We start from the raw sequence: 72,089 nt of genomic DNA, 5'->3' as shown, positions 1-72,089 counted from the left end.
ACCGCTATATTAATAGCAAAAGGATAACGAGGGATAAAATTGGTCCATTAGAGAGTCAGAGTGGCCAACTATCTGCAGAGCCAAAAGAGATGGGGGAGATATTGAACAGTTTCTTTTCTTCGGTATTCACCAAGGAGAAGGATATTGAATTATGTGAGGTAAGGGAAACAAGTAGAGTAGCTATGGAAACTATGAGGATCAAAGAAGAGGAAGTACTGACACTTTTGAGAAATATAAAAGTGGATAAGTCTCCAGGTCCGGACAGGATATTCCCTAGGACATTGAGGGAAGTTAGTGTAGAAATAGCAGGGGCTATGGCAGAAATATTTCAAATGTCATTAGAAACGGGAATAGTGCCGGAGGATTGGCGTACTGCGCATGTTGTTCCATTGTTTAAAAAGGGGTCTAAGAGTAAACCTAGCAATTATAGACCTGTTAGTTTGACGTCAGTGGTGGGCAAATTAATGGAAAGAATACTTAGAGATAATATATATAAGCATCTGGATAAACAGGGTCTGATTAGGAACAGTCAACATGGATTTGTGCCTGGAAGGTCATGTTTAACTAATCTTCTTGAATTTTTGAAGATGTTACTCGGGAAATTGATGAGGGTAAAGCAGTGGATGTTGTGTATATGGACTTCAGTAAGGCCTTTGACAAGGTTCCTCATGGAAGGTTGGTTAAGAAGGTTCAATGGTTGGGTATTAATGGTGGAGTAGCAAGATGGATTCAACAGTGGCTGAATGGGAGATGCCAGAGAGTAATGGTGGATGGTTGTTTGTCAGGTTGGAGGCCAGTGACGAGTGGGGTGCCACAGGGATCTGTGTTGGGTCCACTGTTGTTTGTCATGTACATCAATGATCTGGACGATGGTGTGGTAAATTGGATTAGTAAGTATGCAGATGATACTAAGATAGGTGGGGTTGCGGGTAATGAAGTAGAGTTTCAAAGTCTACAGAGAGATTTATGCCAGTTGGAAGAGTGGGCTGAAAGATGGCAGATGGAGTTTAATGCTGATAAGTGTGAGGTGCTACATCTTGGCAGGACAAATCAAAATAGGACGTACATGGTAAATGGTAGGGAATTGAAGAATGTAGGTGAACAGAGGGATCTGGGAATAACTGTGCACAGTTCCATGAAAGTGGAATCTCATGTAGATAGGGTGGTAAAGAAAGCTTTTGGTGTGCTGGCCTTTATAAATCAGAGCATTGAGTATAGAAGTTGGGATGTAATGTTAAAATTGTACAAGGCATTGGTGAGGCCAATTCTGGAGTATGGTGTACAATTTTGGTCGCCTAATTATAGGAAGGATGTCAACAAAATAGAGAGAGTACAGAGGAGATTTACTAGAATGTTGCCTGGGTTTCAGCAACTAAGTTACAGAGAAAGGTTGAACAAGTTAGGGCTTTATTCTTTGGAGCGCAGAAGGTTAAGGGGGGACTTGATAGAGGTTTTTAAAATGATGAGAGGGATAGACAGAGTTGACGTGGAAAAGCTTTTCCCACTGAGAGTAGGGAAGATTCAAACAAGGGGACATGACTTGAGAATTAAGGGACTGAAGTTTAGGGGTAACATGAGGGGGAACTTCTTTACTCAGAGAGTGGTAGCTGTGTGGAATGAGCTTCCAGTGAAGGTGGTGGAGGCAGGTTCGTTTTTATCATTTAAAAATAAATTGGATAGTTATATGGATGGGAAAGGAATGGAGGGTTATGGTCTGAGCGCAGGTATATGGGACTAGGGGAGATTATGTGTTCGGCACGGACTAGAGGGGTCGAGATGGCCTGTTTCCGTGCTGTAATTGTTATATGGTTATATGGTTATATGTCAGGATTACATTCCAAATGCCAACACAGTGCATGTTTTTCCATCTCATCTATATCCTGCTGTAGTTTAGACAACCTTCCTCATATCCATATTCTCACCTACAGTACATTTCTACTATTCACAAACTTACTCACAATCACCTTCTACATTCATTCGCTATTTACCTAGGACATTTTTTCGGATCTAATTAGCCACATGCTTTTGAATCTATCTGTTTTAACCTTGTGGACCAGACTTCCATGTGGAACTGTCAAATCTGTGACTAAAATCTATGCAGACTTTCTCAGTTCCTCAGGGCTTAGATCAATCTTCTTGGTGGAGTCCTCAAGTAAATAAATATTTGTGAGGCAGGAATTCCCGCTCGCAAAGCCATGTTAATTATCCCTGATCAGCTGCCTTTTCAAACATATGTAAATCCTAAACCTGAGGGTGTTTTCCAATAATTTCTTCACCACTGGTCATAAGGTTCACTGACCTTAAATCTTTCCTCCCTCACCTTAGTCTATGCCCTCAGTTTTAGAATCCGCTACCCTGGGAAAAAAGACTGTGAGCATTCACTTTATCCATGCCTCTCTTGACCTTGTACACCTCACTAACGCAGGGCTGCCAACATTGGGTGAGTTGGGAGTGAGAAATTGCGAGAGACCAAGCCCGAGGAAGCATAGCGATGGGGGGGGGGAGGAGGGGGGGGGGGGGGGAGGTGGGAGGAGGGGGGGGGGGAGGGTGGGAGGAGGGTGTCCCCCTCCCATTGGTACGGAACATTTGCATTTTTCAGCTTGAAATTGTGCAATATGGTGCATACGGTCACGAGTCTTTTAACTTACACTTGAATATATGCTTTAAATTGGATTGGAGCGTTTTTTAAAGGAAGGAGGCTGTGCGATCACTGATCACTGGCCTTGGGGGTACCCGGTGAGGGAGTGGAGCAACCGAGTGGGGAGAGGGTGTGAAAGAAGGGTGTCTCCCCTCCCAGGGTAGGAACGTTATGAAATTTGATGTATTAAAATCATGTTTTAGTGCACTGTAGAAGTATGATTTCAATGGTTTTTGTATGAATATTTTTAAGAGGTAACCTTTTAAGGGGTAACTTTATCCACACAAAGGGAGATGGGTGTATGGAACAAGCTGCCAGATGAGGTAATTGAGACAGGGACCATCCCAACATTTAAGAAAAAGTTAGACTGATACATGGATAGGACAGGTTTGGAGGGACATGGACCAAAAGCAGGTAGTGTAGCTGGGACATGTTGGCGGGTGTGGACAAGTTGGGCCGAAGGGCCTGTTTTCACACTATATCACTATGACTACATTATACCTCCACCATGCATGAATGATTCAAAATCATGTGATCAAGTTTTATTGCCACATACTCAAGCATAGAAACATAGAAAATATGTGCAGGAATAGGCCATCGGCCCTTCGAGCCAGCACTGCCATTTAATATGATCATGGCTATTCATCTAAAATCAGTACCTCTTTCATGTTTTTTCCCCATATCCCTTGATGTTGTTAGCCCCAAGAACTAAATGTAACTCTCTCTTGAAAACATCCAGTGAATTGGCCTGCACTGCCTTCTGTGGCAGAGAATTCCACAGATTCACAACTCTCTGCGTGAAGAAAGTTTGTTCTCATCTCAGTCCTAACTGCCCCCCCCCCCCCTTTATTCTTAAACTGTGACCCATGGTTCTGAACGCCCCCAACATTGGGACCATTTTTCCTGCAGTTACAGTAAGTGAAAATCTAGCAGGCAAGCAGGATGCTTTCTCCAACCACCCCCATTTGAAGTCCACCATCTTCCACCGTTTCAACCCAGTGCTTGGTACTTACTTCCAGCAGCCACTGGTTGTCCTCCAGGATGCACCGAGCCGCAACCTGATCCATGCCGGTCACCTGGGCGAATTCGGCACAGAGACTCTCTCTCCCCCCTCTTTTCCGCTCTCTCTCCTCTCAACCCCCCTCTCTCTCCCCCTCTATCTCTCCCCTCCCCCTCTCTTTCCCCTCTCTGTCTCCTCTCTCCCATTCTATCTCTCCCCTCCCCCTCTCTCTCTCCTCTCTCCCATTCTATCTCTCCCCTCCCCCTCTCTCTTTCCCCTCTCGGTCTCCCTCCCTGTCTCTCCTCTCCCCCTCTCACTATGCTCCCTTCCCTCTCTCTCCCCCTCTCTCACCCCCTCTCTCCTCTCTTCCCCTCTCTCTCCCCTCTCTTTCCCCCTCTCTCTCTTCCCCTCTCTCCATCCCACCTCACTCTCCCCCCTCTCTCGTCCTTTCTCTCCTCTCTCTCTCCCCCCTCTCTCCTAACTCTCTCTCCCCTCTCTTTCCCCTAATCCTCTCTCCCCCCTCTCTCTCCCCCCTCTCTCCCCCTCTCTTTCTTCTCTCTCTCCCCTCTTCTCTCTCTCCCCCTCTATCTCTCCCCCTCACTTCCCCCTCGCTTCCCCCTCTCTCCCCCTCTCCCTCTCTCTTTCTCCCTCCCTCTCTATCTCCCCCCCTCTCTCCCTCTCCCTACACTCTACCCTCTCTCTCTGTCTCTCCTCTCACCTCTCTCTCATCTCTCTCCTCCTCTCTCTCCCCCATTTCTCACTCTCACCTCACTCTCCCCCTGGCTCTCTCTCCCCTCTCTCTTTCTCCTCTGTCTCTATTGAGTCGAGGAGGAGGAGTCATCCTGGGGAACGGCTGCTAACCAGCAGCTGTCCGTTCAATTCACTTTTTAAAATTAGTTTTTAGTGAATTTTATCCTATGCTTGTTGGGGAATTTGACTTTTCTATGTGGGGTGGAAGGGGGAAACTATTTTCTAGGTCCCTACCTGGTCGGTGAGGCAGCTTTTTCCCCGGGCTGCACCGTCGACCCGTCCTTGCGGCCTACCAGCGGGAGTGGAGCGGCGTTTTCCTGGCGGGGACCGCCCAGCACCTTCAGCTTCGGTGGCGGCACAGCGCTGGAGCGCTATCGCGGAGCGGAGCAAGCGATGCCTTGCCTGGGTCGCCGCGCTGGGTCGCCGCGCTGGAGCTCCGGTATGCTGAGACCGCCGTGTTCAACACCGTCAAGCTGCGGGACTGTGGAGCGGCCAGCCGCGGGCGGCGGCGCCGACTTTATAATCGGGAGCCTCGGAGCACCAACCGACGCGGCCCTGTCGGCTTCGGAATGCCACGGACTCCGGTAGGGAATCGGCCGTTCCAGCCGTCCCAGGCGCTGTGAGGACTCTCCTGACGCAACACCACCCAGCGAGAACGGCCAGGAACATCGGGCCTCCGTAGAGGCAACTGTGGAGGCCTCAATAGGCCTGACTATGGGAGAACTGGGGATGGGGACTGGACATTGTGCCTTCCCCCACAGTGGTAACCATTGTGGGGGGATGTTTATTTGTGTGTAAATGATTATTTTATTCTGTGTCCAAGATGGCTGCCGGAAGGGAGAGTGTACGCTGGCGCGCTTTAGCTGCCGCTGCTCTCTCTTCATATTGTGTTTTTGATTTTTGTCTTTGGATTGAATTCTGTCTTTAATTTGTGTACTGGTGATGTCTTTACTATTTATTTCATTCCGCTTACATGTTTTTACTCTATTTGCTAAATTTTGTAAGGTGTCCTTGAGACTCTTGAAAGGCGCCCATAAATAAAATTTATTATTATTATTATTATTATCTCCTCTTTCTCTTTGCCCCCCCCCCTCTCTCTCTCTCTCTCTTTCCCCCGTTTCTCTCTTTCCCCCTCTCCCACTCTTCCCCTCTTCCCCCTCTCTCTTTTACCATCCCTCTCTCTTCCCCCTCTGTCCCATTCCCTCCTACCCTCTCCTCCCTCTCCACTCCCCTCTCTCTTCCCTCTTCCTTCCCTCTCACCCCTCTCTCTCTTCCCCCCTTCTCCCACCTCACTCTCCCCCCTCTCCCTCCCCTACCTCTCTCTCCCCTCTCTCCCCCCCCCTCTTCTCTCTCTCCATTCACTCCCCCTCTGTCTCTCCCCTCTCTCTCCTCTCACCCCCACTTCTCTCTCTCCCCACTGTCTCCCTGTCTCCTTCCCCCTCTCTCTCTCCACCTCCCTTTGAGAGTCTGTCGCTTCGGCACAGAGACTCTCGCGGCAGCGGTAGCGGCGCAACGCTACCGACGCTCCCGACGGCCCGGGACTTACACTGTCCGGAGTGCTCCATGGCCAGAGCTGCAGCGAGCGACTCGCCAGCCCCCAAAAACACTCGACTGCCTGGAAAACACTCGCCAGTCCCGGCTCCCCGCATCTGTTCCCGCCGCTGGTTCTGCTCCCATCCCTCCCTCAGCCCCGGCTCTCTAACACCCGCGGACCATGCAGTTTATCCGAGTTGAAATTTTCTTTGATCACAGAATTTCTCACCACAGAGCGTGAGAAATTTCTGATCAGCGTGAGGGCGTGAGAGTTTTCTTGAGGGCGTGATTCTCACGCCTAAAGCGTGAGAGTTGGCAGCCCTGCTAACGTCACCCCACAGCTTCCTAAGCCCCATGGCAGAGCCCCGGCCTAGCCAACCTCTCCCTATATCTCAAGCCTGCAAGCACGGATGACAACTTGGTGAATCTTTTCTGCAACTTTTCCAACTGAATTACATCATTTTTTTTAGCACGGCAACCAGAAATGCACACAGTACGCCAAGTGTGGTCTCACCAACGTGTTGTACAGCTGCATCAATGTTTGTACTCAATACACTTTCCAATGAAGGCATTTTGCCCACATTCCATGGCTTGACACATAGATTACCCCTTTGGTCCCTAAGGGGACCTTTTTAGTCGCTAAGGGGACCCATTCCCCTCCTGGTTATCCTCTTGCTCCTGATATGCTTGTTATTGTGGAGCTGAACAAAATGTCCTCATCATTTTCCTGCAGTTCCATGCCATAGGTCACTCATGATGTCACTTCCATTGCTTACCTTCACTCGAGAGACAGTGTCTTCACTTTCAGAAAAAAACACTGCCCAACATAATGGCCCTCCTAATCATTGTGCAGCTCACCCGTGCTCTCAGATTTCCCCCCTCTCCACAGTCATCACCCAGTTAAATGGAAAACTGGGTTTCAGCAACTAAGTTACAGAGAAAGGTTGAACAAGTTAGGGCTTTATTCTTTGGAGCGCAGAAGGTTAAGGGGGGACTTGATAGAGGTCTTTAAAATGATGAGAGGGATAGACAGAGTTGACGTGGATAAGCTTTTCCCACTGAGAGTAGGGAAGATTCAAACAAGGGGACATGACTTGAGAATTAAGGGACTGAAGTTTAGGGGTAACATGAGGGGGAACTTCTTTACTCAGAGAGTGGTAGCTGTGTGGAATGAGCTTCCAGTGAAGGTGGTGGAGGCAGGTTCGTTTTTATCATTTAAAAATAAATTGGATAGTTATATGGACGGGAAAGGGATGGAGGGTTATGGTCTGAGCGCAGGTATATGGGACTAGGGGAGATTATGTGTTCGGCACGGACTAGAAGGGTCGAGATGGCCTGTTTCCGTGCTGTAATTGTTATATGGTTATATGGTTATAACCGTCACTGACTGACCGGAAAGACGTGATATAGAAGATGGCCGGACACGAGGAAGAAGAAGAATGGAAAACCATCAGCCTTTTAAAAGTTGCCGGCACTAGTTAATCCTCCCTCCAGCGGTTTTTCAAACTCACCAAATACTGTGGCAAATATTTATTCTAATGAGACTCAGCTTGCATTATAATATGAGGATAGACACAAAATGTTAGAGTAACTCAACGGGTCAGGCAGCATCAATGGTGAAAATGAATTGGTGTCATGTACAGAATAAATTGGAGCATTCTTACCTTTTCAGTCTGAAGAAGGGTCACCTATTCCTTTTCTCCAGAAGTGCTGCCTGACCTGCTGAGTTACTCCAGCATTTTGTGTCTATCTTCGGTGTAAACCAGCATCTGCAGTTCCTTCCTACACATAACATGAGGAGACGTGGATGTAATACTGGTAAGCACAGTGTCTAAAGCACTGTCATGTATTAAACACCTAGTGTTGTCAAGAATGACGTGAAATCTTGATTTATAAAAATGTTAAAAAATCAAAATACACATGTTGGGTCCCAGCCCACAACATCACCTTCAGAGGCGTGCTGCTACTGCTGCTGCTGCTGCCTGACTTACGAAGTTACTCCAGCCCTTTGTGTTTTACCCAAGATTCCATCATCTGCAGTGTCTTGCGTCTACCGGTTAGAATATGTTTATATTGAAATAAAATCAATTTGAAGAATGACAGTAGATGAAATAATGCATGAGAAGGTTCATATCTCACTTAGCTGAGATAAGATTTAACAATTGAAATCTGCTGTTTATTTCACAACAATCCTATTATGACAACGCAAACTGCAGAGCATTATACCTCGCCCTGTGTCTCCTGACTATCTTAGAGCAGGCTCTTTGTCTGATTTAATTGCCACTGAATTAATAGATTATCACAGGTGTGCATGCGCCCTGCATAATATATTGCACCCCTGAATATATCATTTGTTCACAACCTTTTTCACACAAGATTTATACAAAACGTCAGATAAGTTTCTGTTTAGACCAGGACATGGGATTTATTTCCTTCTTGCATTTCAGCTAGCTCTTACCATATTTAACTGGACTAATTTAATTAGCATTAATAATATGTGCACTGCGTGCTATAGACATACCTCAACATGTGGGTTGTAAACATCAATCTGCACAGAGATTGGAACAGGCAGTGGAATGTGCTGTGGCACAGTGCATATTGAGTAGTTCCACACCTTGTTCTTGAGATTCTGCTTTCCTTCATAGCTCCCATTCCAAGCAAAGAATTCCACTTAACACCAGAGTTTCCTTTCTGACTTCTGGCTGTGTTCCAAGTGGCAATAAACCATGAACTGCTTTAACTCTCCTGATCAAAGGAGAGGCAATAAAGAAAGTGTTGAAGGCAATATGGAGAGAACAAGGATTTTAACTCGTGGTGGGTTTAGAGAAGAGGCAAGTGGACCTCTCTCAGTGGCCTGACTTCCAATGTCAGGAGACCAATTTGGGCAGGAAAAGGTTGCAGAGCAGCCTCTGGCTGTTCATGGGTTTGCGTACGAATGGCCGTTTGCACCAAGACCTCAAGGGAAAGGCAGAAACCCAAGGCCGAGAAGTTGTGACCTTCCCAGGAGCCCCACAAAGGAACATTGCTCATATGGTTCAGAGAGATTCCTATCACTCCGCAAACTGGCAGATCATTTTATCTTGATGGGAAATCTTCCTTGCTCAAGCTTGCTCCAGTTGAAATAACACAAAGTATTTTTGCCTGAGATAAAGTCAACAGTTAAAAAGGTGAAGATGGGGCCAGAAATTAACCCACTCCATTTCAATCGCTCATCCACCCCATTCCCTCCCACTAACTCAGCTAGTGAAATAAAACCAAGCTTCAAGTGAAATTAGATGATGGAAACTACATCTGCAAGACTCTTGTGTTCAAAAGGGAACTGCAGATGCTGGAATATCGAAGGTACACAAAATTGCTGGGGAAACTCAGCGAGTGCAGCAGCATCTATGGAGCGAAGGAAATAGAAGAAGGGTTTCGGCCCGAAACGTCGCCTATTTCCTTCGCTCCATAGATGCTGCTGCACCCGCTGAGTTTCCCCAGCAATTTTGTGTACCTTCTGCAAGACTCTTATTCTGCCTAAGAAGTTGTAAGACTGAAATGCTGCTCAAATTGTCAAACAGAGACATTCCAATTATCATAGAGTCATACAGCATGGAAACAGGCCCTTCGGCCCAACTTGTCATTCAAGAAGGTACACAAAAATGCTGGAGAAACTCAACGGGTGCAGCAGCGTCATTCAAGAACATTGAGAACACCTCAAGTTTAAATTCCATTTGGAATATTTTGGAGGACCAAGAACCAAGAATAATTGTAGAAGTAACTTCTAAAGGGCCTGTCCCACGGCGATTTTTTTGTCGACTGTCGGCATCATTGACTGACGTATATCAGGTCACCGAAAACATCGTGGCGTGATGACGTATTGACGCGGTGAGATGACGTGTTTACGCATTGTGTTTCCTCAAGTGTCGCAACATTTTTTTTGCCTCCGCTGGATTTTGAAATGTTCCAAAACGTTCGGCGACCCTGATACGTCAGTCAATGACGCCGGCAGTTGCCGAAAAAATCGCCAAGTGGGAAAGACCTTTGACTCTCTATATGTCAGAACATTATCACCTTTGAGGCTAGAAATGCAGATTAATTCCACGTTGATTCCATATTTATGATGAATGATGAAGGTATACTAGTGGCAGAAGTACATAGCTTAGGAAAGTGGTCTAATGCAAAATAACCTACCGTTTGTTTCATTCATTTCAACAGAACATTTTGGATTATACGGTTGTATAGTTGCGATAATCACATTTACTGGTTTATCTGCTCTTGTGACAGTTTAGTTTTGAGATACAGCTTAGAAACAAGCCCTTCGGCCTACCAAGTCTGTGCTGATCTATAATCACCCATCTCACTAGTTCTATTCTACACCCTGGGGATAATTTACAGAAACCAATTAAACTACAAACCTGCACATCTTTGGAATGTGGGAGGAAACCGGAGCACCCGGGGGAAATACACACAATCACAGGGAGAACATAGAAACTCTGTACAGACAGCACCAGTAGTCAGGATCGGATCTGGGTCTCTGGCGCTGTAAGGCAGCAACTCTACCGCTGTACCACCGTGCCAGCAAAAGAGAGAATGCCAGGTGGCAAAGGAGTATTGATGCTGATGGCTTTTTAGAAAAGAGATAACATTCTGAATTGATGCGACCAATCTTTAGAAACCATCTTTTAACTGCAAAGCAGAGATCACTTTTTTTGTAACTATAGACAGAGAATGTCCTCGTCTACATACACACTTAACATAATAAAACCTAAAGAGATTTATCTAGTTTTTATTCAGAAAAAATGCTGAGGCAGGTGTTTGATTACACCTGAGTTTTAATTAATTTTAATTCAGTTTCTGAAAGTCCATCTAAGTTAGTCTTCCAATGCTGATATCTTGTGCATAACAAAGTGCTACATTTCAGTGACAACAAAGGAAATACCTACAGATCCCTGAAGACAGGAAGTCAGGTGGTTAAGAAGGCAGACAGGATATTTGCTTTCAACAGACAAGACAGAGTGAAGAAGAGTAGAGAGGCCATGCTTGTGCTGTATGAGGTGCCCCACAGCATGGTTGCTGTGGTCATTTATTCCACTGGATTACAGTGAGTATATGAGTGATTAATGACAGTACAGAGGAAATTTGAGGATGTTACCAGGTCTGGAGAATTATAGTTATGAGGAGAGGAGAAAAGTTGTTTTTGGGCCAAAGATGAATAAGGAGACATTGAACTGACGTGTATTTTGGATAGAATGAACAAAAGGAGCCTATTGTCCTTGATGAATGTGGTTAACAACTCAGGGTCATAGATTTAAAATGATTGGTAGTGAAATTGGAGGGGATGGTAACCTTAATTAGCAATCGGAAAACAAAAATCATTTCAACTGAATGTAGTCAAGCTGAGGAATTCCATGCCTGAAGAAGGCTGCATGCTCATTGCATGTAAAATATACCTGGATGAGCGTTTGAAGAGTCCTAACCTGCTAAACTACAGAGCAAGAGCTAAGGAGTGGGAGTGACCTAAATAATTCCACGTTCACCCAGCAAGGACACAATGGACTGAATGATCTCCTTCTGCAGATTGCATTTCTGTCGAGTGAATCTTCCTGACTTCAGAGCAGCCGGTTTTCAGGACAAGTTGAATGGCAGATGGTGCAGAATCCCTGAACTTCAGCGTCCAGCGGGAGGGGCAGTGGGAGAAATCATCCCTGATCGTGAGCCAGGTACGACCTGGCTAAGGGTTGAAGATTTCAATGGTGGGTCTACACCTCATTAAGAAAGAAAGGAAAGCACTTTAATAAGGCGCTGGTCAGGCCAAACATTTTGGAATATTGTGAGCAATTTTGGGCACCATATCTGAGGAAGGATGTGTTGGCCTTGGAGAGGGTCCAGAGGAGGTTTACAAGAATGATCCCAGGAATGAGTAGGTTAACCTATGATGACGGCTCTGGGCCTGTACTCGCTGGAGTTTTAGAAGAATGAGGGGGGGGCCTCATTGATATGTACTGAATAGTGAAAGGTTTGGATAGAGTGGATGTGGAGAGGGTGTTTCCACTAATGGGAGAGTTTGTTATGTTTATGTTTGTACTTTTATTCTCAGAATAAATGGACGCACCTTTAGAAAGGGTTTGAGGAGGAATTTCTTTAGTCAGAGGGTGGTGAAACTATGGAATTCATTGCCACAGATGACTGTGGGGCCAAGCCAGGGGGTATTTTTATAGTGGAGATTGATAGGTTCTTGATTAGTAAGGGTATCAAAGGTTACGGGTAGAGTGCAGAAGAATGGGGTTGAGAGGGAAAGATAGATCAGCCATGTTTGAATGGCAGAGTAGACTCGATAGGCCGAATGGTCTAATTCTTCTCCTATGACATGAACTTATTAACTTAGGTCTTTATTGTTTTACAAATAAGATACTTTTTTCACTGCTCAGTTCAACATTAATAGTTCTAAATGCCTCTAAGCATCAGAGATGTTGACAGAATTTGAGGGACACCAAGCTGTATCCCCTGCGGTTCCTTGTTCAAAACCAGAGGCGGGTCCCCAGCAGCCCAGTGCATGAGCCCCAGGAAGCACTGAGACTGTCTGTGGGATCAGCTTTCCTCCTCTGGCTCAACTGAGTACAGGCAGGCAGGCTTATAGGCCACAGCTCCAGAGACCAGGCTGCATCTGGGAGGACTCTTATTCTCTGGTCAGTGACAATTTTATTTTAGCTTTCACCAACTTTAGAAGACACATGCATATTTACTTTTGAAAACACCTAACTTCAATGTAACCAACAAGCCTACATATTGTTTAAAGTACACATGTTTATCTCAGGATACCTGATGGAGAGTAGGAGATGTTTAGGAGAGACAGAGAAATCTCTTCACTCAAAGCATGGCGTACCTATGGAATTCTCTACTGCAGAAGACTATAAGAGGCCAATATATTTAAAAGGGAGGTTGATAAATTTCTGGACACAAAGGACATCAAAAGGCCTGGGAACCGAAATATCATACAGAGATGTGTGAGCTGTGATCATCTTCAGTAATGAGGCTTGAAGGGCTAATAGCCTACCTTTGCTGAATGTACCTATAACAAATAAGAGGATTTTATCAAAGTGCATTGATGATATCTCCAACTCATGTTATATTTGCTAACCAGAGATGCAACCAGCATCAGTTGCACCCTCAACCAGCCCCATGTGACAAATGACTAACATATTTAATATTGCTGAAACGAGCTTAGAAGACATTTGGACAGACACATAGATAGTAATGGTTTAGAGGGATGGGGGCCAAACGCAAGCAGGTGGGACTAGTTTAGATGGGGCATCTTGTCAGCCGAAGGGCCTATTTCTGTGCTGTATGATTCTATGACACTACTGATTAGTACAAAAAATATTATCATATATTTGTGATTTAGGTGCGAAAGTCTTACATGAATCCTAAACACTCAGTGTGACCATGATAGCACCGAAATATATTCCACCTGATATTAACATATTTTGCAATAATCACCTTTCCCGAGATCTAAGGAACAATGATCATTATTCAGATAATTAGCAATCTGTACTAAAATCACCATCCTCACTGAGGCAGGAGTAAGGCAGTTGATAAGTATGTTAAATATTTTCTACCTCTGTCTAAAGCCATGGGGAGCAAGAGGAAGACTCTAAATTATTCACCTACTTATTAACCTATTTCAAAAACTAAGCTACTCCTGCTGGTTAATAAAATATTAAGATTTTTTTTTAAAGTCTGAATAATTGTCTTTGATTATATCAAAAACTGAATGCACAATTAACAGCCATCTTTGTTACACATAATCAGAGGGAAAGACAGTAAATTTAATTCATACTGGCTGTCAGGAAATCACATTTAACAGACAGTTAAATCAGGCTAAGCATAAAAATAGGGTTTGATTTACAATAAGGCTAAATTAAATAAGCACCAAAAATATTCCTCACCAAATTAAGTTGAAATACTCAGAGCTGAACAATAACCGTTACACGATTTAGTTGGTCTGCTATTAGTGATAAATTTCTCAGTGTCAACTGATTTCTTCTCTCATTTGTTTTGTTTGACATATGCAAAACAAATGCTGCTTTATTGCATCGAAATGATGGACCAGTGATGAAGATTCAATGCCATCAACAATCATAATATCCAAGCAAAGATGCTAAAAATGGGAATCGATGCCCTGCTCCTTTTAGGATCCCAAAACAATACATTGGTTACAAATAAATGATGCCCCACTGATTACTGCACAGAACAAGTCATATTGTTCCTTTATTGTACCTTTAATGAATGCTGTAACTCATGCATTTGTAGAATTGAAAAATCAAATGTAACTCATGGTTTTGTCTGCACTGATATTCAATCCTGATGGAAATTCATTCACAGCAAGACCCTTCCCACGCATCCCTCCAAGCCCCACCTTCTTCATGTATTGCTTGCTGTCACCATAAAGAAGAGTGCCTCATTAATTCCAGAAAAAAAAAGCTGATACCAGTTTCAGAGGCATTTGAGCTAAGATACATCACTTTTAGAGCAGAGCTATAAAGAAAGGTGCCCAAGTACAGGTTCCATCCATATGCATGTTTACTGCTGTCTGCACATTGACATGTGAGCAATGACTTAAAAAGAATCCAAGCCCCAACAAATTTTGCACCGCGCATCATTGCAGCCTCTGGGACTGAATTAGGGCAAATTTATTATACAGTTTCCATGGACACCTTAGCACAATTACTGATAAGATGTGCAATGTCTGCTAGTGGCCCCTGCCCCCATACACTGCATCAACAACACACGGTGCTGTCAGTGTGCGGCTGGAGGGTCAGCAGCGAGCAATGTTGTGATGGAATGTCATGAACACTGAATTTGTAAATAGTTTCTCCTTTTGTCCTCTCTCTCTCTCTCTCTCTCTCTCTCCCCCCCCTTCTATCTCTCTCTCTCTCCCCCCCCCTCTCTCTCTCTCTCTCCATCTCCATCTCCATCTCCATACTCTGCACTTCCCCCCCACCAAACCACCCTTCCCCCACTCTATCTTTCTGACACTTTCTTACTCTACCCATCTCTCACTGCGCCTCATGCCCTGCACCCTCGTCTTTGTCTCGCTGAATCTGTTTCTCTCTCTCTCTCTCTCTCTCATCCTCTCTCATCTCCTCTCTCCTCTCCTCTCAGAGAGATCTCTCTAGAGCTCGAGCGAGCTCCCCTCTCTCTCCTCTCTCTGCCCTCTCTCTAATCTGAGATCTCTATCTCTCTCTCGAGCTCTCTCGCTCTCGGTCCTCTGAAGCTCTCTCCATCTTCTCAGCGAGCGATCGAGTACACTACGGCGCGGGTCTCACAGGTAGTCGTGGAATGTCGGGCGTCGGTAGACCGTCCCTCGAACAGTGATCGCAAGGTCAGCTCCATCGAGATCAACTTCGGGTGGAGCTCCGTCTCTCTCGAACGCGAGAGAGTCGATCTCTCTCTGCGTTCTCTCAGCCACTCGGAGTCTCCTATCAACATTCGCTCTCCCTTCTCTCTCGCCTCTCTTCTCCCTCTCCATCTCTCCCTCTCAATCCGCGCTCCGCTCCCTCATGCCCCCTAGTCCTCTCCTGTCCATCCTCGGATTCCGCTCTCTCTGAAGTCCCCAGCTATCCTCCTCACTCTCCCCTCTCTCTCCTGTCTCCGCTCAACGCTGCTTCTCCAAACTCAGCTCATCTCGCGTTCAGACTGCTCCCGGCATAAGCGCACGTCTCGCTAAATCAGCAAAGGCAGCGAGTCAATACCTCAGAAGAGAGCTCTTTCCCTCCTCCGAGCCCTCTCGTCACGCTCTCCGCGCTCTCCTCCCTCCTCCCCACCCGCCTCTCCACACACTCGTCCTCCCTATCCCTCCCTCCCCGGGCGTGAAAGCACTGCCCCCTCGATCCTCCACTCCCCATCCCCCCCCTCGCTCTCTCTCCAACTCGATTCTCGCGCGCCCTTCCCCCTCCCGCCCTTCCCTCTTCTCCCTCTCTCTCGTCCTGATCTCTCCCCCTCGTCCCTTCTCACGCCCCCCGAACATTCAGTCGCGCCTCTCGTCTCCAGTCCTTCTCTCATCCTCTCCTCATCTCCGGCTCTCGTTCGTCCAAGCTCCTCTCTCTCCTTCTCTCCCTCTCTCTCCTTCTCTCCCCCTCTCTCATGTTCTCTCTCTTCTCTCCCTCTCTCTCTATCATCTATCCATCTAATCTATCTAACTCATTTTATATCCATCTATTTCTCTTCATTTAAGCCACTGCTGACTGTTCTTGTCACTCTTTCTGCAACTCTCTTTGTGTTCCCATCACAAACAGCTGCATACATTGTCTATTGCAGTCAGCTCTAACAAGGCATTATACACAATGAATATTGGGGGGGAAAATCTCCAGAATCTGATATATTTTGAGGAGCTAACCCCACGGGATTGAAAGCACAGAGTGAGCCATAAAATACTGGGGATTTGTTTATTACAAATTGTAGCAAAGTGGGTTTCAATGGAGAAATGTTCAGTCTCAGAGGATTGTTAGTGAAACAGGAGCAGGGAATCAGGTGCAGCTACATAAGTCTCACAATAAGGCTTTGAGGTTCCTTTGAGACAATTTATCAAACAATAGATGGAATGAGTATTGCAACCAGGATAACCAAGATAAATAAAAATAATAAATTGAATTTCCCAGTGTTATCATCAGTGGTGATAATTTTGTATTCTCTTGTCCTGGAATGTGTAGAATGAGTAAACATGACCAGAATTATTTTAGGGTCTGTGAAAGCATCTGATGGGGGGTTGGGGAATTTAGTTTTTTATCACTTGTATATGATGCAGGTCCAGATGGAAGATAAAACATGCATGAGTTGCCTGCAGCTCTGAAAATAATTATACTCATTTGCCAGAGATGTAGAGAGTGCATCCAACCAAGCCACCACCTATCATACTGACACTCACTCTGCATATTGATGAAGTTTAAAGCCAGAGACATGACTTTAGTGGAGGGGGTTGGATAGCACCATTGCTATTGGATTAATAGTGCCATCATTTTACATTATGCAGCATTTCACTTATGCTGCACGTTGAGAAATGATTCTGACTGAGTCTCATGGTGCACTTCGTCAAGCTGCCAGCTTTCTCAGACAATTCCCCCAATTCAGGAAACGTTAGTTAAACGTGGGGATATAAACACCCACCTAGAAAGCTTTATTCTCTGTAATTCTGTCACCTCGTGTTGCATAATGTTGATATTCAGGAGACAGTGCTCCTTTTTTTTAATTGAGAAAATAATATGAGTGCGCTGAGCTCCAGTGCCACTGACCAGTAATTGATGAATGGGTGCTGTGGAGTGTAGAATAGGAATGAATATCAGAAGGACCCTGGAGGATACCCTCATGTATTATAATCAGTTCTACTGATAACCCAGTGAACTGGCCATAGAAATTAGGACAAATTAAGTGATTCCAATGAACTGCAATTCCAGGTAACCCTTTCAGTATCAGCTCATGATTTTTTGCATGTGTTTCAGATAAAGATGGATAATTTTTCAAGTGTCAAAGGAGTTGCTTCCACAACGATTATCTAGAAGCTGTAACTTACAAAATATAAGCATTGTGTTCAAAATACATTTCCAACAATGAAATATGAATGTAATACTTTGCCAGGTGCACTATTTCGGAATGCAGCAGAATCAGGAATTGCATTGGTGTTTTCTTGTTAACCTTGAATATAACCAATGTACAAAAAAAGAACATGATGATTCTAACTGAATTTATTTCCACATTAAGCTGAAAAGGGTGTAGCGAAGATTCATGAGGATGCTGCCAGGACTTGAGGGCCTGAGCTATAGAAAGATTGGGCAGGCTAGGACTACATTCCTTGGAGCGCTGAAAGCTAAGGTGTGATCTTATAGAGGTGTATAAAATCAAAAGGGGAATAGATAGTCTTTTTACCCAGGATCAAGGAATGAAGAACCAGAGGACATAGGTTCAAGGTGAAAGGAAACATTTTAAATCAGAACCTGGGCAGCACGGTGGCGCAGCAGTACAGTTGCTGCCTTTCAGCACCAGAGACCCAGGTTCGATCCTGACTACAGGTGCTGGCTGCATGGAGTTTGTACGTTCTCCCTGTGACCGCATGGACCTCCAGGCACTTCAATTTCCTCCCACATACCAAAGACATATAGGTTTGTAGGTTAATTGGCTTCCGTAGATTATAAATTGTCTGAAGAAGGGTTTCGGCCCGCAACGTTGCCTATTTCCTTCGCTCCATAGATGCTGCTGCACCCGCTGAGTTTCTCCAGCACTTATGTCTACCTTTGATTTTCCAGCATCTGCAGTTCCTTCTTGTATAAATTGTCCCCAGTGTGTAGGATGGTGCTAGTGTACACGGTGATCACTGGTCAGCGTGGACTCGGTGGCAGGGCCAGCCTTAGGAGGTGCGGGGCCTAATTGGGAACAATTTTGGTGAGCCCCAGGTTCCCAGCCAAGGTCTGTAGAACCATAGAATTATAAGTAAAGTCTATTATAGACTTTATCTCTCTATGGTAGAATGGAAAGTAATCAAAATTTACGCTTAAAAAGTGCATGCAAGTTAATGGACCAAACAGATCTAAGCTACATTTTCAGGGCTGCCAACTCTCATGCTTTGAGTGTGAGAATCACGCATTTGGCAAAATTCTCACGCTCTCACGCTTATCACAAATTTCTCGCGCTCTGTCGTGAGAAATTCTGTGATCAACGAAAATTTCAAGACTCATATAAACTGCATGGGCCCCGGGTGTAGGAGAGCCGGGGCTCAGGAAGGGATGGAAGCAGAAGCAGCGTCGGGTACTGATGCGGTGAGCCGGGGCTGGCGAGTGTTTGCCGGGCTGGCGAGTGTTTGCCGGGCTGGCGAATGTTTGCAGGGCTTGCGAGACGCTCGCTGCAGCTCTGGCCATGGAGCAGCCTCAGTGCAAGAGTCCCGTGCCATCAGAGGCGTCAGAAGCGTTACGCCGCTGCCCTGAGGGTCTCTGTGCCGAAGGGACGGAGACTCTCAAAGGGAGGGGGAGAGAGAGAGGGAAATAAGACAGGGAGACAGGGGGGAGAGAGAGAGGGGGGGAGAAGGGGAGATAATGGTGAGAGAGAGGAGGGAGAGGGAGAAGAGGGGGAGAGAGGGAGGGGGAGAGAGAGAGGGGGAGAGAGGGAGAGGAGGGAGTGAGGTGGGAGAGAGGGGGAGAAAGAGAGGGGGAGGGGGGAGAGTAAGAGGGGGAGAGTGAGAGGGGGAGAGAGGGATGAGAAAGTGAAGAGAGAGAGGGGAGAGAGAGGGGCTGGAGAGGGAGGAGAGAGGGTAGGATAGAAGGGGAGAGGGAGGGGGGAGAGGGAGCCGGAAGATAGAGGGGTGGTAAAAGAGATTAAGAAGGAACTGCAGATGCTGGAAAATCGAAGGTAGACAAAAGTGCTGGGTAAACTCAGCGGGTGCAGCAGCATCTATGGAGCGAAGGAAATAGGTAACGTTTCGGGCCGAAACCCTTCTTCAGATGGTGAAATAGAGAGGGGGAAGAGGGAAAGAGGGAGGGGAAGAGAGAAATGGGGGAACGAGACAGAGGGGGGGTGAGGAGATAGAGACAGAGGAGAAAGAGAGAGGGGTGTGAGAGGGGGGAGAGTGAGGTGGGAGGGAGAGAGAGAGGGGAGAGAAAGAGAGGGGGAGGGAAAGGGGAGGGAGAGAGGAGGGGAGAGAGAGGGGAGAAAGGGGAGAGAGAGAGGGTCAGAACGAGGAGAGAGGGGGGGTGATAGATGGAGAGGGGGCTAGAGAGACAGGGCTGCCAACTCTCATGCATTGAGCGTAATAATCACGCATTTTGCCAAATTTTCACACTGATCACGCTCAGTCTTGAGAAATTCTGTGATCAACGAAAATTTCAAAACTCATATCAACTGCATGAGCCACGGGTGTTGGAATCAGAAGCAGCGGCGGGGGCAGATGCGGACGGGGAGCGGGGCTGGCAAGTGTTTCCTGGGCTGGCGAGTCGCTCACTGCAGCTCCGGCCATGGAGCAGCCTCAGTGCAAGAGTCCCAGGCCATTGGAGGCGTCGGAAGCATTGCGCCGCTGCCGTGAGAGTCTCTGTGCCAAATTTGCCCAGGTGACCGGCATGGATCAGGCTGCGGCTCGGTGCATCCTGGAGGACAACCAGTGGCTGCTGGAAGTAAGTACCAAGCACTGGGTAGAAATGGTGGAAGATAGTGGACTTCAAATGGGCGTGGTTGGTGAAAGCATCCTGCTTGCCTGCTAGATTTTCACTTACTGTAACTGCAGAAAAAATATTCCCAATGTTGGGGGATTTCAGAACCAGGGGTCGCAGTTTAAGAATAAAGGGTAGGCCAGTTAGGACTGAGATGAGGACAAACTTGCTTCACAAAGAGAGCTGTGAATCTGTGGAATTCTCTGCACAGAAGGCAGTGCAGGCCAATTCACTGGATGTTTTCAAGAGAGAGTTACATTTAGCTCTTGGGGCTAACAACATCAAGGGATATGGGGAAAAAAACAGGAAAGAGGTACTGATTTTAGATGAACAGCCATGATCATATTGAATGGCAGTGCTTGCTCGAAGGGCCAAATGGCCTATTCCTGCACATATTTTCTATGTTTTCTTAGGGAAATCAGGGATAGTATCAAAACAAAAGATGAAGCATACAAATTAGCCAGAAAAAGCAGCCTACCAGAGGACTGGGAGAAATTCAGTCCTGCAGAGGAGGACAAAGGGCTTAATTAGGAAAGGGAAAATAGATTATGAAAGAAAACTGGTAGGGAACATAAAAAATGACTGCAAAAGTTTTTATAGATATGTGAAGAGAAAAAGATTAGTTAAAACAAATGTAGGTCTCTTGCAGTCAGAAACAGGTGAATTGATCATGGGGAACAAGGACATGGCAGACCAATTGAATAACTACTTTGGTTCTGTCTTCACTAAGGAAGACATAAATAATCTGCCGGAAATAGCAGGGGACCGGGGGTCAAATGAGATGGAGGAACTGAGTAAAATCCAGGTAAGCCGGGAAGTGGTGTTAGGTAAATTGAATGGATTAAAGGCCAATAAATCCCCAGGGCCAGATAGGCTGCATCCCAGAGTACTTAAGGAAGTAGCCCCAGAAATAGTGGATGCATCAGTGATAATTTTTCAAAACTCTTTAGATTCTGGCGTAGTTCCTGAGGATTGGAGGGTAGCTAATGTAACCCCACTTTTTAAAAAGGGAGGGAGAGAGAAAACGGGTAATTACAGACCAGTTAGTCTAACATCGGTAGTGGGGAAACTGCTAGTCAGTTATTAAAGATGGGATAGCAGCACATTGGAAAGTGGTGAAATCATTGGACAAAGTCAGCATGGATTTATGAAAGGTACATCATGTCTGACGAATCTTATAGAATTTTTCGAGGATGTAACTAGTAGAGTGGATAAGGGAGAACCAGTGGATGTGTTATATCTGGACTTTCAGAAGGCTTTCGACAAGGTCCCACATAAGAAATGAGTATACAAAATTAAAGCACACGGTATTGGGGGTTCAGTATTGATGTGGATAGAGAACTGGCTGGCAGACAGGAAGCAAAGAGTAGGAGTAAACGGGTCCTTTTCAGAATGGCAGGCAGTGACTAGTGGGGTACCGCAAGGCTCAGTGCTGGGACCCCAGCTATTTACAATATATATTAATGATTTGGACGAGGGAATTGAATGCAACATCTTCAAGTTTGCGGATGACACGAAGCTGGGGGGCATTGTTAGCTGTGAAGAGGATGCTAGGAGGCTGCAAGGTGACTTGGAGAGGCTGGGTGAATGGGAAAATGCATGGCAGATGCAGTATAATGTGGATAATTGTGTGGTTATCCACTTTGGTGGCAAAAACAGGAAAGTAGACTATTATCTGAATGGTGGCTGATTAGGAAAAGGGGAGATGCAACGAGAGCTGGGTGTCATGGTACACCAGTCATTGAAAGTAGGCATGCAGGTGCAGCAGGCAGTGAAGAAAGCGAATGGTATGTTAGCAATCATAGCAAAAGGATTTGAGTATAGGAGCAGGGAGGTTCTACTGCAGTTGTACAGGGTCTTGGTGAGGCCACACCTGGAGTATTGCGTACAGTTTTGGTCTCCTAATCTGAGGAAAGACATTCTTGCCATAGAGGGAGTACAGAGAAGGTTCACCAGACTGATTCCAGGGCTGTCAGGACTTTCATATGAAGAAAGACTGGATAGACTTGGCTTGTACCCGCTAGAATTTAGAAGATTGAGGGGGGATCTTATAGAAACTTACAAAATTCTTAAGGGGTTGGACAGGCTAGATGCAGGAAGATTGTTCCCGATGTTGGGGAAGTCCAGAACAAGGGGTCACAGTTTAAGGATAAGTGGGAAATCTTTTAGGACCGAGATGAGAAAAACATTTTTCATACAGAGAGTGGTGAATCTGTAGAATTCTCTGCCACAGAAGGTAGTTGAGGCCAGTTCATTAGCTATATTTAAGAGGGAATTAGATGTGGCCCCTGTGGCTAAAGGTATCAAGGGGATATGGAGGGGGTTGTGTGTGTGTGTTAGTTGTCTGTGCATTATGTGTGTGTGTGTGTGTGGGAGGGAAGGAGGGAAGGGAGGGAGAGAGAGAAGGGAGGAAGGAGAGAAGGGAGGAAGGGAAGTAGAGAAAGAAGGGAGGGAGGGAAGGAGAGGAAGAAGGGAGGGAGGGAAGGATAGGAAGAAGGGAGGGAGGGTAGGAGAGGAAGAAGGGAGGGAGGGTAGGAGAGAAGGGAAGAGAGAGAAAGGAGGGAGGGAAGGAGAGAAGGGAGGGGGGATGAAGGGAGGGAGGGTAGGGAAGAAGAGAAGGGCGGGAGAGGTCCGGCAGCGGGAGCAGATGCCGGGGTCCTGGAGGATGGGTGTGAGCTGAGGCCAAGGTTGGTAAACGTTGCTCCAACCCCTGGCCCGGCCCCCCCTGTATTGTTCACCTCGTCTCCCTGGGGAGAGAGAGAGGTGGAGCCCAGGCTGGGTGCGTGAAGCACGGCAACTGTAGGGGCAGGAGCGCTGCCCCGGGACCGTGAGTGAATGACTCCTCTCCCCCTTCTCCATTCCCTCTCACATCCCCCTCCCCGTCTACCCCTTTCTTCCCCTCCACCCCTCTACTTTCTCTCCACCCCTCTCTCCCCCCTCCACCCGGGGTAGATCTACCCGAGCCTTGAGTAGATTAGCACGGGGTCCCCTTAGGTGCGGGACCCAATTGGGAGCTATTGGTCCAATTGCCTTAAGACCGGCCCTGCTCGGTGGGCTAAAGGGCCTGTTTCCGTGCTGTATCTCAAAACTAAACTAAAAAACCAGAGGGGCAACTTTTTCACTCAGAGGATGATGGATATGCCAGCTGCCAGAAGAGGCAGGTAGTATGACATAACTTAGACAGGTACAAGGAGGGATATGGGTCAAATGCGGGCATAATGAGACAAGTTTAGATGGGTCATCTACTTCGTCAGCTGAGCTGGTTTCTGTGATGTATGACTATGACATTATTAAATGGCACAAGAAAACAAAGCCTCCAATTCCTTTGAGTGCTCATTTAGCTTTTGTTTTCTACAAATTATAAAATTTGAGCTTACATTTTAATTCATCTTGATTTAGAACAAATGGGAAATGCTGAGTGGTGCTAATTTTAGAATTAGTTAATAAAAGTGAGGCACAATATTATAATAAACAACTGGCAAGGAGGTGGGAAGAGAAGAAGAAACAAAAATATGCCAGGTCCTTCCAAGAATTTGCGAATGCATTATCAATTCCATGTCATCAGAAAAAAATCTAAAAAGCTGGTGCCATACAGTTAATAATTGGAGAAGTTAAGCATATGGAATAAGTGGGAGAGATAGTCATTTTGGAATACATTGAGTTAGAAAAGAAGAAGCAGAGTTAGGAACCATCTCAGAGGAACAGATTGCAGTATGGATTATTTTTTATCTCTTTCCACTATCCGGGGATCAAAACAATCCTTCCAAGTTTGGGCGGTAGTATTCAAGGTTTCAAGGTCAGTTTATTGTCACAAATACCAATTAAGGTACAGTGACATTTTTAGTTACCATACAGCCATACTAAGTGAAAAGCAACAAGACACACAACCACATAAAAGTTAACATAAATATCCATCGCAGTGGATTTCACATTCCTCACTGTGATGGAAGGCAACAAAGTTCAATCTTCTTCCTCTTTGTTCTCCCGCGGTCGGGGCAGTCAAACCATCTGCAGTCTGGGCGATCAAAGCCCCCGCAGCCGATGATCTAAGCCCCCGTCGGGGTGATCGGAACTCCCGCGTCGGGGCGGTTGAAACTCTTTCCGCGGCATGGAGCTCCTGAATCAGCCTCTTCTTACCAGAGACTGCGGGCTTCACGATGTTAAAGTCCACAGGCCCTGCGGTTGGAGCTTCGATCCCCGGCAAAGGGATCGCAAGCCCCGCGATGTTAAAGACCCGCAGACTCCCGCGGCTTGGAGCGTCCGTCGGTCACCAGGAAAGGCCGCCAACTCTACGATGTTAGGCCACAGTGGGGATGGAGATACAATACGGAAAAAAATCGCATCTCCGTCGAGGTAAGAAATTGAAAAAAAAGTTTCTCCTGACCTCGCCCCAAACCCCCCACATAAAACAAGCCATGGAACACTAAAACATACTTTATAACACATACTAAAAATAACTAAAAGAAGAAAGGACAAACAGACTGTTGGCGAGGCAGCCACTGCTGGTTGCGCCACCTGGTGTTTTTGCCTTACAGTGCCAGAGACCCGAGTGGTTTGTATGTTCTCCCTGTGACCACGTGAGTTTTCTCCAGGTGCCTTGGTTTCCTCCCACACTCCAAGGACGTGCAGATTTGTAGGTTAATTGACTTTGGTAAGTTGTAATAGTGTCCCTGGTGTCTAGGATAGTGCTAGTGTATGGCTAGTGTACGGACTCGGTGGGCCGAAGGGCCTCTTTCCATGCTGCATCTCTAAAATGTAAAGTCTAAAGTGAAGCAGCATTCACGTGTACTTAGAACATGGAACAATGCAGCACAGGAACAAGGGCTTCGACTCACAAAGCCTGTGCTGAACATAATGCCATACCAACTCTTATTTGTCTCCCCTTTCCATGTATCTCCTAATTGTATATACTTCTATTAGATCTGCCTCCACCGACTCCAGCAGCACATTCCAGGCACTCACCATGTAAAATAGTTGCTCACACAATCTGCGTCAAGAAGTTGCCCACACATCTCCTTTAATCTTTGCCCCCTCACTTTAAAGCTGCACTCTCTAATTTTAGATGCATCCATTCTGAGAAAAAGGTTCTGGCTGCCTACCCGTTTTAGCTTGAGACTGTGGCACCAGTTGTAGCTTCATCAGTCAGAGGAAACATCCCCCAGTGCATCCAACCTGTGAAGACCTTTAACAATTTTGTAACTTTCAACCAAATCTCCTAAACTCCATACAGTCCTCGCCTACTGAATCCCTCTCTGGGAAACTGCCATCTCTGAATCCAGTCTCGCAAATCTCTGCTTTGCTCCCTCTGCAGCAAATGCATATTTTCTTCATTGAATGCCCTATGTGAAGCATTTTTTGTGCTTCTTTCTCTAGATCTCTAACCCTAAACATTAAATAAATCCAAAGGATGCTTTATTCTTGGTGGAAATATTTACCCGAGAAACTTGAAACCTACTCACTAACCTTTGATGTAAATTATAAATCATGTCGTTTATGTAGCACCTTCCTGAGGTTTCCACGTCAAAAACACACAACAAATTATTTCCGAACTAGAGTGAACCCCTCACCTTCAAAGCTGAGAACAAAGAATATATTTTTTTAAATGAATAATTAAAGATTATTTGGAGTATCAAACCAAAGCCTAATGCCGATCTTGCAGAAAAGAAGGAAGAACAAGCATTTCTGTAGTACCTTTCATTTTTCAAGATGTCCCAAAGTATTTCACAACCAATTAATTATTTCTGAAGTGCAGTCACTGTTGTGGGTAAGTAAATGTAGCAATTTAATGTACGATTTGTGCATTATATATATATTAGTTGCATAGTAAACACCACTATTTAGTAAATGGCACAGAAGATAAGCTATACTATAGAATAACATTATGCATTATAAAACCTTATATACATACCATAAGCAATGCTGCAGAAAGTCCTTTAATATTTTTTAAAGTCTCTTGCTCACTTCATGTGCATGTTACATTTCATACTCAGAAAGTCTTGTTTCTATGGATACATATTTTTATGTACATATATAAAAGTATATTTTTATAAAAATTACAGGAAGACATAAGCAGAAAGTTCAACTTTATTTTAAAAGGGCACCTTAGTAAAGTAGATACTTGATGTGATTGAAATTATTCCTGTTTGATAATTACTAGTACCTCAACACATTTCAACTTTCTATCTCAAATCACGATCAACCTCAACAATTTTGATGCTAATTCGTTACTTAATGGATGAAAATGGTTAAAGAATTAAATATTGAAGCAACCACTGAAAACAGACATTAAAGAAAAGATACAGCTAGGCAATATTATTACAAAAGGAAAAACAAATCACAAAACACAAAGGTGATTTTGAATACATTGAATTATAAATATTCTCAACATTCTTTCACAAGTTAAAATGGTCCTTCAAAACACCACCTAACTTCAGATGGAAAGAAATGTACAACTATATTGCAAGAAAATTCTAGCCTGTCTAATGAGCATGGCATGATGACTTTGCGTAGCCATCAAAGCAGATTACAGATTATTGAAAATTTATGGTACCTGCATGAAAATTGCATGCCTTCAGTACCTTTCCATTCACTCTACCTATTGTACTTCAGTTTGATTGTATGTATAGTATTACCTGATTGGATTGGATAGCGTGCAAAACAAAACTTTTCACTGTACCTCGAAACATGTAACATTAATAAACTTAACCTAAACCTAAACGTAAACCTAAACCTGCCTTTCAGTTACCAATCACAATCTCCTGTCAAAGCCCCCTCATCATAAATGCACCCAGACCTCCAGTCGCCGTGACCTGTGATTTTGAAGTCTTATAATAATAATCATGGCACATCACAACACGGGAACCTTTTTGGCATGTTACATAGAACACTATAGCAAAAGAACCGTCCCTTCAGCCCACAATTTCTGTGCCAAATATGATGCTAAGGCCATCACTTATCTACCTGCAATAACCCATATCCTCCCATTGCTTGCATGTCCATGTGCCTATCCAAGAGTCTGTTAAATGCCTCTAACATATCTGTGTCAACCACCACCCCCGGCAGCTGGTTCCAGGCACTCACCATCTTCTATGTAAAAAGCGTACCCCCCACATATCTTCTTCACACTTTGTCCTTCTCACCTTAAAGCTATGCCCTCTAGTCATTGATTTTCTATTCATGAGAAAAAGGTTCTGACTCTCTACTTATCTATGCCTCTCATAATTTTATATATAGTTTTTATATAAATGTTATATTAGTGATACTTTTTGAGAGTTGCCATTGAAGTAGCTACAACAATTTGCTTGGATGTATTTTGCAAATGATACACATTGCAACCCAGTGCACCTATAGAAAATGTAATGATTGCTAGGGCTGATGGATTGGATATCCATCATGGGGTTCTTGGCTTTGGATGTTTTTATTGTGCATTCTTTGATCAGCCTTCATTCAAGCCCTTGGGCAACATCTCATCACAGTCTGCCTCATAATTTGTAAGTGGTAGAAAGGCTTTCCGGAGTCAATGAGTCACTTGCCACAAGATGCCCATCCTCTGGTCTGCACCTGCAGCTGCAGTATCTTGTTTCCAATCCAATTAAGTTTCTGATCAATGGTGACCATCCATACCAACCATTGCATGTCAAGGATAGATGGTTAGAATTGATAGAACAGGTCTTTGCTTGGTATTGGTGTAGGGTAAATATTATTTGAAAATAATACTTGGATTGTTGCATAATAATCTCAGAGCTGCAACAGATATTTTGATATCAGGATTGACTTTAGTGCAAAGTTATGTTAATTAATCAATATTTTCATTGTATTTCTATTATGGTGGATTTCAGCCTTTGGGTTTTGTTTTATTTTGGCTTTAGAAAATATCATTATTTTAACTTAGATGTGTAGGAAGGAACTGCAGATGCTGGTTTACACCAAAGATAGATACAAAATGCTGGAGTAACTCAGCGGGACAGGCAGCATCTCTAGAGACCAGAAATGGGTGATGTTTCAGGTCAAGACCCTTCTTCGGACTGAGCCTATTCCTTCTCTAATTCCTTCTCTCCAGAGATGCTGTCTGGCCTGCTGAGTTACTCCAGCATTTTGTGTCTATCTTCATTATTTTACTTTTTGTAACATTTAGCTTTAGTCCATATTCCAAATATTAGAATTTATTGAACATAATATCTGCTACTAACCTTCTGCTTACCTTGAAGTTATCGCTAAATTTAAGATATAGGAAGGTCTTTTCCTGCCATTCATTGCTATCCAATAATGATTCAAGATTAAATGGTAAAGCCATACTGAAAATACACACACCTATTGCGCTTTAAACATTTTGTGGGTGATTTACTACTTATTTCTTAATCTCAATATATTTCCAAAAGATGTGTGTATCTTTTCATTTATAACAATCGGTTATATGATATAATTATGTTAATGGAGTCCATTTCTGGACAAAAATACTGTAGTTTCATAGAGTTAAAAAATATTTTCATGGGATGCAAAATGGGTTTTATTTTCCTTTGACAAAGTCCTCATGGTAGGATTGTGGCAAAAATACTTTTTTGCCACCATACTTTTCCTTTTTTCCTGTCGTATTATGCTCTCATATCAATGATTAATGGTTAACGTACAACTTTATAGATTTAAAACCAAAACTTGGAAGAACGATGCTGCATGAACATACAAACTAGCATTAATTTCAAATGTTGCACATCGTCAAGGTGACTCCAGAGCACTGAACTAATATTTGAAATGCGATCACGATTGTAGGCAATTGCAAATACAACTGTGAGTTTCTGTAGCTCAAGGCCCAATAAACAGCAATGAAGTAAGGGGCTGTCATCTTATTAAATGGGAATATATTCCATTGCATCTCACCCATATTTCTGACTATTTAATTCCCTAGTGATGCTGACAATCCTTCTGCATCACATATTTTCCATTACTGGCTTAAAGCAGCGTGGAACATAATCATAGAAACATAGATACATATCTCAGCCATACCTTGACAACTTGGAGAAACATATAATCTTTGTATGGCCAACACATTTTTGGCAAAATAAAACATTTAAAGTGTAATTGGAGCCTTAAAATTATAAAAAATTATTGATACAATTATTCCAGCAAATTATTTACAGAAATGTGGGAGAGAATTTTAATCTGGAACAGTGAGTACACTTATGTGTGAACATGGTTATAAGAGTGACCAAAATTCAAATGATTGCCTTTAATTAGCCAATTTCTGGATTAAGATTGATTTGGTTAAAAAGCCTTCACATTGTTGGTTTAGTGGTTAAATTACTGGATTAATATCCCAGACCTTGACAATCCAATTACCTGACCAAATCCTACCATGGTTTATCTGAAATGTAAAAAAAGTCACAAAATAACTAGTTGCTGATAATGATGACCACAAAACAACTGGATTGTCCAAAATAATACAACTGGTTCATTAATGCTCTTTTCAGGATGAAATCAGACATTGTTGAATCTCAGCCATACATTGACAACATGAGTAGGTTAAGGTTCATGATCCTTGGGTACATACTGTACCATTAGAAGGACAGATACATTATACAGATGGGAGGAAATTGTTCTATGAGTCCTTAATATTGACTCTAACTCCATGAAGTGTCCTGGTATTAGCTCAAACATGGACAAGAAAAGTACCTATCTACTAATGCCACCTACTCTCCTTGGAACAATCTTTCCAGCTTTGTTTCTATTCTAGGAATTCTTACATTGTTTGTTAATCGTGTTCATGTCATAGGAGCAGAATTAGGCCATTTGACCCACCAAGTCTACTCTGCCATTCAATCATGGCTGACCTATCTTTCCCTCTCAACCCCATTCTCCAGCTTTCTCCCCATAACCCTGGACAACCTTACCATTCAAGTAACTGTCAATCTCCGCCATAAAAATGCCCACTGATGGCCTCCACAGCCATCTGTGGCACTGAATTCCATAGATTCACCTCCATCTGACTAAAGAAATTTCTCCTCATCTCCTTTCTAAAAGTACACCTTTTAATTCTGAGACTATGCCCTCTGGCACTAGACTCTCACACTAGTGGAAACATCCTTGATTCACCACACTTCTAAATATTTCTCTTCATCGCAGTTCTCAATTGATTATCCTTTGTCCCCTGGAACTAGATTCCTCAATTAAGAGAAGCAAACTCCCTGCATCTAGCCCATAAGCATAGCAGAATGTTTTAAGTTTCTATGAGATATTCTCTTATTTTTCTAAATGCATGGGATTTGGGGTGAACTAGCCAATTGGATACAAAATTGGCCGGGTGATCGGAGACAGAGGGTGATAGTGGAGGGTTGTTTTTCTCATTGGTGGCCTTTGTCTAGTAATGTTCCACAGGGATTGGTGCTGGGTCCATTGATGTTTGTCATTTGTCTTAACAGTTTGAATGAGAATGAGAATGTGCATGACATGGTGAATATGTAAGAGGATGGCACCAAAATTGGTGATATAATTGGTGGAGTGCTGCAGGGCTTGGTGCTGGATCCGCTGCTGTTTGTGCTGTACATTAGCAATTTGGATGACACTATAGTTAACATTGTTTGTAAATTAGCAACTATTTTTCTCAGAGGATAGTCCCTATCTGGAATGAGCTGCTAGTAGACATTACAAGAGATATATGGGCAGGAACAATTAAAAAAGTTACGGGCCAAATGTAGGCAAATAGACTAGTCCAGTATGGGTTGGCAGGGGCAAGGTGGACTGCCGGGCCTGTTTTCATGCAGTATAGCTCTAGGACTGTATGACTCTATGTATTTGAGCAAATAAATAAATGTGAACTATCATAGAGGGCTGTGCTTTGGATAAAAACTGAATGTGCATTTCATGAATAATGTTGAGATAGCTCAGACTAAAGTATTCTCTGTCATCATGGAGCTAAACAATTTCAACTAATGCAATCACCAAGGACAGGAAACTGGATATTGATGCAGCTGTCAGGGAGTGAATAGTGAGGGGGTGGGGAGGTGAACAGCAGTACAGGATCCATTCAGTCATCTGGAGAGGTTATGGGAACACTCTCACACGTTTATCCAATGATATTAAGGACATGTGTGAATGCACCTCCAAGAGATGACAAAATCTGAGACCCTGTAGACATTCAGAATCACAGAGTGTGAGATCATCCTTGATGAGTTTACACATTTTGTTTCCTGCACCTTCTGTTCCTTATTTCCATTGGGAAGATGTGTTATTCCTGTTCCCTGTTCTTCATTCTTTAAGTTAGCGGAAACTCTTGCCACTCAGCTTGAGGGCATCCTCGAGTTACGCCAATGCCCCTTTAAACAGCACTAGACATCACATGCACTTGGTTTGGAAATTTCCACAGCCTAATTATTACCGACTGTGACTCTACTTATTTGTTTTCTCATTTTGAGGCATTCTGTTCCATTTTGCAGACAGAAATCCGGTAAAACAACTCAGATCTAAACAAGGAACAAATATATTTTGCCATTGATGATTTGTTTACAAGTTTCTGCAAATGGATCAAGTTGACTTCAGATGTGTTCAATTAACATTTTTTAAGTCCTAATTTTTTTGTCTTTAAGGACATTGTGCTAAATGCACCCTTGACTGGAATGGAAGCAAAAGTGCACACACTGTGATGTTTCACTTTTATTATCATTGTTGAGCTATTAAACCTCATTGCTCTGGAACACATTTAATAGGAAGTAACTACTCTTGATCTGTTTAAATTAAAAATTCCACATCACATTAAGTGTGAAAACCCTGTGTCATCTATAAATTAAATATAATTTTGAAAACAAAAGATACACCGATCAAAAGATCCTAATACGGTAGAATTCCTTCCTAGTATAAAAATGACACATTTAACTTCAAACCTAGAGTCTTAAATAAAGTTTGGGTGTGAGGTGGGAATTGGTTAAAATAAATTGGGAAATTAGATTAAAAGGTATGATAATAGCCAAGTAATAGATACATTTAGTTGAATATATATTCCACTAAGAAATGCAATCCAACCACAGCTGATAAAAAATAAAAGCTGATATTAGAATAAAATAAGAATAGTAATAGGTGCAAGGACTGAATTTTTTTTAGTAACCAGCAAAAATGTTTTAAAATATTAAAGTAGTATGAAAGTAGAAAGTAAAACGTGAGGGTCAACTGAAAAGAAATTTGAAACAATTTTTAAGATTTTCTACAATTGTGTAAAAATGGTGGTGGAATAGTGAACGTCGATCCTTTACAATTTGAGACAGAGAAATTAATACTGGGGACAGGAAATGGCAGGTTGCCAAAACATTAAAGGACATTAGGTAAAGGTGGGCATTTGGAATTAGATCAACTATGACCACATTCATGTCATAACAGAAAACACTCCAGGAGTCAAGTAGCTTCCTGCTGTGCCTTTGTCCCTAGATCCCTGATAATGGGTTCCAATTATTTCCCAGGACATACAGGCTGGAGGTTTCCTATTTTATCCCTTGCCCCTTTGTTGAGTAGTGGTGAGACACTGGATTGTAATTTTTCCGCTTCCTTTATCATATTTTTTCTGATTCTTGTAAATGTTTTTCAGCTTAATCTTAATTGACAATCAGTATTTTTAAATAATCTTGCATGTTGACGAGTATGTGAATGGAATAGTGGTACAGAGAAGACCCAGAAAACAGGACATCAGGAATTCCGTGTACAGTGGGAAGCTGACCTAAAGCTGGATTTGCTTTAGTAGTTTTAGTAGCTTGGTAGCTGCTATGAATTCTATTCAGGCAGCATTCTGACGGGGTTTACCCTGGCCACTTTGATAGCATCATTAAGTAATGATATAATGTGAGTGATAACCTCAATCATTTCATGTGCAACAGGACAAAGAAAAATGTTTCTGAAATTGTTCTTTTATCACGAGCAATCCAATCCGTAGTTTTCCCTTAATTTTTCAATGAAAGCAAAATATATTGTATTGTATGTGGAAGAGGGAAATTAAGTATTATGCAAAATTGCTGCTCTGACTTCCGTCTTTTCTATTGTGTGTTAAGACACACTCGACTTAGTGTGCTGCAAGTAGCCCCATGTTGAATGCAGATCTCTCAGTCGGATCGTTAACATACAACAGAAAACAATTGGAATACAAGTGGTTTCAGATTTCAGTTCTCAACAAATAAACTTGATGAAAAAAAAACATCCAGCTGACTGAGATGTATCGAGATACGTTTCGAGCTTTCTGCTTTTAATCGCTTTCCAAAGAACAAAAGAAGGGGAGATTTTCAATGGATACTTGAGATAATGCAAATTTCCTTTGTCTGTAACATATTTTACTTGTAGATCAGTTAATAATCTTTTCCGACAGGCCGTGCTACAGTAGCTAGGCAACAGGCAGAACACTTCAGCCAGACATGCTGCAGCTGAAGCTGACACCAAGTTTTCGAACATGACAACAAATCCTTCATCTACTGTAGGTCAGTGAATTCAGAGTAATGAAGTGATCAGCTATCTCAGTGCCCAACCTCAATCAGAAGAAGGTATTGTAAAAATGAAAATTAAATCCAGCATTTTCTTCCCGCCACTTCAAGATACCTGTACCATAGTATGTTTTACCATGCCTGATATTCTGTGTGAAATAATAATTCTCATGTAAAACATATATAGTGTGCTGGACAGATGCTTTTTTGTTGCTGTTTAAAAGTAAAGTCTGTTCATGCACTATTAATGAATAATGCTGTTTCAGGGATAGCTTTTGACACAACAGCAAAAGAAACATGCGTCCTTTCAGTTTGCAGATAATTTCATGGTAACTGCTTTATCGTTTTCTCTAAGTTCATTGTAAAAACGACCTGAACTTCATGCCAGCACAAAAGGTCTAACTAGTTAACTCTCACACTTGAAACATTGCATTATGTCCTGATCATATGGATTACTGACAGCCAATGCATGAAAGATGTTGAGGCAACATACTTGGAAACTGGGGGAAACATTTAAATGTGAAGATTAAACTTGAAAGATGGGCAAATCTCTGATTCCTAAAATTGGGTTTTGTAAATATTCAAACATAAATAACTTAAATGAGTTATAAATACAATTTTTGTTGTGTATATTGTCTGGGATGGCTGTGAATGCAATTGCTTCTCTGCTATTGGAAACATGGAGAAATGGTACTGTTGGAAACAATGACACCCCCATTCATGACAAAGTTAGGAATCGAGACATACAATTTAAGAATCTTGGCTGTGGCATTTAAACACAGTACATAGAGAAAGCAACAGAAAAGCAAAACATAAGTTTGGAATTTGGCAAAAACATCTGAAAGTAATTGTTTTTAATGTCAGTACAAATGCCAACCTGAACAGATTTGATTTGAGGCCCTCTAGTGGCCTAGTTCAAAAATTATAATGCTGTCCTTGTCGTGTTGCTGACATCCTGGCCTTGTCCTGTCATCTCCTCTGCTTTTAGATGTAAGTCAATTCTTTATTTAAATCCCCAAATGGTAGCATGTAAAAAGCAAAATGGATGAATTCACAAGTGACATCTACTCACGGCCTGAGTCGAGAAGTTGCGATGGCTTAATGGTACCATTGTCAATGTTTTAGGTTATTTTAGTTTTAAGAATACAGCACGGAAACAGCCCCATCGGCCTACTGAGTCTGTGCCGACCAGCCATCACCCCATACACTAGCACTATCCCACTCACTAGGAGGAATTTATAGAAGCCAATTAACCTCCAAACCTGTATGTCTTTGGAGAGTAGGAGGAAACCGGAGCACCCAGAGAAAACCCACGCAGTCACAGAGAGAACGTACAAACTCCATACAGACAGCACCCGTAGTCAGGATTGAGCCCAGGTCTCTGGCGCTGTAAGGCAGCAACTATACTGCTGCACCACAGTGCCACCCGTAAGCTGTAAGGCTGAGTAACGTCAAGTTTGTAAGAAGCACCTCTAGATATATTTCTGTATATATACAAAATGACACCAATAAAGGGTAAACCACGTGATTTGAGAATACCTGGGACAGAATTGGACATGTCGGCAAGGTAAGTGAAACTGAGCTCGAGCCGCTGAGCCAAAATTGCAGGTGAGTCAATAGAAAAGAAGGTCAAAAACAATTCCTCCTAGGAGGCTGACTACAGTATTTGAAGAACATGGCAATTATAGAAACATAGAAATTAGGACGGAGCGGGCTTCTCAAGCTGACTCTGCTGTTTGATTTGTTCACCAGGTGTATAAAATCATGAAGGGATTAGATAGGGTGAATGCACAAAGTCTTTTACCCAGGGTAAGGGAATCAAGAACCAGAGGACAGAGATTTTAGGTGAAAGGAGAAAGATTTAATAGGAACCTGAAGAATTAATTTTTCACTCAGAGGGTGATGGAGACATAGAACTAGCTGCCAGAGGATGTAGCTGTAGAGTATATAGTGGTAACTGTAACTTTCAGAACTGAGTACTAGAATGGTATGATTTGTATCATGTGATATATTCAATATCTTATCAGTCTCGTGAATTTGTGTGAGTATGCGCAGTGTACTTTTGTAAAATAAAGAAGACCCACACTGGCAACGCCTGTAATGAAAACCTGTGCTTGTTTCTATCTACTTGCTGAAGCCGTAATATCTTACAATGATGACGAGTATCGGATACAGTTTGTGCAGGACTGTTTTGCAATATGCAGTATTGTTTAACATTTTAAACAGCAAACACAAAGTTGTGTCGCAGTTGTTTGCAAACTGGATACAATAGGCTGCAGATCCTTCTATGCGTGGGACTGTAGTTTAAAATAGCAGCTGTACAAATTGTCTAGACTTTGTCAGGCTATGTTTGGTGTCCTTGGGATACATGGGCTGACTAGGGACTTTCGACAAGAACCGTGAAACCTTTACCTCGTACTGTGAGTGAATGGAAATGTTTTTTATTGCAAATTACATTGAAGCTGAAGAACAGAGGATGATGATCAAGTGCAGGTAAGAGCACAAAACAAGGCCATCTAGGAACGAAAGAAAGCCAGTCTATAGGTATGTTACAATACTTACCTTCAGCAGCGCTGCAATTCTGCCACTGGCCGTGTGCACGATTTTGGCGCGTTTGAGGGGGAGGCGGGGTTAAAATGCGTTTTTTTCCGAATTGGTCCTGGATTATATTTGTTGGAGTGCAAGATGTTGCGAAAGAATCATTCCTACGGTCGTTCTGTGTGTTTTAAAAAAATATTTGCCCGACAAGTTAATCGCTGGAGTCATTTTAAAATCAGCTTCTGAAGCCGTCAATGCCGACAACGGGGCCGCATTTTATGTATGGGACAGGTAAAAGAAAGTAGTTTATTTTTATGTATAAAAGTGTTTCTTAAGATGCATTAAATTCACATTTTAAGTTGCGAAACTGTGATTTTGTCCCCGAAGAACCGGCAGTGTATTTGCTGCAGATATGGGGGACTAAAATCACCGCAACCTCAACGTTCCAAATGGTCCCGTTCCAGAAAAACCCACAGGCAAGCTGATTTAAATGGCCATTAATTTACAGGTATTAAACATTAAATTCCTTCCATTTGGCCTATAAACCCATGACAATGAGATTTTAAAATTATGTTATATTGTGAATTCTTGTGTGAATGTTATTTGGACACTTAGGTTATTTAAAAATGTTAATCTATTCTTAAGAAATGGATAGATGTTTAGATCTAGTAATTGAATTTTGTAATTAGCTACAATTAGCTACAATTAGGTAACTAACTAATTATATGCTTTAATTTCAAGTCATCTAAGTAAGATTATTTCATATTTGTTTCAGAATGCTTCAATCTATAATAACTGAAAATTTATTTCAGTTCTCTTAAATTTTAAGAAAGTTATGGGCTTTTAAATGTCCTCGATCACAGCTTTTGTGTTAAGTCAATGACAAAGCAATAGGGAACAAGATGCCAATTTCAGAGTATGAAAATGGCCATAACTTTTTTAATACTGAAGATATGAAAGTGAATTAGGTATCAAATTAAACTTCTTTTTATGCTTTATCTGATGGGATAAATTAAAGACTTGATTTTTTAAATCTCAAAATTTTGTAACATTGCTATTCTATTAACTGAAATTGGTCCTGAAGTTTATGAAACTCTCACCAACATCCTAAGCCCCAGAGAAAGCAAGGAATGTTTCATTTGAGACTTCTTTCAAAACTTGATGCTCACTTCAACCCGAAGCCCATAGAGATTGCAGAAAGTTACAAATTTCACACAAGAAACCAGACGTCTGGTGAGACTGTGGGTGAATACATTATCTCATTGAAGAAGTTGTCTCTACATTGCAATTTTGCGACATTTCTGGATCGAGCTTTGCTTGATAGATTTGTATGTGGGATGTTGGATGAGCGAATAGAATCAAAATTACTGAACACACCAGCCCTTATCTTTGATTTGGCATGCAAAACTGCTTTGGTAATGGAGATGGCATGTCAAAGTACACATGAGTTTCGACCAACACGTGCTGGCACAGTCAACAGTCAAAAGGCAGTTCCAAAACACAAGCATGACAAGACATGGAAAAGGCTTTCACAGCAAAGTTCTGGGAAAAGCGCAGACATGTGCTATCGATGCAATGGTCAACACCAAGCAAATAAGTGGCAGTTCAAGGACCACGTGCTACAACTGTCAAAAGAAAGGACAGCATGTAGAGCACCATCACAGGACAAAGCAAAACAAAAGGCTCAACAAAAACAAATGCGTGGGATTCACAACCTCGAGGAACAGTCAGAGAGTACTTGGACTGTACAGCATCTATACTACGAACGGTGAACCTGGAAAGGAAGACTTTCAGACAAGAGTCAAAGTGAACAATCAATACATTACTATGTGTATTGATACTGCTGCTGATTGCACAATAAGCAAAGACAACTATGAATCCAAGGTTAACAATATGCCGATCACAGAAACAAACGTTTAGCTGCAAACGTACTCTAGAGAAGTATTGGAGACATGTGGAGAGATATTTTGTGATGTACAACACAAAGGCAAGACTTTGAAGTTGCCAATAGTTGTCGCAAGTTATGTCAATAGGCCAACGTTGATGGGCAAAAATTGGCTCCGCTTAATGAAACAAGACTGGAAATCTGTATTCCAAGTTGAAGCACAAACACAACTGGATCAGTTGTTGCAGAAACATCATTCTATGTTCAATAACAGTACGATGGCATAAAGGGTGAGCAAGCACACATCAGGATTCAACCCGATGTGGAAGCCGACTACTGCAGACCGCAACCAGTGCCATATTTGCTGAAAAGTAAAGTGGAAGCTGAAATCAAAACGTTGGAACAAAACGGTGTACTGGTTAAAACAGATCGCAGTGATTGGGCTACTCCAATAGTAGTGGTTTCCGAAAGCGGACAACACAGTGAGATTGTGTGGAGACTACAAAGTGAGCATCAACCAGGCAGTAGATGATGAACAGTATCCACTACCAAGCTCATGAGGTTTATATGCTGAACTTGCTGGTTCCATGGTATTCTCCAAGCTAGATCTATCACATGCATATGCTCAGCTAAATGTTGATTGTAAGAGCCAGCAGCACCTTACAATAAACACACACATGGGGCTGTATTCCTACACAAAACTACTCTATGGTGTGAAGTCAGCACCAAAAATCTTCCAAGCTACAATGGACAAGATTCTGTCAGTAACATGACATTGTTTCAGGAATCAAGATGACTTGCTGATTGCGACTGCTACTGAGGAGGAGAATCTGTAGATACTCAGCGAAGTGTTGAAACGGCTTGATGATCACAATATAAAGTTGAAAAGCAGCAAATGTTCATTTTTACAGACTGAAGTAGTGTGTCTTGGTTTGAAAGTGGATCCACATGGACTACAACCAGTGAAGGAAAAGATTGAAGCTATGGCAAATGCATCAACACCACAGAATATGTTTCAACTCCACTCCTTCCTGGGTATGGTACAGTATTACTCATGCTTCTTACCTGAGTTAGCAACATAGCTAGCTCCTCTTCACAAAGGATTAAAAATTGGAAGGTTCCAAAGAGCAACAAAATGCTTCTGATGCATGTAAGAAGAACTTGACCAGTGATGTGTTACTTGTTCACTACGATACAAATCACGAGTTAAAGTTAGCTTGTGATGCGTCTAGTTGTGGGGTAGGAGCTGTAATTTCACATGTCATGGAACATGGACAAGAGAAGCCCATAGCATATGCATCACACACACTTACCAAGAGTTAGCGTAATTGTGCACAAATGGAGAAAGAAGCCCTTGGTATCATCTTTGGGATCAAGAAATTCCATCAGTGTCTGTTGGGTAGGAAATTCACCCTGGTTACTGATCATCAGCCGTTTCTTGCTATTCTTGATCCTCGGTCAGCAATACCTACAATGGCAGCCTGGAGAATGCAGCGCTGGGCAGTTCTCCTGTCACAGTATAACTACAGCATTGAGTACGGCAGCTCAAAAGAAAATGCTATGAATGAATGAAACTTTATTGTCATTCAGATATACACCTAGACACAGTGCACCTTGAATGAAATTTCGTTGCATTTGACTCTCCAAATCAGGTAATTATAAAAGTGCTAGGTGCGTCCATAAACATGCCTCATGTGCATGGTTCTGTAAAATAAAATATATATAAAAAGTTTTTTAAAAAGTGTCGATATTTAAAAAGTTCTAGCCTCGGTTTTGTTGATTGTTCAGTAATCTTATGGCCTGGGGGATGAAGCTGTTGCAGAACCTGGTTGTCCCGCTCTTCATGCTGCGGTACCTCCTCCCAGAGTTAAGCAGTATAAACAGTCCGAATTGTGGGTGTGTGGGGGCTCTGGTAATGCCCTTAGCTCTAATCAGACAGCGCTTGTACCCCATGTCCATGATGGAAGGAAGAGAAGTCCCAATGATTTTTCCCGCTGTCCTCACCACTCTCTGAAGGCACTTCCAGTCCGCAGCTGTACAGCTGCCACACCACGTAGAGATGCAGCTGGTCATGACCGACTCAATTGTGCTTCTGTAGAAAGTGGCGAGGATGGGAGGGTGGAGGTGTAAACTTCTCAACCTGCGGAGGAAGTACAACCGCTGCTGTGCCCGTTTTGCCAGAGATGTAATGTTTGTGGATCAGTTTAAGGTGTCCGTTATATGCACCCCCAGGAACTTGATGCTTTTCACCTGCTCCACTGCTGAGTTGTTGATGCATAGTGGAGTGTGACTGGGCTGAATTTTCCTTCTGAAATCGACGACAATCTCCTTGGTTTTGTTCACATTTAGGAGAAGGTTGTTCCTGCTGCACCAGCTCACCAGCTGTTCCACCTCCTCTCTATATGCCTGGTCGTCGTTATTGCGGATGAGGACCACTACTGTTGTGTCATCCGCGTATTTGATGATATGGTTAGTAGTGGACCTGGCGACACAGTCATGTGTCATCAATGTAAAGAGCAGCGGACTCAGGACACAGCCCTGAGGGGAGCCGGTGCTCAGTGTGATGACCGAGGAGGTGTTCTTCCCCACCCGCACAGACTGGGGTCTTTCAGAAAGGAAATCCAGGATCCAGTTGCATAGTATGGTATTGAATCCCAGGGGTGCCAGTTTGCTCACCAGATGCTGGGGGATTATCGTGTTAAATGCTGAGCTGAAATCAACAAACAGCATCCGCACGTGGGTGTTCCTCTCCTCCAGGTGTTGTAGGCTCAGGTGGACTACAGAAGAGATAGCATCCTCTGTGGAGCGGTTCGGGCGATAAGCAAACTGGAACGGGTCAAAACTGGAGGGGAGTTTAGAGACTGATGCATTGTCGTGTTTGCCTCATGAAGATTCAGATGTGGGCACTGAAGGTGCTATCTACGTCACAGAAGCAGTGGACAATGACTTTCCAGTCACTGCAGCTGAAATTGCTGCTGAAACTCAAAAGGACACAGTGCTAAAACAAGTATACGAACAAATGTTGTGTGGATGGTCAGAAATAAAACCATGTACTAATGAACTAAAATCTTATCACAATAGACGACATGAACTGTCATGTGAGCAAGGATGTATTAAATGGGGTCACAGAGTAGTAGTACCCAATTGTTTAAGACAAAGATTACTTAAAGAACTCCATAGTGAACACACAGGTATTGTAGGAATGAGGTCTACAGCCAGAGATTGCATGTATTCGCCATGATTGGACAATGACATAGAAGCAATGGCAAGCAAATATAGCACCTGTCAGAGTTGTAGAAGTAGGCCTGCCCAAACCCCTTTGCAAACATGGTCTTGGCCTACTAGACCTTTTCAGAGGGTTCAAGGGGATTTTTATGACCATGGGAATAATAATGTTCTTGTTTTGGTAGATGACCAGTCAAAGTGGATTGAGGTGGTACATATGGGTACAAACACAACACCAGAAAGAACAATAAACGCATTGTGGGCTATCTTTACACGTCATGGATTACCTGAAGAGCTTGTCTCTGACATCGGTCACCCTATTTCGTGCTGCACTGATCCAAACTTTCATGAAGCTAAATGGTATCAAGCATACCTTAGTGCCAACTTACCATCTGGCATCTAATCTATGATTTTAAACAAAAGGATCCAGATGAATCCTGATAGTAAATGTTCTATAATTCAACTGAAGTTAAAGGGTGCCACAGATTTTCTCTGTACTTTCTGCTACGCTTTATTTCAATTTATATTCTACCCTTTCTCTTATGCTTTTGTCTCTAATTGTTCTCCTCTTGAGTTATCTTTGTCCGTTTTGTTCACTGAGTGTTAGATTTTGTACTTCTTTTCTACATCTTCTTCTCCCGCTCATTCTATGAATTCTTAGCAGTTCCCATACCTTTCATATCCAGTTCTACTTTTCTCAGCTATCCTTCCTGTTTCTCTTGGTACCCTTTGACACTGACATTTTCATGTTTCAATATGAACAATTCACATGAAGGATGTTCCCATTCATTCTCCTCACCCCAAGGCATTTACATCAGAGACACAGTCTTCTTCATTCACATATTTTATTGGTCAACCACTGTCTGTAGGTTAACATAAATGACCAGCAACAACTGCTCTTTGTCACTCAATGCCCGAGGTCCCATCACCCGACTTGGTAACTGAACTCAATGTTTTCATGACTGAAAGGCTGTCTTAAATTTGTTGCGCGTAACGTATCACCGGGGATCTAGATTAACTCATCAGCTTCTTTCCATAAATAACTGCATATCCAAAAGGATTTATTTTTACACGTGCAAATTTGTGTACCCAAATTGTTTAAATAAAATGTAAATTAAGAAAACCAATCTGCAGAGAAACTATCACCCCAACAAAAAAGGGATAACCTTCCAGCCGTGCCCAGAAGAGGCACAAAGTAGGTGAAGTGGCTTCTCTTCCTGCCAGATATTGCTAAGCCGTTGCCTGTGGCCAAAGGCGGAAGCCATTCTGAGATCCAAGACTTACTAACAAGCTAAAGCTGAGACTGAGCCACAACTGTGCTGTCATGTTTGGAGCTTGCAAAATTGGATAGCTCTCTTGCTGAGCCAACTGGGCAGTTGGTCTGAGTGTTTGAGGATGAAGGGGAGTTGATGTCAGCAGCCAGAAGCTTTGAATGGGACCAGTAAAATGAGGTTGCCGCCTTAATCCTACAATCTCAGATAAATGGTTTTGGTTACAGGAGAAAAGCATTCTCTGGAGTCATCTTAACGAAGACAGAGGCTATCTGAAATCCAATTGAATTGAGGAGATCCCTCACAACAATTAGTCTACATTTAAGGCAGGAGCGACAATGATTGTGCCTGGTGAATTTAAAATATACACATGTATACATTACTTTGTATTAGCAAATTAGTAAAATGCTGTACACAATACTGAACCACTTGAGACACAGTTATATAGCCCATAGTTGGTATGTGTGAGTGCATGTGTGTGCATGTATATGGGTGTCTGTGTGTGAGTGATGCAAGAATATAATACAGTGAGGTAATAGACAATAGACAATAGACAATAGACAATAGACAATAGATAATAGGTGCAGGAGTAGGCCATTCGGCCCTTCGAGTCAGCACCGCCATTCAATGTGATCACGGCTGATCATCCCCAATCAATACCCCGTTCCTGCCTTCTCCCCATATCCCCTGACTCCGCTATTTTTAAGAGCCCTATCTAACTCTCTCTTGAAAGCATCCATAGAACCTGCCTCCACTGCCCTCTGAGGCAGAGAATTCCACAGACTCACCACTCTCTGTGAGAAAAAATGTTTCATCATCTCCGTTCTGAATGGCTTACTCCTTATTCTTAAACTGTGGCCCCTGGTTCTGGACTCCCCCAACATCGGTTTCCTGCCTCTATGTTTCAAGGAGATCCCCTCTCATCTTTCTAAACTCCAGAGTGTACAAGCCCAGCTGCTCCATTCTCTCAGCATATGACAGTCCCGCCATCCTAAGAATTAACCTTGTAAATCTACGCTGCACTCCCTCAATAGCAAGAATGTCGTTCCTCAAATTAGGGGACCAAAACTGCACACAATACTCCAGGTGTGGTCTCACTGGGGCTCTGTACAACTGCAGAAGGACCTCTTTGCTCCTATATTCGATTCCTCTTGTTATAAAGGCCAACATGCCATTCGCTTTCTTCACTGCCTGCTGTACCTGCATGCTTACTTTCATAGACTGATGCACAAGGACCCCCAGATCCCGTTGTACTTCCCCTTTTCCCAACTTGGCGCCATTTAGATAGTAATCTGCCTTCCTGTTTTTGCTACCAAAGTGGATAACCTCACATTTATCCGCTTTAAACTTCATCTGCCATGCATCTGCCCACTCCCCCAACCTGTCCAAGTCACCCTGCATTCTCATAGCATCCTCCTCACAGTTCGCACTGCCACCCAGCTTTGTGTCATCTGCAAATTTGCTAATGTTACTTTGAATCCCTTCATCCAAATCATTGATGTATATTGTAAATAGCTGCGGTCCCAGCACCAAGCCTTGCGGTACCCCACTAGTCACTGCCTGCCATTCTGAAAGGGACCCGTTAATCCCTACTCTTTGTTTCCTGTCTGCCAACCACTTCTCTATCCATGTCAGCACTCTACCCCCAATACCATGTGCCCTAATTTTGCCCACTAATCTCCTATGTGGGACCTTATCAAATGCAATAAAATGTAATATTATGTCTCTCCTTCCAATCTGTAATGCATGGAGCCCATCATTTTCTATCCTGCGTAATCCCATCTTTTTGCATTATGTCTGTAGTCCAGCATGTTCAGATTTAAATGTGATTTTGTTTTCTGCCTTCCAAGCACTGAGTTCCAAATATCCATCACATCTGGATGAAAATCTTTTCCCTATCACTCTTCTAATCTTTCGACCAATTACTGGCTTTTTGATTCCCTATTTATTCCTCATTTACCCTTCATTATTTTATACACCTCAATTAAGTCTCTCTTCAGTCCTCAATCTCCACTGTTCCAAAAAAAACACCCCCAGACTATAGAAGCCTTCACATAGCTAACATCTTCCACTAATTCCTCGTATGTTGCAAAACATACTTGGTAAATAAAGTACTATTCTGATTCTAATTCTGATAATAGCAACAAAACTTCATTGCATCTTCATGCAATCTATCCAATAATCCAGAGCTATATGTAGTACTCAAGGTATACTCTGATAAGTGCTGCACCCTCCACACTCTCTCTTTTCCCCTCTCCAATCCGGCAAAAGATATATAAGTGTGTAAACATACACTTCCAAATTCAGGGACAGTTTCTTCCCAGCTGTTATCAGGCAACTGAATCATCCTACCACAACCAGAGAGCAGTGCTGAAGTATTATTTACCTCTTTGGTGACCCTGGGTCTATCCTTGATCAGACTTTGCTGGCATTACCTTGCACTAAATGTTATTCGCCTAATATGTATCTATAAACTGTAAATGGCTCGATTGTAATCATGTATTGTCTTTCTGCTGACTGGATAGCATGTAACAAAAGCTTTTCACTAGTGGTACCTTGGTACACATGACAATAAACTAAACTGATATTATTCCAACATAACCTTCATATTCTTAAAATTGATTCCTTGACTAATAAAGGAAAGCACCCCAAAAATCCATATAACCTCTCATGATACCTTTAAGGATCTGTGCCTATACATACCAGTTGTTTGTTCCTTCACACCTCAATATCCTGCCATTTGCTGGATAATCCCTTTACCAAGATGTCAGAGTACCTTTGGATTTGCCAGCTTGTTCTGTGCGACCAACAAGATGACTGCATTTTCTTGCATTGTAAAGCTTTCCTCCTCATTGTCAATCACATGGTCACATTAGGGTCACAGCGATAGAGTTGCTGCCTTACTGTGCCAGAGAACCAGGTTCGATCCTGACTACCGGTGATTCCTGAATGGAGTTTGTACTTTCTCCCCGTGACCTGCTTGGGGTTTTTCTGGGAGCTCTGATTTCTTCCCACACTCCAAAGCCGTACAGGTTTCTAAGGTAATTGGCTTGGTAAAATTGTAAATTGTCTCTTGTGTGTGTAGGATAGTGTTAGTAAGCGGGATCACTGGTCAGCGTGGACCCGGTTGGCTGAAGGGCCTGTTTCCATGCTGTATCTCTAAACTGAACTAAAGAAGGATTTTGTACCATCACAAACTTCTTCATCATGCATTAATAATCAAGGGATTGATTTCTGACTCCAATAGGACACCACTGGTTACCCATCATCTACTATTATTTGCTATCTGCTACTGAGCCAATCTTCTATGAATCTAAAACTCTCTTCTTCCATCATTATTCCAGCCATGCAGTCACCTGCTAATTCTCCTTTGTATGTATGTACTGAATTGTGGCAACAAGAGTAATCTGGAGATTACTTCATTTGAGGCCCTGCTTCTTTCTTAACTCCCAAAATGCTTTTTTGAGGATCTCAGGGACCTCAAGCATGTTGTGCATGTGCATATTACTGCATCACTGGAGCAAATCAATTGTGCACATTAAAACTCCGACATTGCACTAAAATAGTCAAATCAGAGGAACTTAGTGAAAGTCTGAATTCTGATTACAATTACATTTCCCTCACTACATAGCCCTAAACTTTAACTGAGGCATACCTTTTAAACTATGCTGGTTCTACATATTGTTTATGGTTAATAACGTTGCAGACTGTTTTTCTTTGACATACGTGATATGATGTAGTGCAATGCTGTTTTAATTTCTGTCACTGCTTGAGCTGTAAAAAGGCTGGACTGATACAAACGGCTGCCTTGGAAGATGTCTGCTGAACTGTAAGGTAGCTCTTGAAGTTGTCAGCTAAAGTAAAGTAATGTGTTAAAAAGTGATGTGATGCATACATAACCCCAATCAGTCGACGGACTGGAAGCCTTTCCTCTCCTTCTGTTGTGAAAATAATGAAAGTATAAGAAGCGATATAGCAAACTGCTTTGATCACCATGGACACGGACTACAAAAGGAAACTGTCTACAGCTCAGGTAAGATCTCAACTACAGTGTGTTTGGAAATGTTTTTCCTAAACAACTATTTAGACTTCCAGACTGAATTTTAAGTGGAACATTTTAATTCTCAGATAATAATCAATTAACACCTTTCAATACTGTAACTTTAAAAAATAATTACTGGCAGAGAGATGAGAACTTGAAGTTAATAGAAGTAAATGACAGTCTAAAATTATATTATGATGATAAAAATATTTCTTATTGAAATCATTCTTATTGAAATCTGATATCCTTATCCATAAATTATTGTTTAATAAAATCTGATTTTATCTGTTTTTTTATTTAGATATACCGATCAAGCCAAATTTTTAACGTATATCTTTACCAAATGGGGCTCTTCCCCTTTATCACAAATGTCCCATTCACTCCAACCTGCTCATGCATTTCCTGGTTTTAAACAGATAGTGCCTTTTGAAAAGTTTGAACTGTTGAATTCTATTAATTCATAAAAATGATTATGAGCAAATATCCTAAATTGAAATTAATCACAAAGTAGTATTAAAAACCATTAATGAGAATTTTCTTTGTAGGCTGTTAATGAAATGCTGTTGCATTCATCCACAAATTTCCAAGGAGTGAGGGTTATTTGCCAGAAATCTGTAAATTGGAGTTTGGGGACATTACTAGGCTAATTTAATTTGGATGGGCTGGGGAGGGGGCAAGATGCAAGTATTCTCTACTCTGCTCCTTCCCAGAATAAAATTCTCTGTACATTTTAAATTTCAATGTTGATGATAGATTGCAATGTACTGCCACCTGCAGAGTAAATTGTGATGTGTCGACCAATTAGATGACCTTAGTCTATCGTGAGTTTCTCCAACACTTTGTGTCTTTTTTATAAACCAGCATCTATAGTTCATTGTGTCTACTAGGACAATATTGATTTGGAACAAATTTTGGAAAGATTACTTACGCAACTTAGAAATAATGCAAGGTCTTACATAGACTACACTACTCTAAAATAAAACTAAATAGAATCTTCCCACAAATCTCTCCTATTTGTGATAAATGTCTACATCTAGAGGCTAATTTAACACATACGTTTGCAAACTGTATAAAACTTAAACATTTCTGGACAGATATTTTTGAAATAACTTCAGAAGTTATTAATACAAAACTGGACCCAGACACAAAATTAATAATTCTTGGAATATCAGAACAAAGCTTAACACTCACAACAAACCAAAGAAATTTCCTCAACTACAGTATAATAACTGGAAAAAAATTAATATTAAAATTTTGGAAAGGCCCTACAACCCCCACAATTAAAATGTGGATTACGGAAATGTCGGAGACCCTATACTTAGAAAGAATTAGACTTGTCTTAATGGACAAACAAGATCTTTTCCATAAAATTTGGGCTCCATTCATTAACTATCTGAAGGGATAGATTGGCACAGCACGAGGACCCAACTGAAACTTGAACTCAGGAACAGATGAAAAGCTATTCTTTATAACCTACGAACCTATCTCCATTGACGTATTACAGGTAACCCATTCCACCTCCCTTGTTTTTCTGTTGTGTGTTTTTTTTTCTTTCTATTTTATTTGTAACTTTCTACCCTCTCTTTTTCCCTCTTTCTATAAAAAATAAAAACACTAGAAGTAATTGATAATGGAAAATTTTAATAATGTATGACTGATGTATATGAAAAGTTTTTTTACTATAATATGTAACTACATTTTATAATATGTCTACTTCTAATAAATAAAATAAATTTAAAAATAAATAAATAAAATAATGCAAATTATATTTATTGCAATTTTCAAATGCATCTCATTCTTGTCCCAAAAAGACATGAAGTCAGCCTATTATTTAGGCGCCCAGCAGTAATTTGTTAGCTGAGTGAGTGGGTCATTGAGGGACTGGGCAGTACGGTGGCGCAGCGGTAGTGTTGCTGCCTTATAGCACTTACAGCACCAGAGACCCGGTTCGATCCTGGCTACGGATGCTTGTCTGTCCGGAGTTTGCACATTCTCCCCATGACCTGCGTGGGTTTTCTCCGAGAACTTCGGTTTTCTCCTACACTCCAAAAACATACCAGATTTGTAGATTAATTGGCTTGGTATAAATGTAAATATTGTCCCTGGTATAAGATAGTGTTGCTATGCGGGGATCGCTGCGGACTCGGTGGGCCGAAGGGCCTGCTTCCGTGTTGTATCTCTAATCTGAACTAAACTAAACTACAAGAAAACTTGGAATCCAAACATCACTGTTGAACGAAGGAAAGAAATAAAAAATAAAATGCAGATGTGTCATTTGTTATATCTATAAATATTGTGGGAATTTTAATAGGTTCGTTTTTTTTGCCATTGAACTCAATTCCAGAATTTTGGAAATAATACTCAAATCAGCCCATTTTAAGTTTGAATTGATGGATTCTATTCTGCTGAAAATATCGGGCTGGATTTTGGAGATTCGTGCTAACAATTCCTGAACGATCTATTGGTATTTAGCCATTTAAATAGACCTGTGTGCATGCACTGACAAATGCACAATGTCCAGTGCACAGTGCACAATATCATAGACTAGTGTTGCAGGAATATTCCAGCAATGAGATGAGATGGTAGAGGGCCCAATACCTTATTGATTTCAATGGAGGTTATACAGTTATGGATCAGGAGGCAAGGGGGAAGCTAGGTTACTATTTAATTATTTTACGATTCAATATTGTAATTACGTCATAGAGTCATACAGCACGGAAACAGGCCCTTCAGCCCCTTCTTGCCCATACCAATCAAGGTACACCATCTACGCTAGTCCCACCTGCCCAGGTTTGGCCCATATCCCTCTAAACTTTTCCTATCATGTTCTTTTTCATGTGTTTTTTAAATGTTGCTATAGAACCTGCCTCAGCCACCTCCTCTGGCAGTTCGTTCCATATATCCATCATCCTCTGGGTGAAAAAGTTGCCCCTCAGGTTCCTATTAAATCTTTTCACACTCACGTCAAACCTATGTCCTCTGGTTCATGATTCCCCTACTCTGGGTAAAAGACTAACCGTGTATTCACCCTACTACCCTTGTTATCTTAAACACCTCTATAAGATCACTCCATGCTTTGGAGTGTTTTAATTCACTTTTTAATCTTATTACAATCATGACATAATTGCAGATACAATAATGGCATTTAACAAGCTTTTAGATAGACTCATGGATATACTTCTTCTTAGCGAGTCCACATCACAAAATTACAAATTGTTCAGCCGAAGCTGAACACACTTCTCGGCATCTGCATCCAATGGCGTCTTGCGCTTCTTGCGCTTCTTGTGCTTCTTGTGCTTCTTGTGCTTCTTGTGCATTGTGGTGGAAAGATTGGTGGAAACAGGGCCGAGACGTGAACGCTCTTTCCTTGACCCCATGGATATACTGAGAATGGGAAGATGCCACGACAGAGAGCATTGTACCAGGATGTATCACAAATTGGTTTGGCAACAGCTTCGCCCAAGTGCATCATGCAAACCAGTCTCTTTCCACCCCCACCCCCTGCCCCCCAATCCATCAACTCCATCTGTACTTTATGCTGCCTCGGGAGAGCAGGCGACATAATCAAAGACTAATTACATCCCGGTCATTCCCTCCTCTCCCCTCTCCCATTGGGCAAAGGATATAAAAGCAGATAACACCAGATTCAGGAAGTGTTTTTCCCCAGCTGTTATTCGACTACTGAGCAGACTTCTCATAAACTAGTCCCATTCTCCCAACCTATCTCATTGGAGCCTTTGTACATTTGTTTTCTCTGTACTATAACACTATATTCTGCACAATTTATCTCTTTGCACTACCTATTGTACTTGTGTTTGGTTTGATTTTATGTTTGATAAGACTTAGTAACATAGATAATAGGTGCAGGAGAAGGCCATTCGGCCCTTCGAGCCAGCACCGCCATTCCATATGATCATGGATGATCATACAAAATCAATGGAACTTGTCAGCACTGAGCAAATTTTAATATCTGACTGCTCTTGCGTTTAGCATTAACCATTGCAATGCAGATCATTTATCACTATATATATATAATTATCCTGGCTCTTCTAATGTCATGGAAACTATGTAACACCCTGACATTGTTATGTTTCTCCCCTGAAATAGAATCGTAGAATCAAACAGCACCGAACAGGCCTTTCAGCTCATCAGGTCGATGCCAACCATTGTACCTATCTACACTAATCCCAATTACCCACACGTGCTCCTTTGCCTTGGCAATTCTTTGCTTGTGTAGATGCTTTTTAAATGTTGTAAGAGTATTTTCTTCCGCCAACTGCTCAGGCAGCGCATTCCTGATTCCAATCACCCTGTCAATGAAAGGATTCTCCTTCAGATTCCCTCTAGAACGTTCTCACCTCAAATGCAAGCCCTCTTTATTTAGTTTAGTTTAGGGATACACCCTTCCGCCCACCAAATCCACACAACCACGAATCCCCCTTATACTCGTTCTGTTCCACACACTAGGGACAATCTTCAGAAGCTAACCAGCATGTCTTTGGAATGTGGGAGGAAACCAGAGCACCTGGAGAAAACCCACGCTGTCACAGGGAGAACGTGCAAACTCTGCGCAGGCAGCACCTGTAGTCAGAATCAAAACTGGGTCTCTGGTGCTGTAAGGCAGCAACTCTACCTCTGCGCCACCCTGCTGCCCCTTTTTTTAGATAACCTCACCATGGGTAAAGATTTTTACAATCTAACCTATCATTCCCTCTCATAATTATGTATGCCTCTATCAGGTCACCCAACAGCCTGTCCGGCACTCTCCTCTTCTCTGTTTTATGTAAACCAGCATCTGCAGTTCCTTGTATCTAAACCATATTTTTTGTATTCTACTTACAGACCAAATGGTATTTTATAGGATAGAACTTCAGAAGGACCATGGTAATATTCTCTTCATGGAGACCACCTTTCAAATGTCTGGCAGAGTTTGGCGGTGTGCCATCCAGTGCCAGGCCTGCACCACTCTGGATTTTCCCTTCCTTCCAAAGAAATGGGGCGGCACAGTGCCTAATGGTGGAGTTACTGCCTTATAGCACCAGAGACACAGGTTCGATCCTGATTACAGGTGCATGTCTGTGTGGAGTTTGTACGCTCTCCCCTATATGGACCTGTGTGGGTTTTCTATGAGATCATCAGTTTCCTCCCACACTCCAAAGACGTACAGGTTTGTGGGTTAATTGGCTTGGTATAATTGTCCCTAGCATGCGTAGGATAGTGTTAATGTGCGGGGATCGCTGGTCGGCGCGGACTCGGTCAGCCGAAGGGCCTGTTTCCGCACTATAGCTCTAAACCAGGCACGGAAATCGCTATCAAAACATGGGGGTGACCGGGGGGGACACAATTTCTTGGTAGCCGCTCGAGCATGCGCGCGCGTGCGCGCGCGCGCGCGCACACACACACACACACACACACACACACACACACACACACACACACACACACACACACACACACACACACTAAGCTTCGGAGGCTTCAGCTGTGGGCCCTGTAGAGACCCACTGTCAAAATAAGCTTAAGCGAGAGAGGTGGCGGAGCGAGCACTCGGTGCTGGTGCTCGGTCTGTTCAGCAGCAAGGGTGAGATCAACATCAGACAAGGCGTTAGTGGGGAGAAAAAGGCTCCGTACAGACAGCGCCCGGAGTCAGGATCTAAACCCGTGTCCCAGGCGCTGTGAGGCAGCAGCAACACGCGGGCTGAGTGGCCTCTCTCCATGTGTACCTGCCAGCAGCTGCAGCAGACCCTCCGCCTTCCAGATAGAGAACCGCATCCCTGGCGGTGGCCCGGTCCCGGTTCCCTCTGCTCATCGGGCGGCGACTCCGGGGCCGATTCAGCCCTTGGAAAGCGGCTGATAAAGTCCGGATGACAAAACATGGGGGGGATTGTCCCCCACCTCTCAAAGCATGGGGGGGGGGACATGTACCCCCCTGTACCCACCAGGATTTCCGCCCCCCCTGCTATAAACTAAACTAAACAATGAAGGAGGTCACAAGTGAGCCACAACCTCACGGAGAGGGGAAAGGCCCCTTGTAAACCACACTGACAATGCTCACAACACGCCTGTCTCCTTAAATTGGAGATGTGTGGGGCAGGTTTTTTACACAGAGAGTGGTCAGGGCCTGGAACACATTGCCAGGGGTGGTGGTGGAGGTAGTGGCATTTATGAGACCTTTAGATAGGTACATGGCAGTGCAGGGAATGGAGAGATATGGATCATGCACAGGCAGATGAGATCAACGTAACTTGGCATAGTGTTCGGCACAAACAAAATCCTTTTCTTACGTTCTATGTTCTGTTGCATAATCTACCGAGGCTTGAAAATTAAACAGGAAACTGTAAATGCTAGAAATCTAAAATAAAAGCAGGAAATGCTGAAGGTCCTCGGCAGGTTCAGCTGCATCAGTGGGACTGAGTTAACATTTCAGGATGAAAATCCTTTATCAGGGGTGCTGAGTATTTCCTGCATTTTCTGTTATTATTTACTCGGGATGATTGTGCTGGAACGTGGCGAGCTGTTCCAGAAGAGGATCTACAGTATAGTAGTCTTGCATAGCGTGATTTGGCTGGATGGCATGCAAAACAAGCTTTTCACTGTGACTCTGAACATGTGACAATAATAAACTAAACTAAACAAAATAAAATAAAAATAGGCAGACCAGAGTTTATGCTCGATTCAGATGAGGAAATGAACGACAAAGGCACTGTTCAAAGACCTATATTTGAGGACGGAAAGATTTATCACGGTAGAGTTTTGGGAAATAATAAGGCATCCTGTAAACGTCTTTCTATGCTGAATTATAGGGAATCCACTGCCAGCTCATCATCATTACTGTTTTATCCTGCTGTGCAGTGCCTTGTCTATTTGCGTGTCCTCTCTTTGAGGGCATGCCTTTTTAGAGCCAAATAATACAGCACCCAGTCAGTCAGTTATTCTAAAGACCTGGCAATGTGGTGTAGTGTAATCATTCCCAGGCATCTGGCACATTGTTAAGGGATGCAAATATTATGATCTGTCCTTGTCACAGGTTGGGCTTTATTATAGTTGAACTCCAGCAAACCAGTATGGAGAAAAACAAGATACAGTATCCTAACAGCCTGCAAACAAATTGCTGACACGTTTCATACATTACAACAGAACCCATGTTCAAAATATTTAATTGGCTTTGGTTCGGCCTGAAAGGGATGCAAAAGGCAATATATTATTGTCAATAATTTATTTTATTTGTTTTTCTCTTCATCCCCCTTCCTCGTTCCTCGTGCTTCCTTTCTTTTTCCCTCGTTTCCATTCCATCTTCCTTCTTCCCTTGCTTCCTTCCTTCCTTCTCACCTTCCCTCTCCTTCCTTCTTCCACCTTCCCTCCCTTTCCCGTACTGTGATATTTGATTGTTTAATGTACCTGCAATCCACACATCCCCTCAACCAAGTCCCAGTTAATAGTGGGTTACAGCTGACTACCTTATCTGCAGGTCTGCCATTCCTGAGACTGTCCGGTTTCCTAGTAATGTCCATGTTATCACTTTGGGTAATTAGTAACTAGTGATAGATGTCTTTGGTAGAACCGGAGAATAATGGAATGTTAACCCAATGAAAGAGCTCTGCTGCCTCTTTGAAGGGCCATCCATCTAGTCTTACGCACATTTTCTTTCCCATACTACTACAAACTCTTTTTGCTTCCATAATTATTAATAGATCTGGTCCCACCAGCTTTATAGGCAGTGCATTCCAGACCATTACAACTTTCTGTGTCAAATTTAAAGTCCTCATGTCATTTTTGATTCTTCTGCCAAGTCTGTGTTATCTGGTTGTCAACCTTACTGCCACTGGAAACTACTTATTTTTTTACCTTTAAACCCCTTGCATAGTTTTAAACAACTCTGCCAAATGACCTCTTAACGTAGAATGTAGAAACAAAGAACTGCAGATGCAGGTTTATACCGAAGGTACACAAAGCGCTAGAGTAACTCAGTGGGTCAGGCAGCATCTCTGGAGTAAAAGGATAGGTGACGTTTCTTCAGATTGAAAGTGGGGATAGGTGGGGAGGTGTTGAAGAGCAGGAGGCGAGAAAAGACCAGGACCAATCAGGGCTGGTCACAAATGGCCTCAAGCAGAGTGATGCCCTGGTAGGCTCGTGGTTGGCTAGGGCAGGTGTGAACTCAAGAGGGATAGAAACATAGAAACATAGATAATAGGTGCAGGAATAGGTCATTTGGCCCTTCGAGCCTGCACCGCCATTCAATATGATCATGGCTGATCATCCAACTCAGTATCCCGTACCTGCCTTCTCTCCATACCCCCTGATCCCTTTAGCCACAAGGGCCACATCTAACTACCTCTTAAATATAGCCAATGAACTGGCCTCAACTACCTTCTGTGGCAGAGAATTCCACAGATTCACCACTCTCTGTGTGAAAAATGTCTTTCTCATCTCAGTCCTAAAAGACTTCCCCCTTATCCTTAAACTGTGACCCCTTGTTCTGGACTTCCCCAACATCGGGAACAATCTTCCTGCATCTAGCCTGTCCAACCCCTTAAGAATTTTGTAAGTTTCTATAAGATCTCCCCTCTTATACAATTTCTATAAGATCCCCCCTCTTATTTAATGATACAATATGGAAGCTGAATCGCACTCACACCAGTGGTGATGAAGTGTTTTGAAAAACTGGTCCGGGGTCATATCACATCACTCCTGCCCCGAAGCTTTGACCCCCACCAGTTTGCGTACAGAGCGAATAGATCTACAGAGGATGCTGTAGCCGCAGCTCTCCATGCAGCACTGTCCCACCTGGAGCAGCGGGGGAGCTACGTGCGGATGCTCTTTGTGGACTACAGCTCTGCTTTTAATACCATCCTTCCCCACAAACTGGTGGACAAACTGGGGGACTTGGGACTTCTACACTCCACCTGCATGTGGATAAATAGCTTCCTGTCGGGTCGCAGCCAGAGAGTCAGAGTGGGCCATCACACATCCACGGCCCTCAGCCTCAGTACTGGCTCTCCACAGGGCTGTGTGCTGAGCCCCCTGCTCTACACCATCTACACACATGACTGCACCCCCGCCCACCACAGCAACACCATTGTCAAATTTGCGGATGACACTACGGTGGTGGGACTCATCTCATGCGGACATGTGAACCTCTGTTTGTGTGGGAATGGATGAGTGAACCAAGGAGTTGTGTAGGGAGCGTTCTCTGCAAAAGGCGGAAAGGAGTGGAGATGGGAAGATGTGATTTGGTGGTGAGATCCCCTAGGAGGTGACGAAAATGTCGGAGGATTATTTGTTGGATGCGGAGGTTGGTAGGGTGAAAGTTGAGGACTTACTCTGTTCATTTTAGCTGCTTCATTCTGTATCTATTACTTAAGCCCTTCATCCCTGCTACCATTTCAGTCAATCTTTTCTCTGCCACAGGCCTTGGCATCCTTCCTAAGATATGGCACTGCAGCACTGCAGCAGGGACCAAAATAATGCTGAGTAGGCAGATAGTGATTCCCAGCACTCTCTGACTTTCATTTGTGTAATGGCCACATTTGCACCACAGGAATTGTCCATAGAGATATTTTTTACAAATGTGCATTCCTAGAGGGTGAGAAACAAATATTTGTAAAATCCATCCTGCCACACACATACACATATACATATATATCACAGTTGCATTCCAGAAGTCACAAAGTGCATTGGCCAGCTGGCATTATTCTGTCAAAAGAACTGTGCTCAGATGAATAGGTTTCAACTGCATGAAAAACTATAAACCTAATTGCCAAAGAGGAGTCGTCGTCATGTGTAAAAAATTAGATGGTCTGGAAATGTTATGAAAATCTGAAATGTAAGATTTAAGAGTACAATGACTACGATGAAATAATAATAAAAAATTGAAGAAAATGATAAAATTGCTATCCTGGGACTTGAGTGGTGAAAGCAATGAAGACCATGCTCATGTTGTTTAAATTATCTCAAGGGGAATCGATCCCAACCATTTGTCCCTCACGATTTGATTCCTTAAAAATGTTGAATATCATTGATGAAGAGCTATTGTTTAATATATTATCCTCATTCTACAAGTCCTGGTGTCACTGTTGATCTGAAAAAGATTATGTGCAATAATGCAAATTACAGGGACAGATAGCAGACTGTGCAACCTTAGAAACATTAATCCAAATCTCTCAATGGCATAATGCACCACTGTGCATCAATAATATAGTTTATTAGGAGCACTCACTTCAGCCTCGCTACTAAAGATTATGAATATAGAGCATCTCATTCAATATTACGCAGTCTTACAACTACATGCTAATGTATAATAAACATTTCTGAATAAGTTCTTGCTGGCAAATGGAATGATATATGAACTAATATTATCTCAGCTGGTTGGCAGGAATTTGATGTAGCTGACTGATTACAAATAATATTCATGCAATAAGGATCTTTTATTTTACATTTCACAATTAATCTCTTGTTATTTCTGTTCAACAGTTCTTAAATACCATGGCTAACATCCTAAACATTCACTTTTTATTGTGTGCAATGACTACATGTGAATACAATTCAGGTTTAATTTGTTGCAGGTTAATGGCACGCTATCCAGCACTGTTGAAGGAGTCATAAATCAGCAGCATTTAAGGATCTCTGAGGCCTAGGATATACACTGAGTTTAAAGAAGAAACAAACATGACAATGAAGAGTTTAACAGAGATTCTTCATTGAGGCCATAATATCTTAGATTACGTTCGCAGGCAGTGTTTTTGTAAAGAAAGTTTATTTTATCAAGGATCACAAAGGATCAAGAACTGAATCTGAGAAGTTGTGTTGAAATAAAAACTTTCAGCAATAGCCTCCATAAATATTTCTCGCCCTGCCATGCAAGCAATAGCCAACTGTACACGTTGTGGCAGACACCGTAATATGATCAGGTAGCCTGAATCCTGTCTTGGCAACTGAACAATAGAAACCACCTCTTCTACTATTGTACACTTGTTTTCTTTTCTGATTGAGTTTTGCACTAATGCCTTGCACAATTGTTTTACTGCCATGTAGAATTTGTGTGTAATTTATGTATCTTTGATATATAATTTATGTTTTGTATACTATTTGATCAATGTGCCTGTGATGGTGCTGTAAGCAAGATTTTCTTTTACCAGTACCTCATTGTGCTTGTGCATGTGACAATAAACCTGGCCTTTAGTCAGGTAAAGCAAAAGTCGACCATTGAATTTGCTCTGGATGATGCGTTTGAAGGTATTTCAAAATTGTTTCTAAAGCCTGTTTGTCGATCCTTTCTTTTATTATTTAATTCACTCCCATTTAATCCATACCTTTGACACCACCAATAGTATTCCACTGTCAAGACCAATCTAAAACAAATGTATTCAAACGGACCATGGACCAAGAGGTTTAACAGGTGTGGTTAGCAAACATTGCATTTGTAGATCAGAATGGATTCAAACGTTCATCATTTCAATTGCACATATCACTTCTGAGTACTGAGTCACTTATGTTACTTGCAGATGATGTGTGATTACATTGACAGTTTCAAGATAGTATAAGAGCCATTCAGTCTGGTAATCTTCACATCCTGCTCCAATATGTGAGAAAGTTATTTTAAAATCAAGCCATCCTGACATGTAATATACTGGGTATCAGACAGGAAGGTCTGTGGCCCACTCCTACCACAGTAAGTGCTAACATGGTCCAATTGGGGACTTGTCACATTGAACCCGATTACAATGTCACATTCATTAACTAAATTGGTCAGATTTCATGTGGAATATCTAGGTCCAGGGGAATAAACAGCTTGGTACCTGCTCCAGGCATAGAAATGGAGAGGTGTTGAAGATAATATGGTGCATGCTGCAGGAAGATGAATGCGTATTTCTTCATTTAACCAAGAGGCTGAATGTTGGATCTGAAATTCTTATGGTTTTTGTGGGTGAGGTTTGTGGAAAGTAATTTTTGAGTGTGTCGAGGAAATGGGGCATGATGGCATCATGGTGGTGCTAATGGAACCAGTTGCACACCAGTTTTGAACTGATTTGGAAGGTGGTATGCTGGATCTAAGTCATGCTGATACTGGAGGCAGCAGGCAAAGGAGTCCCATCCCCTTCATCAAATGCCATCTGATGTAAGAATGATTTTCGGCAGATGTAGGCTCCACCCAAACAGTATTGCATGGAAACTGACAGGGATTAACTTGGCTTAAGCTTTGAGATAAGGAAAAATGCTGCAAAAAGTGCTTGCTGGTATAGAGCTCACCACCACTCATAGAAAGGTATTTGACTACAACTAAAAAACCCCTGGAATTTTCAAGTTAATTTCAATACCCATAATGCATAAAAGCTGGTTGATGTTGTAGACAGTCAAATCATCTCTGTTGCAGCCATCGCTACAGAAGTTTCTCAAGAGAATGGCTTTAACCCAAATGGTTTCAAATCCATCATCAATGATTATTCTCTTTGTCATAATTGGAGAAACAAAAGTGCTCCTTCTATCATGCTCAATTTTCATTGCTAAACCTCAGATAGTGTAGCACTCCATGCCCTTTTAGCACAAGATGAATAATATTCAGAAATAGGCCAATAACTAAAATACAACATCTTCAACACACAGTTTTTGAAGAAGTAGCCACGAGTGCAGGGCAGCAGATGCAGACTATGTGGACTTTTATATGGACTTCAGATAAGGTTCTGCTTGGTAGACAAGTCTGGAAGGAGAGATTGCATGAGGTCCAAGGAGAGCTAGTTAATTGGATATATAATTGGCTGGATGATCAGACGCAGGGGGCATTGATGGAAGATTGTTTCACAAACTAGAAGTTTATGACTAATAGTGTGCCTCCGAGGTTGGTGCTGGGACTATTGTTGTTTATAATGAGAATAGAAATGATAATGATAATATGGTTTAAAATTTGCAGATTACACTAAAATAGATGAGATCGTGGACAGAGAAGAAGATAATCAAAAATTATATTGGGGTCGTGATCTGCTGGAAAATTGGTTGAAGGAATGATGAATTAAGTTTAATTCAGATGTGTGAGGTGTTGCATTTTGGGAAGGTAAACCATGATAGGACTTTCTTGGTGAATGATTGGGCTCAGGTGAGTGTAGTAGGACAGAAGTACATAAGAGTACAAGTATATAGATCCCTGAAAATGGTGTAACATGTAGTTGGAGGTGCAGAAGGCTTTTAACATGCTGGCATTCATCAGTCAGGGCATTGACTATAGATTTACAATGTCATCTTGCAGTTGTATAAGATGTTGGTGAGGCCATTTTGAAGTATTATGTTCAGTTTTGATATCCCTTCTGAAGGATAGATGCCATTGGAAAAAGTGCAGAAAAGATTTTCAAGGATGTTTCCAAAATTCGAGGGATTGAGTTATAGAAAGAGGTTGGGCACGCTAGGACTATTTCTTGGAGCATTGGAGACTGAGGAGTGATCTTATTGAGGTGTATGAAATCATGAGGGGCATATATCAGGGCGACCAGTGTCTTTCTCAGGATTGGATGATCAAGCAGTGGAAGCATAAGTTTAAGGTGAGAGGGGAAAGATTTAATTGGAACCTGAGGGGCATATTTTCCACTCAGAGGGTGGTTGGGATATTTTTGTTTCCTTTAAAATCTATTACAATGTCTGATCTGACTTTTTTAAATTATGTGCACCAGGTTATCTGTAGTTATTTTTGCTGAAATAACCATATAACCATATAACCATATAACAATTATAGCACGGAAACAGGCCATCTCGACCCAACAAGTCCGTGCCGAACAACTTTTTTCCCTTAGTCCCACCTGCCTGCACTCATACCATAACCCTCCATTCCCTTCTCATCCATATGCCTATCCAATTTATTCTTAAATGATACCAACGAACCTGCCGCCACCACTTCCACTGGAAGCTCATTCCACACCGCTACCACTCTCTGAGTAAAGAAGTTCCCCCTCATGTTACCCCTAAACTTCTGTCCTTTAATTCTGAAGTCATGTCCTCTTGTTTGAATCTTCCCTATTCTCAAAGGGAAAAGCTTGATCACATCAACTCTGTACAATTTTGGTCGCCCAATTATAGGAAGGATGTCAACAAAATAGAGAGAGTACAGAGGAGATTTACTAGAATGTTGCCTGGGTTTCAACAACTAAGTTACAGAGATAGGTTGAATAAGTTAGGTCTTTATTCTCTGGAGCGCAGAAGGTTAAGGGGGGACTTGATAGAGGTCTTTAAAATGATGAGAGGGATAGACAGAGTTGATGTGATCAAGCTTTTCCCTTTGAGAATAGGGAAGATTCAAACAAGAGGACATGACTTCAGAATTAAGGGACAGAAGTTTAGGGGTAACATGAGGGGGAACTTCTTTACTCAGAGAGTGGTAGCGGTGTGGAATGAGCTTCCAGTGGAAGTGGTGGCGGCAGGTTCGTTGGTATCATTTAATAATAAATTGGATAGGCATATGGATGAGAAGGGAATGGAGGGTTATGGTATGAGTGCAGGCAGGTGGGACTAAGGGAAAAAAATTGTTCGGCGCGGACTTGTAGGGCCGAGATGGCCTGTTTCCGTGCTGTAATTGTTATATGGTTATATGGTTATCAGGTAGTTTAGTTAAAACAATTAGCCTCAAAAACATGTTGTCATTAGTTTCTTAAAGGTAAATTCCCACAATTGAACTGAAACGAGTAAGTGAATCAAATTAAACATTTAAGAGAATAAAGGTTTATGGAGAATTTTAAACCAAAAAAATTAAGCAGAATATTACAAATGCATGCCTCAAAGATTACACTTTGCTAGAGAGAACAAGGTCCAGTAACAACAGTTTCTGTGAGATTCAGTGTATCTATTTCTGCAGCAGAATGCTTTTGAGATACATAAAAGAAACCATGGAAAGATAAATAGTAGTGCATTTGATTAAATTTCAAATTAGCAAATAAATAAGTTGCATTTCTGGAACCTGTGATCATGTTGCAAACCCTGGGACCATTTAAGGGGAGAAATCGATCCATATTGTGTGTTCAATTCATAAAACACGGCTATGTTAACTTTTAGAAGGTAAGGAATTGAAAACAAAGCTGGATAGGGAATAAAAGCAAATTAGAAATTTAGAAACAGAATATCAGAGGCAGTAATTATCCAAACTGCACGTTAATTGGCAGAGGGAAAGGCAATGCAGCTGGACTCCATTTCCTGGAAGAGTAGAACAAGGATTGTAAAGAATGGGGCTATTGAATGGGCTGTAGAATGAGGCCAGTGTGCTTATGGAATCGATATAAGGAGCTAGAGTAAGAACATGAGCAATATCAAGAGGAAGTCATACATTTGCAAATTCATGCACCATTCATGAAGGTCAATCTTCAGCATTATCTCACACGTCTCCATATTCCTTCAGAATTCTATCTTTGTCGTAAATGTCCTTAGAAAATAATGATCCATAATTCTCTGAGGTGTAGAATTCCACCTTCGCAAAATTCTCGTCACCTCATTTCCAAATGGCAGATTCCTCATTCTGTGATCTCTTGTTCTAAATGACATGAAAAACATCTCCCAGTATCTGGCCTGTCAATGAAATCTCCTCTTGATCCTTTAAGTCCGAGGTAAATCAGGGCTAGTCTCACAGGAGCTGCAAGGCTGTTATGGGTGGAAAAGTTGTGCTGATAAGAAATTCTAATTACTTTCACCCTGCTGTGCCTACTCACTAATAAAGTTTATATGATACTAATCTAGAAAGATGAGAAAGACTGTGAAAATAATGTGACAAAACGAAAAGTGAACGAGGAAATCAGCGAAAATGTCAGACGAAAATGGGGAGAAAGGCTACACAACACTCAAGGCACAATCCAATTAAAATAGGTGTGTGATGGCAAATTATATCCAACCCTACAGAAGCACCAGAGGAATAATTGACCATATTTTCATTAGCAGAGTCTATCCAAATTCGATGTCCTTCTTCCACCCTCCAGCTCCATGTATCCAACCTGGATTGATTAATTCCCACCTGTTTGATTGTTAATCCTGCATATACAGTAATGGAATTCCTTGAAACCCTTTATGATCAACCTTGAAAATCTGCTCCGCAAGGATTTAACCCTTGAGCTATCTTATCTAATTATCTTCCTATCTTATCTAATGTTCGGCATTGAGACGGTGCTACAAATGAGTCAAGAGCTCAAGGGTTAAATTTTAGGAGCTGTAAAGTTTAATTAAAGATGAATGTAAAAAAATTCCATGGAAGCAGCATTAAGTAAATGCAGATTTACGGGTGTCACGGAAAACACTTACTAGTCATTAAAAAATACTGAGTGCATTTTAGTTGCTGAGTAACAACAAATAATACATATAATATTTAGCTTAGTAATTGTGAAATGATTTAAGATAGTTTATAAATATACTGTATAGGAATGTTAATTCTTACTGCAAAAGCTGCCTCTAAAGTGCAGCATCCAAACACGAGAGGTCAAAATTACTTAAACATCATTCCATCACAGTTGAATAGGTTCTAGCAGCTTGACACCAGAAAGATTGAAAGCAGCTTTAAAGCTCTTCTACGCTTTATACTCCTTTGCCATCAAAACCAAGTTTCTCCTATCCATTTCCATAGACTAATTGATATTACTTTAAATGTTGACATTTTGACAAAATCTGAGCCTAGTCTATAGGCGTCACAACTCTCCATCAGCTTGAATGTTTTGTACATATTCCACGTTGCAATATTTTTGCCTTAGCCTCTCCAGAATTGAAAGTCTTTATCCCCTCTAGGTTCAGCTGCAGTGATGGTCTCCTTGCTGACCTCACATTTTCCACCTTCCACAAACTGCAATTCGTCTAAAGCTCATAAGGTCATAAGGAATAGGAGTAGAGTCCCATCAAGTCTACTCCGCCATTCAATCATGGCTGATCTATCTCTCCCTCCTAGCCCCGTTCTCCTCCCTTCTCCCCATAACCTCTAACACCTGTACTAATCAAGAATCTATCTATCTCTGCCTTAAAAATATCTACTGACGGCCTTTACAGCATTCCGAGGCGAAGAATTCCACAGATTCACCACCCTGGGACTAAAGACATTTCCGCTCATCTCCTTCCTAAAAGAACGTCCTTTAATTCTGAGGCTACTATCTCTAGTCCTAGACTCTCCCACTAGTGGAAACCCTCTCCACTTCCACTCTATCCAAGCCTTTCACTATTCTGTATGTTTCAATGAAGTCCCCCTTCATTCTTCTAAACTCCAGCGAGTACAGGCCCAGTGCCGACAAACGCTCATCATAGATTAACCTACATGTTGGCTTCCCGGCATTCACTACTGGTGACGCTGACTGCCCATTCCTAACTTGGTACTGTGAATCTCTATCTTCATTCATAAATCTCTCTGAAGGTCCGCTCTTCACGACTGACTTAGTCGTCCAATACTCCATTCTTGACTCTGGCTTCTTGTACAGCTTTTTCTCCATCAATCCTACATGATGAAGGAGTCTTCATGCTCCTAATGCCACACTTTAGAATAGAAGACACAAAGTGCTGAAGTAACCCAGCGGGTCAGGCAGCATCTCTGGAGAACATGGATAGTTTCGAATCAGGAACTCTTCGTCAGACGGATTGTAGAGAGAGAAAGAAAGCTGAAAGAGAGGAGGGGCAGGATGAAGCCTGACAGATAATAAGCTGATACAAGCGTGGAGGGTTTTTTTATTGGCAAATGGGTGGACAAAGGCCAGAGATGACAAGATGGAAGGTGTGAGATAAACGGATTGAAGAGCTGTGAATTGTGACGCTAGAGGAACATAGGTAGAAGGGGAGGGGAGACATTGATGCGTACAGGTGGGAAGGGGGGAAGGGGTGGGAAGAATGATTGGGGTTTATATGGGGAAAGGGGGAGGTTTATATATTTTTCACACTGTTGGGTTACAAGCTACCTAAGCAGAATATGTGGTCTGTTCCTCCAGTTTGCATGCAGCCTCACACTTGCAATACAGGAGACCCAGGACAGAAAGCTCAGAATTCGGAATGGGAAAAGGGGTTGAAATGGTCAGCAGGCCTTGGCTGGGTTCCAGGTTCAAGGTTCAAGGTTCACATTTATTTGTCACATGCACCAATTAAGGTGCAGTGAAATGAGTTACCATGCAGCCATACAATTAAAAAGAACACAACACACAATAGAATTTAGCATAAACTTCCACCACAGCATTCTTCACTGTGATGGAAGGCAATAAAGTTCAGTCTGTCTTCCTCCTTTGTTCATCCGTGGTTGGGGGCCTTGACCCTCCGTAGTCGCCGCTACGGACGGCCCGATGTGCAAGCCCTCTCGTCGGGATGATCGAAGCTCCGACATCGGAACAGATTGCACACTCTCCGCAGCTTGGAGTTCCCGAATCAGCCACTTCCTTAACGGAGACCGCGGCTTCAGGATGTTATAAGCCACAGGCTGGCGGTCAATAGACAATAGACAATAGGTGCAGGAGTAGGCCATTTGGCCCTTCGAGACAGCACCGCCATTCAAAGTGATCATGGCTGATCATCCACAATCAGCACCTCGTTCTTGTCTTCTCCCCATATCCCCTGACTCAACTATCTTTAAGAGCCCTATCTAGCTCTCTCTTTAAAGTATCCAGAAAACCGGCCTCCACCGCCCTCTGAGGCAGAGGATTCCACAGACTCACAACTCTCTGTGTGAAAAAGTGTTTCCTCATCTCTGTTCTAAATGGCTTACCATTATTCTTAAACTGTGACCCCTGGTTCTGGACTCCCCCAACATCGGGAACATGTTTCCGGCCTCTAGCATTTCCAAACTCTTAATAATCTTATATGTTTCAATAAGATCCCCTCTCATCTTTCTAAATTCCATAGTATACAAGCCCAGTCGCTCCATTCTTTCAGCATATGACAGTCCCGCCATCCCAGGAATTAACCTTGTGAACCTTCGCTGCACTCCCTCAATAGCAAGAAAGTCCTTCCTGAAATTTGGAGACCAAAACTGCACACAATACTCCAGGTATGGTCTCACTAGGGCTCTGTACAACTGCAGAAGGACCTCTTTGCTCCTATACTCAACTCCTGTTGTTATGAAGGCCAACATGCCATTCTCTTTCTTCACTGCCTGCTGTACCTGCATGCTTACTGGTGCAATCCCCACACATTAACGCTACCTTACACACACTTTTACACTTATACCAAGCCAATTAACCTACAAATCTGTACATCTTTGGAGTGTGGGAGGAAACCAAAGATCTCGGAGAAAACCCATGCGGTCACGGGGAGAACGTATAAACTCTGTACAGACAGCACCCGTAGTCTGGATCGAACCTGGTTCTCCGGTGCTGCAAGCACTGTAAGGCAGCAACTCTACTGCTGTGCCACCGTGCCGCCCCTTGTTCCACTCTTAAGCACTCCTTGATTCATGAAGCAACCATAAAATGTGTAAAGGAGAATGGCTCAGTTTTATTTAGAAATGAATACCACGAGGAGTATTTTGAAAAATGTTATTATCCCTCCGCGATTATTTGCTGACCTAAATATTACAACCAAGAAGTGGTAACATTTCAGAGCAGGATATTTGTTTTATCCATCAGTTTTTCACTATTTATTCTGATGTTTAGATATCTTATTAAAATGAAGCTGATATAAGCGGGATATAATATCTACTTTTTAATAACCCTGAATGATTGTAAAGGTTGCAGAATGCTCAGCTCATGTCATTCTTAGAAAAAAACTTTCACAGTATTAGTTTCGATAAACAGCGATTTCATCTCTGCAACACTTAAAACATTCTTTGGTGATGTCAGATCTGATATGAAATTTACTTCTCACAATAGAATATTCTGAATGCATTACAGGATCAATGAATCACTGAGTTCTTTAGTACAGATACAGACCCATTGGCCCACCACACCCTGTAACTAAATTCCTCCAATCTAGGCAATGTGGTGTTTCAAACGTGAGCATTTGACAGCACTGGGCCTCTATGCAATGGAGTTTAGAAGGTTGAGGGGAGACCTCATTGAAACTTACAGAATAATGAAAGGCATAGATAGAGTGGATGTGGAAGGGGTGTTTCCACTGGTGGGAGAGTCCAGGACCAGAGGTCCTAGCCTCAGAATTAAAGGGCGTTCTTTTAGAAAGGAGGTGTGGAGGAACTTCTTTAGTCAGAGGGTAGTTTATCTGTGGATCTCATTGCCATTGAGGGCTGTGGAGGCCAAAGTCAGTGGATATTTGTGAGGCAGAGATAGACACGTTCTTGATTAAAACAAGTGTCAATGGTTATAGGAAGAAGGCAGGATAATGGGATTAGGAGGCTGAGATCAACCATGATTGAATGGCGGAGTGGACTCGATGGGCTGAACTTGTTTCCACTAATCGCCTCCCAGCCTCTGCTGCCATCACCACCCTTCCCTCCTTCACCTGACTCCATCCGCCAATCATCCTCTCCTCAGTGGCATTTGACCGTTCACATGCCAGATCTTGCCCTCCCCCTCTTCCCCACTCTTTCAATCCAGAAGTAGGGTCTCAACTCGAATGTTCATTTCCCTCCACAGATGCTGCCTGACCCTGTGAGTTCCTTCATCAGCTCTTATTTTTACTCTCCTGTTGAATCTCCACTGTGCTCTTTCCAGTGCAGCCACATCCTTCCTAGTAGTGGCAACCAGAACTGCAGACAATATTCCAAATGCAGACCAACCAATGTTTTATGAAGTTGCAATAAGATCCCAACTCTTATATTCTATGCACCAAGCTACGAAGACTAACACGCCATACAGGTTTGTTGGTTAATTGGCTTTGGTAAAATTGCAAAATGTCCCTAGTGTGTAGAACAGTGCTAGTGTCTAGGTTCACAAAAATGCTGGAGAAACTCAGCGGGTGCAGCAGTTTTTGTGTACCTTTGATTTTCCAGCATCTGCAGTTCCTTCTTGAACACTAGTGTCTGGGTTGATCGCTGGTCGGGCAGACTCGGTGGGCCGAAGGGTCTGTTTCCATGTTGTATCTCTAAAGTCTAAAGCCATATGACCTCTTCACCACCCTATCTATTTGTGTTACTAGATTCTGGGAACCAAGAACTTGAGCCTCAAGATCCTTTTGTTCGTCGGTATTCCTTAGTGCCCCACCATTTACTGTGTATATCCATCACCTATTTGACTTCCCAAAATTTCTCATACTCTTTGGAATTAACTTGCAAGTGCTCTGTCCAACTATCCATCTGATCTGTTATCAGCTGTAACCTTAGACAACCTACCTCACTATCCACAACACCACTGACTTCCAATTTTCTGTCTCTATTATTCAGAGCTGTGCATGTGTAATTTTGCATTAAATTCCCTTTGGCAACTGTATTAAAATATGCTGAATAATTTACAATGTATTTTATGTGGTGTCAGAAAACAGTTTGAAGAAGTATTTCATCTTGAGGACTATCTGAACTATAACAGTGATTAATATGTAAATTAATCAAATTCATACAACTGACTCATACAGAATCATGCACTCATTTTATTTGAAGGAACTTACAGAGGTCTGCTTTTGTAAGCACCTTACTACATGGAGATGGGATCTTGACCTCATCACACTTGCTTACAAGTGAAAAGACCTATGTCTAGATTTTGTTATCAGCTTTTCAATTATTTTGATTTACGTAAAGCCAGGGGAAGTATTTTAGTCAAGATATAAATTGCAATTATTTATCAGTGTCCAAGACTAAATTGTTTAATTATTTAAATATAACAATTCAATGCTGACTTAAATGCCTTCATGTAAATTTGAATAGGTTTGAGATAAAAATGAAAAGATCCTTCAAATATTGCAGCAATGGTGGTGTGGCGGCGCCTATCGGCAGCGGCTCGACTACAATCCGTCTGTCTTTTAAAAAATTTTTTGTCTCGTTAAATGTATGTCTTGACCCTAGTTTTTATTATTTTTCTTTAGCTGTGTATATGTGGGGGGTGGGGGAAACCGTTAATCTCTTCGCCCGTTCGGGGACTCGACTTTTTCCCTGTCGGGTCTCCGGTGTCGTCGGGCCTAACATCGTGGAGCTGGCGGCGGCCTCCAGCCGGGACCAACCTGAGGGCTCCAGTTGCAGGACCTGCGGACCTGACATCGCGGAGCTGGCCGACTTCGAAGTGGGAAGAGCTGTGGTGGCGCTCGGCTGTGACCCGACTTCGGAGCTTCGGAGGCTCCGGCCGCAGGCCCGGTGGACAGGAACATCGGGAACTCACAGGTCCCTGGTGGGAGACCGCTTTTCGGAGCTCCCGCAACGGCAACTTCTCCCGCTGGAATCGTGGGGTTTAAAGGACACGGAGCCGGGCCTAACATTGCCCGGCGTGGCTTAAACGGCCACAGGAGTTACCATCGCCCACCAGGGGCTTTAACATCGAGAGCCCCAGTTCACTTCAATGCTGCAGTTGGATTGCTGGACCGTGGGAGGAGAACAAAGGGAAGAAATAAGGCTTTTGCCTTCCATCACAGTGAGGAGGTGTTGGAGATTCACTGTGATGGATGTTTATGTAAACTGTGGGTCTTGGGTTTTTTTTTAATGTAAGACTTGAAAATGCAATTTCGTTCAAACCAAGCTGTTTGAATGACAATAAAAGGCATTCTATTCTATTCTATTCTATTCTGTTCAAGGAAACATTTTGTAGTGATAAAGATGCATTTGAGTTTCTGCAACTATTGTGCCCCAAGCTGGCCGTCACATTTGCCTCTTTGCAATGCTAAATTGAATTAGATTTCAACTTAAAGGCCTGTCTCACTTAGGCGATTTTTTAGGCGACTGCCGGTGACTGTCATAGTCGTAGCAGGTCGCCGAAAAACCGGCGGCTGGACCCCACCTACGACAATGTCTACGATAATGTCTACAACAAGCTACAACCTACCATCTAGTCAATGGCAAGCTACGGCAAGCTACCGACAACCGGCGACCCATTAGGATCGACCCGAGGAATGGCAACTGGATTTTAATGCAGATAAGTGCGAAGTGTTGCATTATGGGAAGTAAATTAGGACAGGATGTTTACAGTTAATGACAGGGCCCAGGGGAGTGTTGTAGAGCAGAGGGATCCAGGAGTACAGGTATACTGTTCTTGAACCTGGCATCACAGGTAGACAAGTTGGTAAAGAAGGTTTTTGGCACATTAGCCTTCATCAGTCAGGCTAATGAGTATAGAAATTGGGACATTATGTTACAGGTTTATAGGACATTGTTGAAGCTGCATTTGCAGTATTGTGTTTAGTTTTGGTCACCCTGTTACAAGAAATGATGCCATTAAGCTGGAGAGAGTGCAGAGAAGATTTACGAGGATTTTGCCTGGACTCGAGGGCCTAAGTTACAGGAAGAGATTGGGTAAGTTCGGACTTTACTCCTTTGACCACAAGATGCTGAGGCATAATCTTACAGAGTTGTATAAAATCACGAGGGGAATTAATAGGGTGAAAGAACAGTCTTTTACCTGGGGTAGGGGGAATCAAGTACCAGAGAACCCATAGATTTAAGTTGAGAGGGGAAAGATTTAATACAAACCTGAGGGGCAACTTTTTATATTCGGAGGGTGCTGGGTATATGGAATGAATGGCCAGTTAATTAGGGCAGGTACTATAACGCTTGGACCAGTATATGGATAGCAACGTTATAGCGGGATATGGGCAAAGTGCAAGCAAATGGCATCTAGTTTAGATCATTATCTTGGTCAGCACTGATGAGTTGGGGCAAAAAGGCCAGTTTCATTGTGTAACACTGTGATTCTATGATTCTAACCAATACCAACCCACCTTGGACCTAACACTGAATCTAAAACTGAGTATTTTCCAAACACCAATTCGGGATGGTGGAGATAGGACTGAAGACTTTAGAAAAATAGAAATTTACAAATCAGAAGACTAGTTGGTAATTTGCTTATGTGCATGAGGGAGAATGGAATGGAAATAGGTTGATAAGCCTTTCAAATACCAATCAAAATAGATCTCACCATCTCCATCGCAGGCAACAGACTACTGATGGGCATCTACTACAAACCCACTGACTCCCATAGCTATCTGCGCTACACTTCTTCCCACCTTGCTTCCTGTAAGGACTATCCCCTACTCCCAATTCCTTCATCTACGCCGCATCTGCACCCAGGATGAGATGTTCCAGACCAGGGCAACGGAGATGTCCTCATTCTTTAGGGAACTGGGGTTCTACTCTTCTATTATAGATGAGGCTCTCACCAGGGTCTCCTCTATATCCCGCAGCTCCGCTCTTACTCCCCACCCCTCTACTCGTCACAAGGACAGAGTCCCCCTTGTCCTCACCTTCCACCCCATCAGCCTTTGCATACAGCATATAGTCCTCCGACATTTACGCCACCTCTAAAGGGATCCCATCGCTGGCTACATCTTCCCATCTCCTCCCCTCTCCGCTTTCCACAGATCCTGTTCCCTCCGTAACTCCCTGATCAATTCGTCCCTTCCCACCCAAACCACCCCCTCCCCTGGTACTTTGCCTTGCAACCGCAGGAAATGCTACACGTGTCGCTTTACCTTCCCCCTCGACTTCATCCAAGGACCCAAGCAGTCTTTCCAGATGAGGCAGAGGTTCACCTGCAGGTGTCAACTTCAAGATGAGGCAGAGGTTCACTTCCAGGTGTCAACGTCTCTACATCGGCGAGACCAAGCGCAGGCTTGGCGATCACTTCACCCAACACCTCCGCTCAGTTCGCACTAACCAACCTGATCTCCCGGTGGCTCAGCACTTCAACTCCCCCTATCATTCCGAATTTGACCTTTCTGTCCTGGGCCTCCTTCATTGCCTGAATGAGGCCCAGCGCAAATTGGAGGAACAGCACCTCATATTTTGCTTGGGTAGTTTACACCCCAGCGGTATGAACATTGACTTCTCTAATTTCAGATAGTCCTTGCTTTCTCCCTCCTTCCCCTCCCCATTCCCAGCTCTCCCACAAGTCTACTGTTTCTGCCTCTTCCTTTCTTTTTTCCGCCACCCCCACCCCCGACATCAATCTGAAGAAAGGTCTCGACACGAAACATCGACTATTTCCTTCTCTCCATAGATTCTGCCTCACCCGCGGAGTTTCTCCAGCATTTGATAGAGGTCTTTAAAATGATGAGAGGGATAGACAGAGTTGATGTGATCAAGCTTTTCCCTTTGAGAATAGGGAAGATTCAAACAAGAGGACATGACTTCAGAATTAAGGGACAGAAGTTTAGGGGTAACATGAGGGGGAACTTCTTTACTCAGAGAGTGGTAGCGGTGTGGAATGAGCTTCCAGTGGAAGTGGTGGCGGCAGGTTCGTTGGTATCATTTAAAAATAAATTGGATAGGCATATAGATGAGAAGGGAATGGAGGGTTATGGTATGAGTGCAGGCAGGTGGGACTAAGGGAAAAAAGTTGTTCGGCACGGACTTGTAGGGCCGAGATGGCCTATTTCCGTGCTGTAATTGTTATATGGTTATATGGTTATATTTTTGTCTACAATCAAACACCCTCTGCCACTTTCAATCCAGCATTAGCGGCACATTGCCAATTCTGTGTTGTAGCCTCTGCTTAACATAGACAAAGCAGTAACACTGTAAGCCAAATCTTCAACTCAACCTTGTGAGTGAGAGAAAGTGAAGCTGAACAACGTGCAGATAAAGCCATGTCTAGAG

Source organism: Amblyraja radiata, chromosome 1 (genome assembly GCF_010909765.2).
Source record: "Amblyraja radiata isolate CabotCenter1 chromosome 1, sAmbRad1.1.pri, whole genome shotgun sequence".
NCBI lineage: Eukaryota > Metazoa > Chordata > Chondrichthyes > Rajiformes > Rajidae > Amblyraja > Amblyraja radiata.
This window is presented reverse-complemented; position numbering follows the sequence as displayed.